Source organism: Corvus hawaiiensis, chromosome 4, assembly GCF_020740725.1.
Source record: "Corvus hawaiiensis isolate bCorHaw1 chromosome 4, bCorHaw1.pri.cur, whole genome shotgun sequence".
Classification (NCBI taxonomy): domain Eukaryota; kingdom Metazoa; phylum Chordata; class Aves; order Passeriformes; family Corvidae; genus Corvus; species Corvus hawaiiensis.
Window position 1 is genome coordinate 62,284,534 of NC_063216.1, and position 72,089 is coordinate 62,356,622.

General features: G+C 35.4%; 1 long non-coding RNA gene across 1 annotated transcript; it reads left to right on the forward strand.

Moving 5' to 3' along the window:
* The first annotated feature begins 20,499 nt into the window (after positions 1 to 20,499).
* Positions 20,500 to 32,274, forward strand: LOC125325170. Its single transcript, XR_007203221.1, has 3 exons — positions 20,500 to 20,650; positions 28,718 to 28,749; positions 31,865 to 32,274. It is a non-coding gene; the product is annotated as an uncharacterized LOC125325170 (long non-coding RNA).
* Positions 32,275 to 72,089: the final 39,815 nt, after the last annotated feature.

Below are 72,089 nucleotides of genomic sequence, written 5' to 3' on the forward strand. Positions count from 1 at the left end.
GCTCTAGTGCTGCTGAGCTGTGTCCTCCCCCAGAAACTTGGTCTGGGTCAAAGCCTCTAATGTTACAGGCACAGCTGCTGCAGTGGCTGCTCTGCAGTGCCTGATTGCCCATCCCTGAGTACACTTATGCTGTAGTGAGCATTCCTGACCCCTTTCTGCACAGAAGGCTACATCTGCTAGGTGCTTCCATGAGCCATGCTCAAGACCAGCTCTTATACAGCTCCCTCCCCTGCACCTGCGGCAAGGATGCCTGACCATTCCTCACTTTTTGTCAAGGACAGCTCACAGAGCTTGTTAGAAGCTGCCAGAGGCTGGCAGTCATAGCACCAAGGTAATAATTCTCTGTCAGCAGCAGGCACTTTGATATTTCTCAGAGACCTCCCACAAGTTTTACAGTGATCTTGGACAAAGTTTCTAGAAGATTTAGAAGAATGCAAAGCAGAGCCCAGGAACTACTCCACAAACTGCTATGTGTGTTGGCTTAAAAGCCCTAATTACCTTAAACATAGGATGAGGATAGATAATGACCGTTGAGATCAGATACGATTCCTGGAATGAACTGCAGAGAAGTGTCATTAGTTTTAGAATAGCTGATGATTTACAAGCCTTATTAGATATTTTTCATTTTTTATCTTGTGGACTGAAACATAATTAGAAAATAACAAGTATTGTTATTCACATTGTTGCTGCCAAATCTAAGAACATAACAGAAGTAAATAGCATGAAATGATGATGATTAGTTTCAGAAATTCAAATGAAATTATTATTCAAAAAAAGGTCAGATTTCTTATCCATTTCCTTCATATAGATGGGAAATGTCAGGTTAAACAATTAGCTATTTGTATAGTATACAGCTCGGATCATAATCACTGAGTGGTGTTTGGAGCCAACACTCAATACTATTACCTTCTAAAGAGATGACACTTTAAAGCTCATATCACATTGTACTGTAGTTAGGGAATAACAACCAACATGTACATACACACACACACACACTCACTCACTCATGCTAGAAAAGCAGGCAGCACTTTTCTAAAAACATAGGTACACCACTTAAAATCACTGTATATGCTCATGAAGAATCACCCTCAGTGGAGCTGAATAAAAATTATGTATTTTAAGTTATTTTGAAAATTTGGACATTATATCTGCAAAGAGTAACAGAAATTAGGCAGGATGTAATTACAGTGGAAAAATAAATATATTAACTCTAAGTCTAACATACTAAAGGTGGCCTGCAAGACTGTATAAATTAGCCAGGACAATTAACCATTCTTTGAAATATATTATGTTGGGATGGAAAAAGATGATATAGAAAATTATATATTTAAGAGAAAATGTTGCTAAGAAAACCAAACCAGGACACACAACACTATATTTAAAACAAAATATCTAATAATTGTTAAAATAATCACAAAATACACTTGGAACCACTGCCACAGTCTCTCCTGACATTATTTCAATGACTTCAAATGAAGCTAGGCCAGCAGAGAATTTGCTTCTTACAGTTCTTGTAAACAAAGCTGAGAATTAATTCCTGCAATGCTGTTACCAGACAGGTCAATTTTCAGTTTGTATATACCTTAAGAAAACACATCCCTAAAGACTAAAAGGTAACTACTAAACACAGCTACATAATATGTAAAATGTAACTTTTAATTCCTGGATCTAATTAAATTGAATGTTGAAGTACAATTAGTGTCTTTAATAATATTATATCAATGTAATTTTATCTCTGTTTAGGACATCTTTTGGAGTGTTTCTCAATAGATTGTATCTAGTAATTTGAAAATAATTTGATAAGTTTTTTGTTGGTTGGTTTTATAGATATTGCATGAACTTTCCTTTTTTCCTTTTCCAGTACCTATGCAGTTTATGGCAAGACTTCAAATAGTCCTACGACTTAGCTACAAAAATAACTAAAACCCCTATAGAGTACTTTTCTTAGCACAAGCCTACCAGCTCTGGAAAGGCAAGTTATTCCATATGGAAAGCATTGGTGTAAATATAATCTGAATAATAAATTAAAAAATAGTGGTTCTTGATGTAGATATCTAAAGTCAGTAGGCTTTCCCTGGTCAGCCCTGCTGCTACCTAGAGTAGACTTCTGATAAGTCTGTAGTTTCCCTACCTGCTTCCTGCCAAAATCTTTTCTCACTCACAGAGGCAGGGACACCCTTCTAAACCTTCAGGAGTCCTATCTGACAGCTATTGTTTAAAATCTTGAGAAGTTATCAGAATATTGATTTTGCTGAAATGGAGCTGACATGTTGGGCTTAATGCAGTTATATAAATATAGTAACTAGTGGCACTTGAGATCCCCTTGGTTCTTATCTGCCTTCTAGTTGCCCTTCTAACAAGCTACTGATCTCCTGAAGGTTGTGAAATACTACAAACAATACGAGATATCTCTGATGATCTATCTCAAATAATGTTAGATATCTATTTGTAAATAACTAAACCACACTCATTGTGACATCACAGCTCATGTACCTGCACATGCAAGTAAATCTTTGGCTCTAGGCCTGTCTGCCTTGGTTTAATAGCTCTTGCTACCTTATCCTAAAAGCATGCTAGTAGACAATTAGATCTCATAAATACGTGTGTTTTCCACGTCCTTTTGCTAAATTAAAATCAGATCAAAGAAAATCTCTGCAGCCGTAAAAATTAGCATTGGTATAAAATTATGAAAGTATTAATTTCTGATCTCTGAAAGAGTTATACACTTCATGTTAAATAACTGTTTAGTTGAAAAAATGAAATGTTCAAAATTACCCATGTGCTATGATAACTTCTTTGTTCCTTTTTGGGAACTCAACTCGCGACCCTCCAGTCATGTCACATCCTCTCATTCTCCTCTACCTTCTGTATTTGATATCTACAGAATCTATACTGCAGTGTTTGCCCCAGGATGCAGACACTTTTAATTTTCATATTTAGACTGCAGGAGAATCTCTGCTCCAGTGCCTGGAGCACGTCCTCCCCCTCCTTCTTCACTGGTGTCTGCAGCGCTGTTGAGAGAAACCTATTGTCACTCCTGTCCCCAGGTACTTTTTCACAGCAGCATTTCCCCCTTCTTAAATACATTATCCCAGAGGTGCTACCACCTTTACTCATGGGCTCAGTCCTGGTGAGCAGCATTCCCTCTTGGAGCCAGCTGGCATTGAATCTATTGGACATTGGGGAAGATTCTACTCAGCTGGCCAGCAAATGTGAAAGGATATAACAGTATAAATTCCCTTTACTCCAGGGAAATTTGTATCCTTTCTCAAAATCAATGGAGTCTTTCTTTCCTGAGACCTTACTTCTGAATGTAAGGTCTTATTATTATGTACCGAATTCACATAATAATATGTTTGCTTCCTGCAAAGAATTTTGTTCGAGAAATATCTTAATATGTGGCTACTTCCAGACTTCCTTGGGGCTCCACACAAGATAAAGTCTCTACTTTTTTTTTTTCCTTCCCTTATTTTTTTATTCCAATTTTTTTTATTGGTGAATCTAAAAATTACAGAGGGTTGGAGTAGCAGATTTGCTGTGTACAGAAAGTAGAGCCACAACACTACTGAGAAATTCTGCAAAAATTATAGGAAAATAGCTTATAAAAAGAATACATGATATTTGCACATTATTTATAGCTTTAATTAGAACATCCAATACTTTAGGATTCAGTGAAATAAATTTTCAGTCAAATTTTCTTTATTGGAGGGCAAGCGAGCAATACTAAATCTCTTAATTAAATTCATATAAAGTTTCTGTTCGTTTAGTTATGGGTGTCCCATGTTCTGCCCCCAGTTTATTTATTTTGCCACTTATGTTAAAAGAGACACTGGGACTTATAACCACTGAATATTCCCTGGCTGCAGGGAAATAGTTACACCCCTGAGGTTTGTTCATTGGTAGCAGAACAGTGCATTGAATTATTGTGTCTGACAAAGATATTTTTTTCTGTCTCATTTTCAGTTCTTTGTGTTATTACTGCTGTTTTACTGTCATCAAATAGTTTAATATTTTCATTACTTAAGGTGTTAAATGCCACTGCTTTGTATTAACAACACCAAACCCCAGATTTCAGATCCACTATTATGTTGAATTATTTTATATGAATCTCCACTTTTTGCTACCTCGCAATTTTACTTGCATATTTTTCACTTCCTCCCTCAAAACAAACAAACAAAAAACACCCCCATTTCTTTTTGCAAGTGAAAACCTAATTTATAGAAAAAACAATACTTTCTTGCCTGGAGCACGTTTATATTACAGCTGTGTAATAATGTGCAATCTGTTTCCATGACCACAATTTCACTAATTTTCATTCTGTCATGTCTTACGAAGGTATAAAGTAAGATAATTACTTTAAAATGTATGTTGACCATGCAGATAAAAAATGAACACTTTTTTTTCTTAAGAATTTTAGATTTGAGTACTTTCCTTAATAGGAAAGTTAGTGATGTGTTTTCTTCATTTCCCCGCACATTTTTCAGTATAAAGTTTTGCTACTGATTGCATAGGAAAGCGTTCCTGCTCTGGGTAAAAGAATGTCATGCAACTAAGGTAATTGGAGAGTCACTCAAACTGTTGGATTTTCATGATGACTTGTTAATATGTTTCTGTTCAGAGCATTTCATAAGCATTACTACCCTTAAGTACAGCTTCTGAAGAAAATCTGAACAATTATGTAATAAGCAGTCAAAACTAGTGCTCATGCCAGGACTGCTTGAACATCTCAGCAGAGATATGAATTGTTGCCAAGTGTGAATATATGAAAGATGTATCCCTCTCTCTCTCTGAAATTCTTTCCTGATTAACCAAGTATGTTAGGATATTCTCATTTTTAAAACAAGATCTAGCAGTAGTAAACTACGAATTACAGGAAACAGCATAATTTATTCCTTCCTATGTATTTCTGACCTAAATAAAATCACTGTAACTCTCTTCCAATTAATTATGAGTTAATGAGATGATACTGAAGGATAAGTAGATGATAGATAAATAGATTAATAAATGATAGATAAATAGAATAGAATCATAGAATATCCTGAGTTTGAAATATCACATAAGGATCACTGAGTCCAGCTCCTGAATATTTTAGATATTAGATATTTGAGATCTCTTCCTTAACCTGAGCTCCCCAAAATAAAAGAAAGTTTCTTGTTTGGAAAGTGTTTTCATAATTACATTTTTGCTTATTTGGTATTAGCTACAAGCTGAAAAATGTTTAATTAGCTATAAATAAAGAGGCAGTAGGAGCTAGATGGAAAAAAATCTTGGTATCCTTAATGCAATTTCCTGTAGAGATGTCTAAGTCCAAAAATTCTGAAAGAAAATGCCTCAGTTGTTCGGTCTCTGCTCTTCCTGAGATCAGTTATCTTGAAAACTTGATACCAGAAACACTTAAAGACCATGCAGCACACTTAAGATGGTCATACCCCCTAAATAATAAATTTGAGATCCCTGATATTAGAAAAGTCTATATAACAGTGTATCTTGTTTTAACATGCCTGGAGTGTTAGAAGAGAGAAAGTGACAGACTCTGCAACAATTTACATTCTCATAGTCACGAGGTGGCTGTTTGGAGTAAGGATCTGTATTGAAGGACTTTTTCTGGAAGCTTTGCCAGTGTTCAGAAAAGGGTGCAAGGCTCTTGGAAGCAAGAAAGATATTCCAACCTGAAGCCCTGTGACTCAGGGTCTACCTGAGTTCTAGATTCTGTTCTAGAAGTCAGCATGCCTGAAGGTTAGGCTAAGGCAACTAAAATTCTTCACTTAGTATAAAAATAATCCTGTGGTGTAATTATTTAGGTATATTTGAATAAAGATATCTTTGTTGTTGATTAAATAAGGAGAATATTTAGAAAGCCTCTTTTGTTTACATTTAGTTGACTAAATAAATTCTATTTAATTGACTGTACAGCAGAGACCTTTAAAGTAATTTTATGTGAGACAGGTGGAGAAAATTTTTATAGTAAAATACCTGTGCTATTTCTGTTTTTTCCCTCCTGAAATTATTAATGTCAAAATATTCCACAATTCTTTTAAGAAATACCATCTGATAAAGGTCTTATACTTTAATACGTATTGGCAAGTCTCGTCCCATTCAAAAGTATCATTTCTTCTTATGATCTGTAGCAAAGATTAACGCAGCTGAAAGGGGGAGTTTACAACTAATTCAGAGGATGTTGCTCTGATGTGATTTTAAGAGTGTTTATGCTACATTTAAGGTACAGAAAATCAAAGCAGTATAGCTGTCATGTTTGAGTGCACCCACAAATAGAATTCTATTCTAGTAGAACTAATTGGTGCAAATGTTGGCTTGTTACAAAAACTAGTACAACATATTCATAATCACCAAGGATTATGGAACTCAGGCATAAGAAATCATATCCCACATCCAAAAAGAAAGAAAAGAAAGAAACATAATTTGCTTCTTCCAGTTTCTTTCAAGACATGAACACTGAATAACATGCAGCCTAAAGGGTCTTAACTACTTTTTTACACTTCTTCTCATTTGTTGGTGTCTCTGCAGGTTGATTTATAGATCCTGGGCTGAATCTCCGCTTTCTGGGTGAAATTCTCAAGTCAAAGCTAGCTACATAAAATTTATATACCATAGGGGTATAGAATCATGTGTGTAAGGTCCCAACACACAGATTTTTTTCTGCTACAGATTGACCATTAAGAAATGTAAAAAAAATATTTTGTTGTCCAAAATTCTGCCTTTCTTCAGAGACCTTTGGTGTCATGCTTACCCTGTAGTAGGTTTCTACAGCCTAATAAGTAGGGAATTGTTTAAAATCATAAGGATTAGGCAGACACTGATAAATGGTTTCCAAAGTTCATGTGTTTGACAGTTAACAGTTTTCTACTAAATGGCATGTGGCAGTAATCACTCCTTTGTCTCTGTGAAAAGAAAAAATCAATGAAAACAACTTTCCATTAAAAAAAAAAAAAAAGCCAGAATAAGGTTTCAAACTGTAAATCCTAATCTTACACTCATGTCTAACATAGAAGAAATACAAATTCTGGACATAATTTGAGCAATTGTTTTTCCTAATTTTAAAAAATTATTTTGATTTAGTCTTCCTGGCTGCTAGGAGCTACATTAGTATTTACCTGCTTCTTTTTCCTCTGTGGTTCTGAACAAGTAGAGCTCTTAGTCATGATTTTTAAGTTACAAAAATAGTATAAACCCATGCTTTTCTTTCAAGTTATCTGTAACTACATGCAAGTTAATAACTAAAGGAGCAACTGGTTTCAACTTTTTTTCTGAGATATTATTTGTGTCTTTTGGAAGGTATTTTTCTTCTATAGAAATGTTGTAGATAAACATAAACACTGAATATTTAGTAAACTAAAATGAATATATTCAGCTAGGTTTTCTTTCCTTCTTTAGTAAATTCTTATAGACAATTGGCTGAAGTAGTATATGCACAACATCTAAGGAAATGCTAGCTCATTATCATCATTGATATCAGCCCATTTTATCTAAATTTATCATTTTAATGGCTTAAAAATATAATTATATGGGTACTGCTAGATAAGAAGCTCACTAATTATATTATTAGTGATAAATGAGTGAATCATACCTCTCTTCTATGTATGAATAAAAGGTCTAATTTAGGTCAGCAATAAAATAGTCATACATTTACATTATTGAGAGGTACATATCAATTTTTAACTTGCAGAACAAAACAGTTCACTTTGGTAACAAGAAAAAGGAAATGCACGCCATAGCCATAGCAAATATAGGTAAATTATAAACTTTTTTTTAATTGAACACACAGAATTTTTAAAAATTTACCTGTTCTTTTAGCATCTCACTTTCTTTGGTCTACTTGAACAATTCTTCAATGGATTCACTTGTCTTCTCTATTAGGTGGAAAGAACAGTATGGCTATAGGTTATATGCACTGTACTGTAGCAGTGTACATTGCTTTATTTACACAATGAAAAATTTTTTTAGAAAAAACATTTTGAGGGGATTTAGGATAGTTTAATTGTCTACAATTTTTCATGCATAATAGAACAGACAGAAAACAGATTTGGTCATGGAACATATATAGTATGAATTTCATGTGAATCTGTTATGATTCATTAGCTAAATTATCTTTTAGATAAGAACAAAAAAGTGAGTTTGGGACATTGTTGCCAAAAAGATTGTTATGAGAATAAATGACCACAAAAAAGATGAACATGATTTCAGAACTGATGTATAAGCCTCCTTCAGTCCATTAATTTAGGTAATTCAAATCCAAAATGTACTCACCCTTGAAATGTATCCATTTTATTCCAAGCTACAAGTCTGAGAACAATTGTGGTTCCTTTAATGCTGAATGAGAAGTAATGAACAGACATTATTCTTTGAGTATATATAGAGGCCTTTGTCAGTATAGTACAAGTTCAAAGTAATTCTTGTTGTTTCAATACATGTATTATAAAAAGGTGCTCCTCAGTGTGGCTTCCCTACTTCCCCTTATATGTACATTCAGATGTCTTGATGACATGTCAGAATAATCACATAAGCACACGTGAAGTATACATGGATATCAATGATGTTCACCCATTCTGAAAAATGTAAAAAAACCCATACCAAACTAAACCAACAAAAAAACCCAACTAAAACAACCAACCAATCAAACAAGAAAAAAAACCCCAAACCAGAAAAAGTTCCTGATATTGAGCCTCTTCATAAAACATCAATCCTCTATTAGTAAAACCTACTCTAAGGAGGAATTCCAATTTTCTCTCTCCACTCCCAAAGCTTGTACTGCTCCTGAGCTAAATATGGGCAAAGAATTCTCAGGTAAGAAACTCTCTAAAGGAATCTTTGCAGCAAATATTTACTAGATTGTATTACTTGAATTACACAAACAAGACTCTCTTACCAGGAAAGACCTCATTCTGTTTAGTACTGTGCCAAGAAACCAACAAACCAACAAACCAAGTCTGGATTCTGCAAGTTGTTGATCATAAAAGAAATTTCCTGTCCCCTCTCCAGTCTGAGTGAGCTGAAGATGTGCAATCTTTTTCCCATGTAAGTGATTAGTCATAAGGGTTTGTCTAACCTTCATGGTAACTGACGCCAGCAAACTTGCTGAGAATTCTGTTATTGAGATCACTGGAGTCACTGTGGCACTTGCATTTTGGAGGGCTTTGACAGCTTAAAATTTACCAGGAGAAAATGATCAGATCTGTGACAATCTTTTTGCACGCACCTGCTGTTCAAAGAAAATCCTTCTGTTCATCCAATTTGTGGGTAATTCAGTTAATAAGTAAATTGGTTTTAAATTAAATGTTTTTAAAATCAGCTTATCCCTGATTGTGGTAAACTTTAAAATGAAGTTAGTGCAGCTTATATGTCTATTAGAGATCATTCTGACTAATGTCCAATTCACCAGACACTTACTTACAGGTTAATGTTTATTCAGAATTAATCACTGGAGTAACACAAGGTCATGCGCTGAGTGAGGTAGTTAAAATGAACAACTAGGATGCTACTCCTAGGTACTCAGCAAGACTTTGGATGTCCCTTCAGTAGGTTAATGTTGCAATCTATTATGTGGTATATTCTACACTGGTTTCTCTTTCATGGCAAACTTCATTATGAAATTAATTTTCTGTCTATGATTTTACATTAACCTTAACTGTACCTGTGAAACTGTCAGCATTCAAAAGAATTACATTTTTTGTGCTGTACTGAAGATAAGTTAGCAATTGTAATTGGTTGGTATTTTGACCAGATTACCCCAATAAGATTTATCAAACAAAAAATATTGTTAGGCAAAATGGAATTTTATCAGTAATAGTTTAGTGACTGTTGTGATGAATTATTCGATTCTCATAATTTCAGCATTGTCTTTAATGAAGAATGTGGAAAAACCAAAGAAGAATTATATTGTCTGCTTTGTAAAATTTCTGATCAAGGAGATCCTTATCAGTAATGCTTTAAGGATAAGGAAGCCTCAGGAAGAATTATATAGAGGGATATTTAGGATTTAGGACCTAGACTAGAACCAGGCATGGTCTTTTTGTTCTGTGGTTCTGGGTTGTAACAGGATCCAGCTCCATGAAGGCAGCTTTAGGTGTCAGTTCAGTACTGATGATGAGTAACACTTATAAGAATACAACATTTTATACTTGTTCAATGAATCTCCTTTCCCCCCCTCACACTATTTTGTAAATAATTTACTATCTTTTACTAAATGTAAATCCCAAGTTTTTAAACTTTCTTTGAAAATAGACCAGAGTTTACATGACTCAGCATCATGATTTTCGGATGTCAACTGAAAATACTACCCATGCTATTTAGGTTATTAATGTACCAGAGTATGAGTGCAGAACATACTAAACCATACCATGACTATAAGGTTTGTTTGGTACTCAAAACTTATTATTTATTGGCATACTCATGGGAAATTTGCTTCAACAGCTATTTCTTTCAAAACATTTGGGATGTCCATATCTCTTATGTAAAGAAAATGGACAAAAAAATGAAATTAAAAAATTAAAGGTCCATCTTCTGAGGTCCAAAAGTGAGTTCATTAAAAAGAGATTAAAACCACAGGGATAGAAAAGACAATATAGAAAAGCAATAGTTTTAAATTTACATTCACACTGCTTACATCTTCTTTATTTTCCTATTTTTCCCAGTAGTCAGTATTCCTTTGCTTTTCAGTGGAGAAGTTCTCAGTCTTTTTTTTTTTCTGTCCTCTTTTGGTTTAGGTTTGCATCTTCTTTATTAATAGAGCCATTAACTGATTTAAAAGTGATGTATTTGATTTTTAGGTATCTTTTTATAGACAAATAAGAAAGAAAAAGAAAAACTCTTAAGTGAGAAGAAAAGATTTAACACTTCGTATATGTTTATGTATATAGCAGTTTGGAGGATTTATCTTACTTAATTTTGTGATCTGAATGAGGAAACTAGCATAAACTAGGCTCCTTCAAAAGTAATGGTGTTCTAATATTCTTTTGATTTTTACTATTTTAGAGACAGAATGAATTACTTTTGTGTTATTTAGAGTCAAATATGTTTACTTAGAAGCATAGATTTGAAGTAATGAGACAATATAAAATACCCAAATTCATTATTGTTATAATTAACTCTAAATGTAGTGGCTGGTTTTGTGCCTGACTGGGCATTTCTTTCCATTCGTCTGGCCTACAGAGAATAACTATCTTGTAGCTGAGAAAATAGTTTGTAATTCCTACTGCTATTTGTTTAATTTTGCGCTCACTTTCTTCTACAGAAAAAAAGGGAAGGAAGGATACTATGCTCTCTTTTGTATATTTCTTTCTTTCTTTTTGTTGCATCCTCTTATTTGTGAAGTTTGTGTACCAGAATCATAAAATATTCCTGACTGTTAAATGAAGATTAAAATCAATGCCAAAGAAGGTGGATTTACCAATGGGGTCAGTGCTTAAGCTGATCTATACTTTCCCTTCTGCCGCTGAGGATTTTGATAATTTCATGAGAAAAATTTTCTGTGGACTCTCTACCATCTTCTCCTGAAAGAAATGCCTTTGAATTAGCTGTTCCTCTTCATAATCACAGACAGGGATACAAAATCAGTTTAGATAAAAGGAAAGTAGTCTGTCTTTATCTAGGTTTTTTAGAAAAAGAAAATTGTGAATGTGAACCCTGATCACCCCTTCTAACGAGGATTTGAAGATTTCAATCTTAGATGGGAATTCTGAATGAGAGATCCTGAATTAGCAAAGGTTGTAACATATATCATTCCCTCAGTTATCTAAATTCAGAAATGAACATTATTTTAGTTATTTTGAAAACCAATACCAGTTTTTCTTCCCTCTTCAGAATGTAAGCTTTGTTCTTCCTAGGTACTTACACAATTCCTTGTGTCCCAGGATCCTATATCCAATTTGGGATATAAGATTTCAGAATATATCCATTAATTTGGCATGCTAAAATTTTGTCAAGAGACAAGGTATTAGTTCAGTCTTTCCCAAGGTTATATATTAGCTCTTCCTTTCCTATTTTCTGCCAGCATCATGCTTAAATATGTAAATCTAAATGAAAAAATTAAAATTATTTCTAGTGTGTTCTTTTCTGTTGCTGGATACATTATTTTTATGTGTAAGGGAGAGAGATAAACTTATAACCACACATTATCTCATATATTTTGCATTTGTGCTAGTAGCACTTCCTTGTGTCATAAAAGGGTGCCCGGATAAAAAAGATAATGCTGTACATCTCAGTGAATTTTTTTATGAATATGTTTAGACAGATAGTGTGAATATGCATGCACACTATAATTAAATCTCAATAAAATAAGGTTTTCTTTTACAATTTTCACAAAAAGAAACTCTAGGAAAAAAAATTTAATAATTGTAAACATTTTCAGACACTGTTTTAAGTTTAATTACAAGTGTAACCAGAAACAATGTTATTAACACAAACACTATCTGTGCTTTACATATCTTGACCCTAAGAAATAATGTAGAATTATCAACAGAATTAAAAAGTATTAAATAATATTGGTTTATACTGCATAGCTTAAGGAAAAACAACAAATCTCCAATGATAAAATAATCCCATGTCACAAAACTCCTCCAGGAACACACACAAATATACATATGTACATACGCTTACTGCAATACTATACCAATTTTACCAAGTCAAGCAAAAATTAAAGTAAACAATAGTCAGTTGGCCATTGATGATCACTGTTACAAGCTACAAAATTGTCCAAGCAGCACAAATCCAGAATAATCCTGGGGCCTTGGCGTCTGATATGAGCAATGCAGACATCTTATTTTCTGGGACTGCAAGGGCACAATAGCCTACCTGAAATCTCTACTCTTTTCATAAAGAATTTTTTAAAAAAGTTTCTGGGCACCTACAATTTATTATCTTGATTTAATATGGTGTCAAATAACCTGATTGGAAAATTCTCAGATTCATAGCCACAGATATTTAGGCCGTATCTCGGGTAGACTGTTGTCTCCATGACACATGATAATCACTAGGGAGAAATCTGTTTGGGTTTTTGATTCCCTTTTCTTTTAAAGGGAAAAAAGTCATCTACATTTTTCTTTTAAAAATCTGCTTTTTGCTGTCTTATTTTCCAATATAACAGACCACTCACCATAAAGGCATGAAGATATCTGATTAACCATCTGAACTTAACAGGGTAAACACTATCAGCTCTGTTGGACAGTTTATCTGCAGAGTATCCCATACTGTCTGATAAATGAAAAATGTGATATAAAGTTTTAAAATGTACAAATAGAGATGCACTTTGGCTGCAAAGCTAGAAATTTATGCCACTGAAATGTCACTTTGACCTAGCTGAACTACTAAAGCACAACAAATTTCAAGCTGTGGTAGCATGCTGCTCCTGCTACACTGTTCACTTTTACGGTTAGAGGACATCAAAGCTGCAATTGAGAAGACACCTCGTCCTAATTTTAATAAGGAAGTCAGCAGATTGGATAAACGGAGTGTGGATATCAGATGAATGCACACACAGACAGACTAGAAAATTATTGTGGTTAATATACTGTTTACATATCTTTAATTAAAATGCTATCTTTGCAAGACAAATGCTGCACATAATCCTGGGATTATGTGCTACTGATCCTTAGATTTGTTTCTTAATCCATTTCCTTTATCTATTAAAGAAAAATGTTGATCTATTACTTCGTGACCTAGTCAGACTTTTTTTCAGTCAGATTTTTTTCCTTCTCTGGAATTATAAAAAATATATTAAAAAACCCCAAAACCCTTCTTTTCTGTCTGAAAGAGGATAAGAGATGAATATAATATATTTTTCCAGATAATGAGCCTTGTGATACTTTCTTATTATACATTTTCATAAACAAAGAACTACAATAGAGTGTAGATGGTTCAATAAGAAGAGATGTGCAATTACTGGAAGCCCTCTATTCAAAGTGTAAGCAACAGTTTATATCTTTAGTGATATATCGACTATGTACTTATTCCTTTAACAGAATGATTGGCTGCATTAAAAAAAAAAAAAAAAGAAATTGTGGACCTATATTTCTATTTGTATGGGTAATAAGTGGTCTGCATTCCATAGCTTATGAAAGCAGATATAGCATATGGTTAGGAAAATTTAGCTTGTAATGGAAATGCTACATGCATCTGGGCTAGCTTAATGCAAGATTGAAATTTCAATCTGTTCAATAAAATTCAAATTCTGGGTTAAAGGTAAAAACTACTTGAATTGCAACCAACTTTTAATGTTATATCAAAGAGCTCAATAAGAATATATTTTATCATAGATAAACACTAAATAACAAGGTGCACAAACATATTCACCCTTGAGCTTTGAAATCTTCAGAGATAATACAATCTTGACTGAATTATGTTTTTATAGCAAAGAACTGAACTTTACTATAAAAATTGAAGTTAAAAAAAACATTAGGGAAAAGTAGTATCTCTCCAAGCTAGGAAGCCAGTGTTTTGATTTCAGTAAACTTATCAGTTATATAATAAATATTTCAAAGGAAAAAGTAAATGTTTGTGCTTTTAATCATTAGTATAAAATATTTTTGAATGTAATGGCATCAGGTTTTTTTGCTACTATAACTAATACATAGATAAATTATTTTACTTTCCACCTCTAATAACAAACCTTATCTCATTAAAATGTCATTTCCTACTGAATTAGCACAGTATTTTTTCTCTCTTTAGATTAAGTTCAGCAGATGTTATTGAGTTGATTCTATTTTTTATATAAGATGATGACAATACAATTAGGATTTTTTTCAAAACTGTAATTGTAAAATTGACCTTATTAAAATTCTACTTCCTCCATAATTAAAAAAAACCTAATTACTTGTAGTAATTGGACCAGAAATGACATTTTCAATTCATTAATATTCAACAAATTGTTTTTGAAGATGTTCTTGCATGATTAGTAGTCAGTCTTCAGCATTTCTGTTCATTTCTTATTTAAAAGTCATCTGGAATAATAGTTTGCATCTTAATAAGACAAGTTTCTATGAATTGATTTTATTTATAAGGTTTTTAATTGCTAATTAATATGTGAAAATATCTGTCTCCTGTAATATTTGTTACACATGAAGTGAAAGGTGAATGTAGTAGAACAACAATTCGCACATTGCTGCATCGCTCTAAATAAGCATGAAAGATACCATATTTCCCATCCACAAATTCTCGCTATTCTTTCTAGAAATGTCAAAACCAAGTTTAATATGTCATGGTACTGTGCACCTGAATAAAGAAGTCAATTTATCTAACGTCACAAAGTAGAGGCAAATCAAATAATTATGCATGAATGGTTTTCTGAAACAGCAAAATACAACTGAGATAATTTCAAGGTGTACTACTGTTTATATTATCTGATATAATGACATTTGAATTGATATCATATATGCACTCTAATTCCCTTTATATGTTTTTTAATATATGTATCTGTACCTATAACCTTGAAGTGTAATTCCTTTGATGTCCCTGAAACAGTCAGAGCTCAGACAGGGCTCAATCAAAGCTATTAAGAGATTTCCCTTCTGATAAGCATGATCCACGAGCTGGAGTGATCACTTTTAAGGGTAAGTGTCAAATTGCCAATAAAAACTGTCAGATGAAGTGAAATGTGAAGCAATTTTGAGTGACATGTTTGCATCAGAAGTTGAACTGAAATGATTGTGCACTTTCTTTTTGTCAGGCAGAGTCTTCATGTGATTTTGGGGTTATATTTCCATAAGTAGACATAAATTTTTAATAACCATCCTTCTGTTTCTAACTTCAATATTTTCAGATATTTAACCTGAATGTAAGGTAGGAAACTGCAGGTGTTTCAGGAATTTTGGGAACTTGCAAAGTTAGGTGGCATCTGAGAAAAGAGGTTGAGGATGACAATATTGCAGTGAAGGCCATTTTTAAAAATGCATCCTTCAGAATCAACTCCAAACCTCTTTTTATTTTCCCCCAGGGAGCTTTCTTTACTCTTAGAATCCTTCAGTCAGGGCTTTTCACTTCCAGATTAAAAAAAAAAATAGATTAACTTACTAGATAAAAGAAAAAGTTTTTTAATCTGTAGGAACCAATGTTGTATAGAGCCTACAACTTTAATTAAAACCTCACCAACAGCTAAATTTCTGAGTCATTTCTAGTTTAGCTTGTAGTCTCATAGAAGCTGAGGCAAAAGAAAGTTGACAGCACTCAGGACTAATCACCAGATATTCTGTTATTGAAAGGGACAGTTAGGGCTTGGCTACTCTAGGTTCTTACCTTTCAAAATAGGACATTTATCAGAACTTCAAGTGTGTTGATGTGCAGTGTACATATACACCTTGTAGCAGCATGTGAATCATTCTTCAAAACTCCTGTACTTTCCAGAAGGAATGTCATAGTTCCTGCACTCTCAAATCCAGTCACACAGAAAGACTTTGAGTTTGCAGATAATTAAGTTCTCAGTTTAGCAAGTTTATACAGCAGGTTTATTTCAACTGTCTATAAACTAACATATATCATTTAAAAAAAAAGTAGCGCCAAATCAAAATTTTTCAGGAATCTGCTGTTTCATTGCAGTTTCTGCAAAGTGGGATGCAAGAGATTCATGTCTGCTAATCAGGGGCAGTAGTTCCACCAGAATATCAGAGAATGAGATGTAAACATCACCCTTCCACCTTTGAGATGAACGTCCTTTGAAACAGGGAAGTCTCTGTTCATGCAACCAGTGTCCCCTTGTTCAGGTAGGGGCTCATATTCAACTGCTACAACTGAAGTTTTCACTACTCGGCACTCACAGTTTGAAAGAGAAAGAAACACCTAGATAGGCACTAGACATGAACATGATTTGCCTCTTTACATATAATTTCCTAACTCTACTTAACAGTCACGGTAGTTCAAAAGAACTGTTAAGTAAACAGATGTCATGACTGTAGTTCAATGGTTTCTTTTGTTGATAATAAGCTGAAAATTTACTGTTTTTCACACTTCTGGTGTATGCAGAAGTCTCGCTTCTTTAGAAGCATGTCAATATATTCAGTTCAGTCTGCATGGGACTATTTATTAGAATATTCAAATTGATTTGTAGGCAGGTAAAGAAAAACAGGAAAAGAAAACACAAAAGAAAAGGATAGCTTCCTTAGGTCCACAGCCCCATAATGGGTCTAAAATGCTAATTCTGGCATGAAACAAGAGAATTATTTCTACCACAGTTTTGAAATAATGATGATTTTTCTCACACAGTTAATTTCCACACCAATCAGTTACATTACTCATTCTGTAGGTTATTTATAAGGTGTATAGCTAAAATTTGAACTGCATGCCATTTGAATAACCTGCTGATGGAGCTGGTATATATTGCCTGCCCCACTTTTGATGCATAAAAAAAAATAAATTAATCTGCTGTGGCCTTTGTACTCAATCAGGAAAAAGTGGTTATGTGTCATAAGCTTCCTTCTCTAATATTTGTATGACATTCAGAAGAAACACATTTAAAACAGGAACATAAGATGGGAAATTTGGAAAAGAAGTCTTATGATAATAATATAAAATCATTTGGAAAAAACCCAAAGTAGACGCTATGTCCTAGAAAAACTATTTTGTGCAATGAGTATTAACATTTTGGAACTGTGGAAATTATGCTCTACCTCCCTTAATCCAAAGAGATAAACTGGAGGGCTAAATTTTTGAAGGTTTTGAAGGCATATTAAGAAGTTGTAGTTAGTAGTTTTTATGAAATAGTCTGCTATTTTTATTGATTCTATTGAAATCAGATGTTGCTCAATTTTATGTTTGTATTAAAATTTGTAAATATAATATTTACTACAAAGGGATTGCATGACTTCCAACCCCTGTGACTTTATACTGCCTGAGATGTTACCATGTTTACAAAGGCTTAAAATAAATTATTAATAATAATAAGTTAATGGTATGTCTGAAGGAGCCAGAATGGAAGTTACCCTGAGCAGACCATGTGCTAAGCAAGAATCCAATTGCCCTTCATGACTGAAGATGTGCAGCTCACTCAGCAGAGCTCAGAACCGTTGCATTGTCTTTTTGTCATTGTCCTCACCGGTGCTTCCTTTTGTGTGACTGTCACGGCCCATCACTAGGGGTGTTTGTTAAAAATTCTTGTCAAGCTAAACAAAGACACCAGACCATGTGTCAGGGAAGCTGTGAATTTATTGTACAGTTTCCATAACTCTGGCAACCAGCCCACTGTTTAGACTCAATAGGTGTTGGCTAACAAGCCCTTAAATTCTTACAGTACACTTTTACAAGTGGAAGTTAACAAGCCCTAATTTTTGTACAGTAAACTTCAATAAGCTCCCAACTCCTCACAAGAAACTTCTCAAAGGTGCTGGCTACCAAGACACAAAACACTTCCACAAGATCCCCACTCCCACAAAAAAGTTCAGCATGGAGTTCAGGGTACAATATGGTAGCTATGCTTTGCCTGGTCAAAGCAAGGAGGGAGACAAATAAAGGCAGTAAAGGGACAGAGAGAAAAAATAATATCACCAGTCCTTAGATCCCACGTTTGCCCTGCTCCGTGGATAGTCCAGAGATGGAGTAAATATTGAGAGCAAAAGAGATGAAAAAAGAGTGAGGGAGCCTGATTGGCTTCCTTTTGTAGTTAAGCTGGTGCATGGCTCCTATGTAAACTCCATTTTTTTGCACTGTTCTGTTCATGCACGCACACAGGAAGTGAGTTGGGTGGGTGCTGAGCATGAGTTTCAAGGTGGAGCAGGAAGCTGGCTCAGAACAGCACTGTTACCTTCACAGCACCTTCTCTTTTGATCATATCTTTCCCTTCATAACACTTAGAATGTTTGAGACAAAATGTGCTTACACCTGGTCCTCCACAGTGACACTACTCTTTGAATCCCTTTTAAAGGACTTAGTAAGTGGGCCTAGTCCATTAGCTCAGTTTTATTCCTGCTTGTCTTTCTTAACTCATTTTTTCATGTGTCAAATGCAGTCACAAACAGATTTTATTTTGGTCAGTAGATTTATTATACACTGCAGAGTAGTTGCAGTGCTACATTCTTATCTATTTTGTCATGCGTTATTTACTCTTTCCACACAGCGTTTTAATTGTGTACACCTGGCCCCAGCTCCACTTAGATTTTTTCAGTAATGCGAGATAATCCCTTTGCTGCTTCTTGTGGATGTTTCTATTAGCTAATATTACTGACTGTAAACTTGCACCTGGCAGCACCACACTTAGCTTGTACAGTGGTGGTCTCTCTCCACACAGCTTTGGAAACAGAGCATGCACCCCTCTGTGCCTACCTACATCTACTACTCTACCAGGATGAGAGTATCTTTTATGAACCCACTCTTTGTGTTGACAGCTGATCTTCAGAACCAGCAGGTGGTCAAGAAAGATTGTCTGAAACCAAATCTCAAATCACCATAGCAAATATTTTCCATTACTTGTAGGAAGCTGACCTGCTTCTCAAAGTCAGGGAAGTTAAGTACAGCGTACATTTGATTTAAACAATTACAGCACATATAGTGCTTCATTACAATATAAAAACAATTTATTGTATAAATTTACATTTTTCAGGTCTTTAATTATCCGAGTTATTTGCCCATTTCTGTTAAATTTTCCCCCAAACTTCACTCTAACTGCCCGTGGTACAGTCGTATGAGGTGCACAAACATACCTACTTTAATAGCTTTCTTCAATAAGGAGGTCAATAGAAATAGCACACAGTGACCCATAATTGAATGCAAGAGATTTACTGACACTGATTAAACTTTCAGAGTCACGCACAGGCAGCTACGCTCTTGCATCTCAACCAGGCTGTAAGTGCACATCTTCCTTCATACTGACTTGCAGATTTAAGAGTCATGTCCTAGGTCAAAGAATATACTCATGATAGAGGAACCTGAAAGTGCTTGGATGAATAATAATAATTACAATTAATAAAATACTTTGCACAAGGGATAGCTGATGGCATTGGCAATCTTTCAAAATATGTTGTGGTTGATAACAATTGCTTAGGTCTGCAAATCTTCTCTTCTTCATCATTTAAAATAATAGTTTAACTTAATTTAAAATGCGAAGTCAAACAAAAAGCATGAAGCCAGATCCCAGACTCTAGCAAGCCATTATACCTTGAGTGACTTTACCACTTAGTAGGGAACCCAATTACTGAACTACCCTTTCAGCTTTTATATAAATACACAAATGAACAAGAAAAGAAAATTTGAGTTTCTTTTAGGTATCTAAAATTCTGATGTCTACATATGAAGTAGGGGTTTTTTTGTAGTTCTTTTACTTGTTAGTGGAAGAAAATTAGCATTATTCATCAGTCTGATTATCTGACCAGCTTTTAATATCTGCTTCAGGGTAAAATGAGTCATTCTTGAAACTTTATTCTCTGAATCTTCTGACTGTAGTGGGACCCTAAGGCAAGAAGGTTAGATGCAGATATGCAAACTTAAATGACCATAATTCACCCACAACAATAAGTCATCTAAATACTCCTTTCTTGTCAGATATATGTAGAAGGCTGGACTCAGAAAGCAGTTGCACTTCAAGTCTCTTCCCTTCTTTTTCTGTTCTTACACTTGGACAGTTATAAACTTTTCTTTAATTCATTCTTTGCCTTTATTTTCCCTCTGCAGAATCCAACAGGGAAGCCTTGAAGATATAAACAGCTTCTCAGTTTAAAAGGTAAAAAATTATGACTTTCTTTATGCTACACTTCCATTAGACTATGTCTTAATCAATATAAGGTAAAAGGCTTATAAGCAATCTAAATCTAAATATTTTTGCATTTTTTACAATATACTATAAATGTTATGTTAATATAAATATTAAGAATAATTATTCTGTCTCTACACTTTAAGCAAACATTCTGGAAGAATAAGCTTTCTTTCTGCAACAGACCCAAATTATGTCTTATTTCAAAACAACTCATAAGAAAATAATTATGCAAAGAGGATACATAGTGTCCAGAGACATTTGTGTAATCATTTATATAAAGTTTTCTATGCTTTGCAACTTCCTATGAACTTGCAGTTTATCTTTGAACTTATGTCTAGCTAAATGGGCAGAGTAAATGAAATTCTTCTATACATACAAGAAACAGAATAATTTTCTCTGTTGACCACATGAACAAAATTGCCTTCAGGTCTGAATAATCTGAGAGATTAGTAGTTTATTAAGTAATCTTTATTTCTAATCTATAAAACTGTATTTCTGAATTGTGGTGTATCTTCTAGTTTCATGCATATTTTATCACAAAGAAAGTTCACATAGATAAGCAATAATAACAATTGAAATGAGACTACTCATCAGAAGCAATAGAAACTGATAGGTAGGTTGTTGTTAAACTGACTTTTTCTCCTGTTTAAAAAAAAAAAAAGTAAATTACACTGCATATAAAGGGTCTGCTTGAAGTCTCTTTACATGCATGTGCATACACTTAGATAGAAAATATATTTTTTTGGTATGGTAAGTGAATATCTATGCCTATATGTACCATGTTATATAGTATAGTAAAAATATATATAGAAGTGTATATATATATATAAAAATATATACACTTGTATTTTATTACATTTATTTAATCAAATGAATATTATGTTGACATTGATATTTAGCGGTCACATATGTTTGCCCTATTCATGTTAAAAAGTCATTATACTCTCACAGAACTTTATGGTTTTAGCAACGCATTGTGCATGTAATATGAGATATTCTTTTATTTATGAACTTTAAAATGTCAAGTGCTTGCTTTTTGCTTAACCTTACTGAGATAACCAGTACACACATTAGGAAAGAGAATTATGAAACTTTCCAATCCTTCTTTAAGTGTGATTTTGATGTGCCAACACACTTTACTGAGTTACCGAGTAGAATATAGAATAAATAGAACTTGTGCCCTAGCTACAGAGTGGCAAAAGAAGGTTTTGCTACCATTCTCTGCTTTACTGAAAGCATCAGAATGAGTTGTCAGTAACTGCAGATGTTCTGAGATCTTCCAGCACCTTCATGCCTTCATGGACAATCAGCGAACTGTAAGGTTAACATATAAATTGTCATTCCTGGGTTTTTTCATCTAGGTCAGAGCAATAGCTACAGATTTAGGAATATTCAAATACCAGTAGCACCACTATTACTGGCTACTTATAAGTCCAGAACTTTTTTTTCAAGCAACATTTATAAGGGGCTCCTTTTTTAAAAGATTTTGAACCTCTGATCTCAGCTTCAAAGGGGTGCAGTATGGTATCAGTTGTGTTAGAACCAGAATAAAAGGTCAATTATTATTAAACAGAATAAAATCATCCACTTTTTTTCTTTTCCTGATAAGTAGCATATAACATTTTCAATGATAGCTTATTTTTCACTCTGATCTGTACTCCTTATGCTTTTCCTCTTCCAGTTCTCTCTCCCCATGCCACTGACAGGGAGTGAGCAAGAAGCTGAGTGGTATTTAGTTGCCAGCTGATGTTAAACCATGACAGTCTGATAACCCTTTCAGTAATAGCTTATTCTTTATTCTGACCTGTACCTACAATTTCCAATTAAAGGCAGACCCAGAGGTTGAAATACGTGTAGTTAGTTTTGATTCAAATGGATATCATATAGAAATCTTTGAGTCGAGTGTACTGTGATTTTTATAAAAATTAGGAGCAGGACTTTTGAGGATCTTGTTTCATACTCTTTGGTAATTTAATCCTATTACTCATGCAACAATACAAGACAAAACAGTACTGGGAAAAAGGAATTCAAGTGTTTGAAACTTAAAACAGTGGTCTAAATCCTGGTTTATAGGGAGATTTTTATAATTTCTATCTGCCTTTAGTCTAATCTCTTGATCTCCTTGTATACAGAGTTCAAGGCTGTGTTTCAGGGCAATTTAGTTCTGAAACACTTCCTAGAGGAAGCTATCTGAGTAGAAACAGGCTGCAGAGTGATTTCATGCTACAGGGCATTGGCTTTAGAGAAATTAGAGACTCAAAGTGCTCTTGTGAATATTATTCAACTGTTCACTTCTTTCCAACATTTGAAAAGAGACAATGACTTTTAATAACTGAGTCAAAACATTTGTATAAATATTTAAAACATGGTGTGCTTTCGCACTACTGATTTTTCCAATATTAATTTTAATACTTTTATTTGTACTGAATGGATTCATACATGTTAAGTAGCCTCATTAAAATGGAGGAACAGCACTGGAGTAGCAGGATCTGTCGTTGACCAAAATTCAGTTTCTAAAACTTGAGGACCTTCATGGTTTTTCACAGAAAACTTGAGCAAGGAAACACATTAAAATTAGAATAATTTTTATTTTCGTAAGAAAATATATGAATCTTTTGCTCTTCCCCCCTGCTGCAGTCAGATCACTTACAGAAAACAAATTTTCTATTTTTCCTCAGGACTTCACGCCTTATTCGCCATCTGATGATAAGATAAAATCCTCTATTTGAAGAATCATAATAATATCCCCTATAGATAACTGTGATGTCACAAATTCAGGATTATGATTTTCAAATGGGAGACAACTAGTGGATCAGCTGCAAAGGAACAAAGATCCTGTATTCTTGTAAAAGTCCTTAGAAACAAAGTAAAATGGTAACAAATGAGAAGTTTCAAAAATACGTAGTCAAAATTTGTCAAAGCATTTCATGAAACATCTTATATATCTTATTAAAGAAGGTAACAGGCTTTTTAAGAATGGCGAATTATACCTTGGATCCTTATGTTCCTATAGAATGGATTGCAAGGAATGGTATTGTGCAAGAATTCTGAAACGCTAAAACAAATATTTTCTGAAAGATGAGAGACACTTTCTTTTGAATGCCCTTTGGAATACAGTAATCTCTTTTTACTGGACTAAATTAGTCCAGTAGGAGAGTATTATATATGCTCACTACATACTGAATAAGAGCCAAGGATAGGCCCTATTTTGTTGGGCCTTGTATAAACTTGGGTCTTCTTGGGACTTCTTCATACGTGTCATGAATAAGTGGTTTAGATGCTGTGGTCTTTTACTAGAAATGTCAAAGATTATATTTACTGAGTTATATAAACACAGAAACAATTCTCTTGTATGCATGTGGCACTATGCTCAAAGTGTTTCATTTTATATTACTTACATGTTTCAAGCCAATCTTTCCACACAGTACAGTTCTAATCCTGTAGCCATCTCTTTTTCATGATGCAGTTGTGTCCTTTTCTTGGGTAATAGGCAAATGTATTGTCCTGCTGTCTTGGACACAGGCCCAATCTTTTATTAACAAGAAACCTTTTACAGTCACAGAACATGATGTGTATATATTTCGCCTCTAAGTTTCAGGGTTAAAAAGAAATTGCTTGATATGCTACATTTTGCACACACTTCTCTTCTTTTAGTTTACTGAAGTTCAGAAATAATCCTCAACAGAGATTTACAGTATTTGCCATATAAAGGAAAGCATGGCAGAATGATAAGGAGGATGTTGGCTGTCCTTGCAACGGGCTCTTTGTTCACATGGAAGGCATGTATTAGCACTTCCACAGTCTTTCACCATCATTATGATTATATCCCACATGCTGCAATATCAGACAGTTATTACTCATTTTCTTTAAGTTTGAAGCTGTAAGGGAAAAATAATATTTAAAAAAGAAGTAATTTGCAAACACAAGAGATTCAAATTTATTACTATAATAGGTCATCTATTTCATGGGTTAGTGTTTAAACTGCTGTGCAGTCACATGACAGGTAGCTGTTTCACTGTTTGAGAGAAATTAATGCTGCTCTTTTGTTAGCAAAACAGAATGATGATCAGAACATGACAGTAGGGAACTTAGACTTCAGATCCATTTGTGTCAACCAGCAGTTTCCAGCTAATATATCTCCCTCTTTACCTGTACCCACTGCCTTATGCTACTTCTAGTCTTTATCAAGCCTTTCCCTAAGTTGTTTTAACATATAAAAGAGCCAGCAACATAGAGATAAATTTGTATACAAATATATATTTTACGAACTTTTTGTGACAAATCAGCTCATCCCAGGATCTTAGAGTTCCAGAGACAACCCAAAGCAGGTGAAGTAAAGTGTGTAAGGGGAAAAAGAAAGCAAGCTAGAGAGGAATTGTTTTTTCTTTTCCTGCTGTGGAACTGCAGACTTATGCAGCATTTTGCCTAGGTTTTGAATTTCAAGGTAGAAGAAACTGAGATGCAATTTATATTTTCTTTTTCCTCTTCTTCCTATTTTTTTCTTGACCTAAAACTTATGTGGGATTTATAAAGTCCAGTAAGCAGTAATGGTTGTTCAGATTTCTAATAGCCATTTAGTCCAGTGTTTATTTTTGACCCTTTTTATTTGATATTGACAAAAAAGAATAAGGGTGTTATTTGCCTGATCATAGATATCAGAGAGAGCAGTCCTGAAGAATGATCCGTATTGAAGTGTGAAGATCTGTTGGCAAAACAAACCAGTTGCTGTGTCTTGTTTGTTATTTGTCATTCACCACCGTCTGAAGCCTTCAGTCAATTTTTCAAAGAGCAAAATTGCCATGTCATAAAAAATGCCTTGACAAGTCTCAGTGCCTTGCAAGACTGAGTCTTTACTGAGGCACCAAAAGTTGGATTTTTTCCGGCTACACTGATTGAACAATGATGCCTGTCAAATACATTTCTACAAATCAAAGCCTATTTGTGAACAGAAATAAATAATTCAAAACTGCAATAAATGATTCAACCAATCCCAACTGGCTGAGCTACAGCCCCTCCTTTAGAAGCAGTCCCACCACACCAGTACTCAGGCACAATGATTGAATCAATTTGAGCAGCTTTCCCTGGTTTTGCTTCTGAGCTATCTGATCTGCTGCAGGAAGCAAGTTTGAAATCTTTAAGACAGTTAACAACTTTCATAAGAATTAAATACACTTTATCTAAAATGTTGCTATTATTAATATTAATTGCATGTCTATGGAGGCCAAGTTCTACTCTCTGTTTCAATGATGCAATACCATGACTTTAATAGGACTTTACAGATAGGAGTGAGAGCAGAATTTGGTCTCTTTTGACTAAAAATCTTTCCCATTCACCTAAGTGAGCTTGCCACTCCCCACTAAGAATAAAAATTATAATTAGTTAAATTTTGCTTGAGTTTCCTTTTCTTTAGGACAAACAGGAGGATTGTGACCAATGTAAATCTCTTTCAGAAAGATGCTTAATATACATATATATGTATATGTGCATTTTTCTTACTATATGTTTATATCACATAGATTGCCCTCAAAAATGACACGTAATCCATTGTTACCCCATAATGCTGTTATGAGTGAAAGGAGCATATCACACATGCAGCTATGTCTTTATTGAGAGTGCGATCAACATTATAAGAATCTAGTCAGCCAAATTATCCCATTAATACAAGAAAGCATCAATAATACACTTAAAATTGTTATAAAAGAGGAACCTTCCCAGTACCTACTGCTGTACCCTGGTAGTGTCTTCATCTATCCATATCCCTCTGAGTCTTGGTCAACAACTGGTCTCAAGAATAGAATTGAGAAGGTTTCTGACAAGTCATGTGACATTCTGAGGACTGTTCTGGGGAAGTATGTTCATGGTGGGATTTTCTTCCTCATTAGTCTAGTGGTCTACTTTGTTGTATCTTTGAATGTTTCTTCACCTCTGTCTGCTCCCAGATGAGGTGTGAGTGTGAAATACTAGATTTAGAAGGTGGTAAGATTTACTCTGTTTCTGAAGCAGTCTTTGGTGAGATAGCTTCTAAAGCTGTGTGCTTTGGTTATCCATTCCCTGCTTTACCATGAAGAATGCTTCTGAGATAAAAAATAGGAGCCAAATAGAAAAAAAAAATAAGGAAAAGAAACATTGAGAAGTACCTTGAGCTCACTACTTTCTAGAATTATCAAAATACAAACAAGCATGTGTATTTTCCACAATATGGATAAGGTTAAAAATCTGCCCAATTCTGAAAGAAAAATGTCATATATACTAAATTCTGCTTGAGCATCTGGAAGAGCAATATGGATCCAGGTCACTGCACACATTGCAAATTCCTTTTTAGCCCCTATATCCCTGGAGCTGTAGGCTTTGTGGTTCTCTGAATCCTCACCTCAACCCTAATAATGGCTTGGGGCTGGGCATGAGGTCCCCACCACAATGGGTGGTCCTGTTTAAATAAGTGTGGAAGGAGCCATAGTCCTCTTGGAATTCCTTTTGCAGCCTCAATGTGCCCGGAGCTGTAGGCTTTGTGTTTTTCTGAACCCTAACCCTAATAATGGCTTGGGGCTGAAGATCAGGTCCCCAGGACAAGGAGTGGCCTAGGTTTAAAAAGCGTGTAAGGAGCAATATTGGTGCAGTGCTGTGGTTGCCTTGGGATGCCTTATCCAGTCCCAGTGTCCCTAGAGCTTTGTGATTGTCTGAACCCTAACTCTGACGTGAAAACAAATGAATGCTCAAATCTGAGGTGAGAGTCTAACATTCCAAAGGGAGAATGGCATGACACCTGCATTGCTCCTTCCACATCTTTCTGATCTGGACCACCCATGGTGCTGGTGACCTCAGGCTCAGATTTTACTGTTCATTTGTTTTAGTGTTGTGGTAAGAGATCTCTTGGAATCCTTTTGTCTTTATAGAGGTGGAATAGTGTCAGTGGCTATGTACAGGTGTAGTAGTTGAATAGTGTATTTTGGGTTTTCTTAAATCCTTTTCTCAAAAGGTCTGTCTTGCAACTGTTAATGAGCTGCTGTGGGAGTCTAAATCAGGATAGCAAGGTACCCCAAGGGAACAGTTGTGTCAGGTGTACAGGGACCACAAAAGAATAACATGGAACAACAGTTTAGTCATTCAAAGACTCAGATTTCACCCTGTTTCTACTCATTCTACCTTCGCCAACACCACCTCCTTCCCACATGAATATTAACCCAGGGTAACAGCAAAAGTAGGGCTCATTTAGCAATTTTAGCATGGTTAAAAAAAGTACCGAATTGCTGTAAGAATTATCAATGCCTGTGTAGACAGACACAATATTCCTTGCATTTCTCTTGATATAACATCTAGGCATTTACTTCTATTTGAACTTTCTTCAAAACTGACCTTTGTTTTCAGGTTTTTAAGATGTTTGTTATCAAATGACAGTTTTAGTATTATATTTATTATTATTTTAATATTATAAAATAATCAGAACTAAGAGGTGGATAAATAAAAAAGTAAAAACCTTGCAGATATAAATATAGGGGATACATGTTTAATATGGGAGACAAATATATTTGATTTGGAAAAATAACCTGTTCTAGAAGTATCCTCTTTTAGTAGCAGTTGATTTTCATAATTTAATTTTCAGACTATTTGCTCTGCTTTTGAGCTAGTTTAAATGCTGATATAAATTCACCCAAAGAGGATATCATAATGTTGACATTAAAATAGCTGATTGATAAGGTTAATATGAACAGAATTTTTACACAAATAGTGATTACTAACTCTAGCCAACATTATAGTCACAAGGGTGAGAAGGAGAGCTAAGCAGAAACACCTTGAATGAGGCATTCAATTAAAAGAACCCAACATGAAGAAATAAAATATGTAAAATGATCTACATGACCTCAATGATATTTTTTGTCTAATTTTTGCATTTAACTGCATATGTTGGATCAGTTTCATTTCATTGCTGCATAGTCCTAAACCATGACAGGGGTGAGTAAAGTTCCTGTTTTATTGTTTGTGTTTTTGTTTCTCACCAGCCAAATCTATTTAAATTGGCTTTTTTTTTTTTTTCAGAGTCCAATGCATTTTGCCAACACTTCTAACAGGTAAGCAATAGCCCTGTCTTTATCTCAGCCTATGAGATTTCTTGTTACTGCTTTTGTCCTGTCTTCTCTCCCTTCCTGTTGAGTGGAGGGGAGTGAGTGAGTGGCTGGGTGGTGATGCCATGATGATTTTTTGCCTTTTCTTTTATACCCCTTTTATATACCTTTTTATAGCTTTTTGTATTCTTAGTGTTTTTTAGCCCACGTTCTTGGACTTATTTTGTTAAGCTAGGAGACAAAACATCTTAGAAGCCCCAGACCCCAAGGTCCTCTCCAGAGCACATTTTGTAAACTAAGATAGAACCATCCAGGGGAAGATTCCTCAGGGAGGGGGACCCACTTGAGCCTCTCATTGAGGAATCTTTGATAGATATGCTAATTAGCAAGACCTAGAACGTTATACTCTATCTATTGTGGGGGTGGGCATTGTGGTGTGCATTTCGGTTCATTCGACCTGGACACAGTGCACCTAAGGATCCTTAAAATAAATACCAAGGTAAAATCCCTTTTCCCCTTCTAATCATGTTTGATTCTTGATTTTAAGACCAGGAAAAGGCATCAGTGGGAGTTTGGCTCTTAGCCACTGCTGGCCCACCAAGACCATTTCAATTGTAAACTAAAACAGTAAAACATGATGCACATATAAAATATATTTACTGCCCCTAAAAGTTTGAAATCTGAAAGAGGAAAATCAGTTTTAAAAGACACTAGAACTTCAGGGAGTATATTCTCAATCTCCTGATCATGAGTAACAGAGTCTAATTCTGTATAAGCTTAAAATACAAGCTTAAATTATTCAGGTTTTTTAGAGCATCAGCATTAATAGTTACTGTTATAGTCAGTAAATCGTTTTGGCGCCTTTGTTCACTGCTTCTTTTTTATTCCTACGACACATGAAATATGTGTTTTATTAAACCTAATTTAATTTGTTACTATACAGATTATATACATAGGCACAACAATTAAGGAGTATGAACTTAACCCTTATTGGGTTTGATCTAAAGAGGGACGTACTTGGGTAATCAGTAAACAAAAAGACATATTTTAGAAAGTGAAGACCTGGGTGAAAGTCATATATTTAAAAAAAATAAAGTATTTTCTCTGTTTTATAAACTAATTTATTCATTCTCTGTGAGTGTGGTTTTCAAAGATACTCTGTGGGGACCTCTACTGTGTTTGTCTGGGTGAAAACTGGTATGTGTGTCAATTCCTTTTCATTTTCATTTCAGAGTTAATGAGGAAGTATTAAGTATGGAGGAGGGCAGGGGGTAAAGAATTTTATGAGAAATATGCCGAACAGTTCTACAGCAACTCTAATTAGATTTAACTTCCAAAGGCGTATAGAAAAGAGCCATCAGAGGGAAGTTATTAGAAGAACCATGCTAAACAATTTAACAGTAATTTGGAAGCTGAAGAAATAACATGCATATTCCAGTGGGATTTATTTTAAAAAAAGTAACAGGACTATGTTTTCACTCATTTTATTTCTAAAGAAAAGTTAAGAGTGCTTGTTAATGCTTGTTAAGAGTGAGTAGATATTACTTTTTTTAGCAGACAAATCTGGGAGACTGAGAAATGCTTAGTGTCTAGTAATGGGTGTATTTTCCTAGTTCCAAGCTGGCTTGGACAAAGTGTCTTGGAAATTAACACCTGGGTGGCACTGCAAAAGAGTAAGCAGAAAAGGATAACTTAACCCAAACTCTCTACAGTGTCTTCAAGAGTACAGAGACTCAGCTAGACTTGACCACTGGCAGGATTTAGTCCAATATATCTGATCTGTTGTTCAGAAGTACTGTAGGAGGCACCTGCCAATTCAGTCTTCAGTTATTGCAACATTTTGAATGGTAGGAGTTTGATGAAGATTGACAGAAGTATTAAATTTTTGCCAAATGCAACTAAGTGGATGCAATTTTATTATATGTTTATCAAAAAACAAGATAATTTTGAGAGACCACCTGTCCTGGCAGCATGGAGAGAGGGAAGGAACAGCTGCTTTGAGATATTGCCAGCTGTCTCTCCATTTAAATGATCAGATCCAGAGTCAAATGACTGTGTAGAGGCCTAATGGATTTAGCAGAGTAGCCTGCTTAGGACAGATTGCTCCCACAGTAACTCTTGACTCACCTTAAGACTTTCTCTTAGCAATCACTTCGTGGGCCATGACAGTCAAAAGAATTTAAGCCTTGCTAAATTCTGAACATCCTGTGGAACCAGTATGGCAGATAGGATTACACATGGAGCTATAACTGAGACAGTAAGACAGAAGACTCCACTCAATTTGGCAAAGCCATGACCAGAGAAAAGCAAGATAAGGCAAGGCAAGGGACGAGCACATGGATGAAAACTGTACGAAAGACGGGAGAGGGTAAGGTTGAATTATTTTAATTCCTCCAGAGGTAAATTTAGATAGCTACATCAATTCCAGCTGGTTTTTTTTAGAATATGCCTGTGTCATGCTTTCATTCTACATGCAACTTCACAGGACATGCCATTCTCTTACCTAAACCAGTCATGTCATAACTGTAACTTCTAAGACATCAAGGTCTCTAAATAATACCTAAGAAAAAATAATGAAAAAACAATGCAAAATATCCTATATTTTATCTTATTAGTCCTGATATCCCTTTTTATTGTCTAATGGGATGAGTAAGGCATAAATAACAGTAAATTAAGACTATATGAAATGGTCAAAAGCCTTCTATCTAATCTGAGACTCTGGCAGGTACTTATGAAAAACAGACAGTTAAAAGAGAGGTATAATGCCTTAGCTGTCAAAAAAGCCTTTTCTGCCATTATTTTTTTAAGATTTTTGAACCTCTTTCTGTTTTCAATTGGTCCCAAAGATTTTTATATTTTGTATGAAAATATACCAAGTAAGCTTCCTGCCTAATCCTTTACTCATCTGCTTCACTTGTCTAGCAAAACTAAGTAATAAGCCTGTGAAGTTCTTCTTTTTAATGCCATATGTGACTTTAGACACCTGTGTCTTACTGTTTCCAGCTTCCTCTTTCCCAGGAAGAAGAGTTATAGTCTTTTAATCCGTCCTCATCCAGCGACCTTTTAGTATATTTTGTCATTTTCTTTGCTCTCCTTTCTTTCTATTTGTATTCTATTCCAGAAGTTTTGAGATGGCAGGATGAGACCTGCACACAGTCCTGAAGACAGTAGAAGAATAAAGGAATAATTATGCCATAGAATAATGGCATAAGTGCATTTTCTGTTTTACCCTTTATTTCTTTCTTAATAATTTGTGATGTCCGGCTTAACCATTTGAGCAAAGATGTTCACTTACCTAATTCAATTCAATTTCAGAAATCAATCTGCTATGACTCCAGGACCTTTGGACCCATCAGTTTTTGGATAACTAGGATTTTTTTTCCTATGTGAATAACAGATACTGCATTTTATTTGGTTTTTTACTGTCCTTTCCCTTTTCTCTGGATCCTTCACTAAACTCAAAGTTCAAATAAAAATACAAATAAACAACTTCCTTCTACACAAGACCTGTGCTTTTCTATTAATCTTAAATTCTTTGTTGGTTTTCACTCTTCAGTAGGTCAGCCTAAAGGCAATCTCTTGTATCTCTCCAACAGAGCTCCTTCTCAGTTTTTTTGTAATCAATGTCCTACACCTGTAGTGGGTCTCTCGGTCTCAGCTGTACTCCATTTTCTCTTACTAATGAACACGTTGTGTGTGTGTTCAACACAGAGCAGTCTCTCAGTGCATACTCTGAGCCTTTGCCCTACCTGAGTTCAAAAAGTCAGAAGACTGGTATCAGCTGTGCTCTTGCTGATCAACAGCCATGTGGTCCATTCTAAAATGGAATTTTGTGTGGCAGGCTTACAGTGTATATTCATGCTTCCAATTCAGGTTTCCCCTGACCTGATGTATCATTTAAGCATTACGTGGTAGACCAAATAGAACTTCCTGCTTCAAGTTATCTCCTGGACTTCAGAAGAGTCTGCACAATGTAACCCGAGACAGTTCTTTCTGTAACTGTGCAAGGAAAAAAATATTAGAACCACAAACATGGAATTGTTAGTTATGACTTTCTGACTTGAGAGTTGTGAAGATCACTATGATTCTACTAAAACTGTTCTCTCTCAAGCTGCCATTCCTTAGAAGTATCTGTGTGTTGAAGTACAGGTAAAAATTTAGATTCATAGCAGAGTTTGGAAAGTTTATTCTTTGTGCACAAATCAGCTTCTCATTTGTCTAAGAGAACCAGGAAAACACTGCTGTACTCACCTGTACTAGGTATAACATTGCATGGCAATAAAGAACAGTTTCACTTATGTTTGTCTTAGGATTGACCATTTCTAAACCTAAATGTCAAGGAGTGAAACATGGTTTTCTGTCAGCAGCATCTGTCTCCCTGGCACATTCCTCAGACAATTACATTGGCAGCTTTGGAGTAGCCTCTAGGTCTGGTATATACCTACCTTTGTCCTTGCAACACTATTTTATAGTGATTCAATTTGTTTCTGAATAATGTCTGCAATTTTTATGCAATTAAACTGCAACACAAATCACTTATGGGATCTCTAAACCAATCTTTTTATGGAAATATGCAATACTTATTAACTATTGACATTCTCCCTACCGTTATTTGTTATAATAAATAAGAATTACAACACAAATTATTACTTTGCCAGCCTGGAAATATTCCAGCCTTTACACTGATTTAGTCCTTTGTCAATACTCCTGGTTTCTACTTAGAGTTATACAGACATTTTCAGACTGTTATACTCAAGTTTAAGCCAGGACAGTTTTATCTATTACCACTTAATGTATGCAATTAAAACCCCGTGTAACTTGCTTAATCTTACGTCTTACCACGTGAGTCTGTGTAACTGGTTACATAATTATTTGTTTTATATCCAGCATCAACTTATTCTTGGAGATAAACCATTGAAAATAAACTGGTAAAAGCTTTGCAGCCCAGATTAAAAACAGAATCCTCTCTGTTGATAAATATATAGGACCTAATTTAGCATTCATTAAGCCCAATTATAAGTTACTTCCTTGAGGTAGACCAATATATTTATTAAGCAAAATATAGATTTGTGAATTAATATAGGCTTACACAAAGATTTCCTGACAAATAAAGAGATCTAGAAAGCCACAGGCCTAAAATAACTTTAAAATCCTACCTTCTACTGCTCCCAACAGGTTGATTTGAAACTTTTTGTTCTTTTAGCAAATAAATTTGGAAATAATAAGAATATTTTTTGAGAAATACTGAGATATGTTTTTTAATAAGTATTTCTCTATGAAAATAGAACGAACCCTTAGTCAGCTTTAAAGAATTCAACATCTCATCAAAATTCTTACTGATGTTATAGAGAATTAGGTACTTTATTTTTTTAGAAATCATATCAAACCAATCTTGCTAGTTATATACCTAAAAACTTGTGAAGTAGATCTTCAGATTCTAAAGGGGTTTGAATCCAAATATTTTAAGTATTAAGAAAAAATTTCTTTATTCAAAATTTTTGACTTATTAATAAATTAATTTATTTTTAACATCAAAAGTGCTGATGAAGTTACGTCTTATTGAAACACAGGCTATTTATTTCCATACATTAAAATATTTTTTTATATTAAAGAATGTTTCTTTTTCTAGCATTATTGTCTTTTTTATTAAGGCTCTTTGAAGTACTAGTCATGCATCATGTATAAAAAGATATCAAGCAATGTAAAAAAAATATTTTTTATTAAAGCAATGAGGATAACAACCTTGTAAGACCTCAAGTGTAATGCTTAGGTTGTAATGTTAAGAAATATATATTTATGTTATTTGACTGATTAGTTTGAATGATTTGTAGGAGCTAAAATTAAGGATGTCATAGCATAAAAATGTGTAAAATGCTTACAATATTTTTGACAGGTTATTGAAATAGTAATGTAAAACCAAAACAAGATTATCAAGTAATAGATAAAGCATAAAACCCATAGCAGAAAAGAAGGGATTCTTAAGATCATCTAGTTCCAACCCCACTGCCAGGGACACCTTCCACTAGACCAGGTTGCTCAGAGCCTATCCCACCTGGCCTTGAACACATGAATACATCCTAAATAATGCTTACAAACATTTAACTGAGGTATTCTCTGGGGATATGCACATGTAAAATGCCACAATTTCCACAAGATGTACGATATGAGATATTTGCTTCCTGCTAAGAGGCTAAGCTTATGATGATAAATGCCAATATCTTTAAGGTCTTTAAGTTGTCGTGATATACAATTGATTTTCACAATAAAACATGTTTATTTTTATTATTTTTACTTTTAGAGCAATCGATCACTTTTTAATATGTGATCAAAAGAATTGGAGAAAAAAAAAAGAGTCTTAATTGTCATAGTCAATTGGTCACCAGTGGCCAACAGACCATATTAGGCGTCCCAAACTCAGCTCCTCAGAACAAAATTTAAAAGTTGTCTTTTGCAATGGATCAGTGGTTGTTGATCAATATATTCTTCAGTAAATCCATTGCTGCATTGATTTTTGCTAGCAAAGCTTAACCCTAAAGTATTTAAAAATCAACCACTTAATGTCAGGATCCAATGTCAATGCATTATTAAGGGTCAAATGCTGACTTTGATCTCACTTGAATTATCGTTATCTATTTATCTTGCTGCAGCTTCTTTCTTTCACCAGTCCCACTCCATTCTAGAAGAGGGATCTGCATGACTGTATTGCTATGGCATCAGAGTCCCTAAGATTGGGCACTCCAGAGCTGTGTGCCAGACCCTTTCCTCACCCACATGCTTGTTATCTTCTCCCACAGTGAAGCCTAGACTGAGCAAGACAGCACTTCTCCCCTCATGGACCTTAGGTGTTAAAGCACTAAAATAAAACATTTTAGATAATAGCATTTGCCTACCTGTCATATCTCCTGAACTATTCAGATATTACAACAAAATCCAGGATGACTCAGCTGGAGCGTTAAACTGGTATATAAGAATTTCACACATGCTTGCTGTTTGTTATTTGCTTAGGTTGCCTTTCAGATAGTTCAGATTACTCTGTAAACATTGCAAAACCAAATGTCTAATTTTCAAAACATGCAGCAGCAAGAAATTAGTATCTGCTTTGTTGGTTAGAAAAAAATGATAAATTTTTTATTCTTCCCCCCCAAAAGTCATATCTGCAAGATAACCATGTGCTTGACCCATTTTATCAAATTCTTCCTAGATACAGAATTTCTCTGTCACAAATGAGAACAGTTTTCAGTAGTGAGAGACCAGGGAATTACTATTTTTGAGGTTATGCTTAGGTTGTGAAGACCAAAAGGCTAACAGCTTGTACCACTGAAAACATTGCTTGCAGATGGCAAGTCTTGCAAATTGCCATTTTATCAGTATGTAATACTTTAAAAGCTCTCAACATTTAATTTTTTTACAAAAATTTTGCTGTGATTAATCAAACTGATCAAATAAAAGTGCACTTAAAAAAAAGATTTGGACTACCTATCAAAAAGAGAAAACGGAACAAAATTAATTCATAGAAATGTGTCTGTGCAAGTACAGCAAAACAATCTTTATATAGTATGAGGGAGGGAAGAAGGCAGGGGAAGAGAAAGAAAAAAATTGAGAAATCCTCTTTCAAACATTCCATAGTTTCACGAAGATATATGGATACCAGAAAAGAACTAATAGCCAACCAATTTTTCTTTCAAGTGACAAGGAACACATCCTTTCGAATTTCTCTTTGCTTGTTAATGTGGAGAAAAAAGGTTCTGCTACATGCTTTAACTGTCAAAAAAGTCTTTTTTGTTGTTGTTGGTAGAGTACTTTTTATTTGAGACAAAAACATAATATGTTTTTCTGTTTCCAGGTTATCATTTATATTTCTGACTTCAGATTTGATTTGCCCAGGAAGATTTGTGTATGTTGGATATGATTTTGCTATAGTTTGCACATACATTTGATAAAAAGAAGTGAAGAATTACATAGATACTTACCAGCATATGAATGAAGCAGAAGAAAGAGTATATAGAATTTAAATGTGGGGATAAGAAACCAGCTTTTGTGTGCTCATACTCCCAGTAATCACATTAGCACAGCTTGAATTTAGAAAGTGCTTTATGTAAAAATGTATAAAGGAGCACCTTTGTAATGCACTCACTAAGAACAAACCAAAAGAAGGACTGTAGAGAATTGTCATGGCATGCATTAGGTCAGGCTCTCCTCCCAAACAGGGATTTAGTATCTCTTTTCCACCCAGAAACAACAAATACAATTCAGTATTCAATCAGACATCCTTCCGCTTACGTAAGTGTTTTTCTTTGATTTTGTAAACTGTCACAGTTAGTACTTCTGGACTGGGAAACGGATATTTGGTAGCCAGTCCTTGCTTTTTTTGTCATTTATATTATCTATGTACTTCCCCAAAGTAAATGTCCAAAGCATTTAAACACAAAGTTTTTGAAATTGAAAGTCTAAAGAAAAAAACTCAATCCCAAACCCAAAGACAAAACCAAAAAACCAAAACAACAAAACTGAAAACTAACCAACTGCAATAATTCTTAAGTTTTATCATTCTCATTTCTATTCCCACAGCTGAGGCACTAAGGTCACAGGCCATAAAAGTATTTGAATACCTTTGACAATACTTCCTACTAAAAAAAACAGAACCAGAAATGAAAGCATGTATTACTGGTCTGAAACAGTCACTCAAATATTGTTTCACAGGATCCAAAATCGAAAAATAAGTTTTTTATTTTTTAGTCCAGCAGGTAAACCTTGTTGATGATGACTGCTTCTCCTTAAAGTGTAATCTTTACAGTGGACATAGGTCAGTCTGCCTCTTCTGCAACTCATTTTCTTCTGACTTCCCTGCAGTTCCCACCCCTGTAACACATGGCCTGGGACAGGCCTACAGGTCACCTGTACCACAGGGATATGAGCTCCCTGTGCCTGGTAATTCTTCATCGGTACAGAGTGTACTGTAGTCTAGGCTTCCCAGTTTACTTTCTGTGACCTTATAGCTACTTTTAACTGTAGATATATGTTTAAATCCTTGTTTGTGCCCTAATTTACTCCTCAGAATCACAGAAGAATGTAGGCTGAAGGAATCTCTGAAGATAAACTACTTTCTTCAGACTAGGAACTACTCTATATTTGAGCAGACACTCATCACAGCTTATCAAATCTTTGGTTTAGGGCAGGAACAACTTGGAAAAGGGCAGTGGAAATTAAGATATTATATGGCATAAGCAGATAAGAGGCACTTCTGCCATACACTACCTGGTACCAGCTATGGACCTCAGCGTATGTCTTAGCTGGCAATTTTGGCAGTGTCCATTCCTGTCTTAGAGAAAATTGCTCTTCTGATCCACTGCTCCAGGTCCACTTCAGGTATCACAAAAGGAGTGGGGTAGAGTATAAAGGACAGGAGGTAACAACCATCAGAACAACGTCAATTGCCCATCTCAGGTGTGAGAGTGTGTTGCAGGTTCTCACCCAGAGTAAAACACATACCATCTGTGATGTAAACTGATCTACTTCCCTTTGCATTGGAGAATTTGCTGGAGATTTGTTGGAGAAATCTGATACACTTTATTGAATTCATATGGGAAGAAATTAAAAGTCAAACCCAGTGGCTGTGCTTTGTTATTTAGGTACAACAGTGCCAAACTAAAGCCCAGAGCTCAAGTGGTCTCATATAATCAAATATAAGTAAGAGGGAATATCTGATTCTTTGCTCTTCTGAAATGGTTGTTCCAAATTTAATTAGAATCTGAGACACTGGGCTGCATGAGGATGAATGTTGCCAGAGGTCAAGGAGGTGATCCTTCCGCTCTACTCAGTTCTAGTAAGGCCAAATGTGGGGAACACTGTGTCCAGTTCTGGGCTTCACACTATAAAAGAGATGGAAATACTGGAGAAAACCCAAAGAAGGGCCACTAAGATGATGAAAGGGCTAGAACATCTATCATGTGAAAAAAGGCTGAGAAAGCTGGGAGTATTTAATCTGGAGAGGAGAAGGCTCAGGGTGTATTACATCAATGTATATAAATACCTCAATGGAGAATGCAAAGAAGATGGAGACATGCTCTTTTCAGTGGTGCCTAGTGACAGCACCAGGGGCAATGGTCACAAACTGAAACACAGAGGGAACAGTCTGAGCATATGAAAACACTTCTTTTGTTGTGATAGCAGCTGAGAACTGGCACAAGTTGCCCAGGAAGGTTGTGGAATCTCCCTCCTCAGAGATATTCAGAAGTCATCTGGCTGTCAGGGGGAAAACTGGCCCTGCTTGAGAAGTGGGGCTGGACCAGATGACCTCCAGAGGTCCTTGCCAACCTCAATCATTCTGTGATTCTGTGACAAAAGAATAAAATCTGTGTCTTTGCTGTATCTGAGAAAATCCAGATATTCTTCAAAACTCAGTGTTAGCTTACCAAATTGACTGCAGGCTCTTTCATTCTCTGTGCTTCTTCCCATCAAACCCCTCATATCTGCATGAAAGATGCATATTAATAGTTTAGGCTTAAATGTTAGATCACTGAAATTTTGTCAGCTCAAAGTTTTGCTTCAGGACTCTTCATCTTTTACATCACAAAAGGTGAAAAACCCTTTTCTGATTTTGACAAACTAGTCTCACCATATACAGGAGAACCTCTCCTATAAAGAGGCTCAGAGAGGTGAGCATGTTTAGTGTAGAGAAGAGAAGGGAGACCTTATAGCAGCCTTCCAGTACCTAAAGGAGGCTACAAGAAAGGGAAAGAGGGACTTTTCATTAGGGCATATGGTGGTAGGAAGAGAGGTAATGGTTTCAAACAGGACAAAGTGAGATTGATTACGTTAGAATAATACGTTAGATTGTATGTTCAGAATAAATGGAACAGGTTGCCCAGATAAGCTGTGGATGCTCTATCTCTGGCTAGGAAGGATGGGGCTTTGAGTAACCTGATCTAGTGGGATAATGCAGACAGGTTGGAACTAGAGGATCTTTAAGGTCCCTTCCAACCCAAATCATTCTGTGATTCCATACGACATTGAATAGAAAAGAATTCTACAAATAAGGAAATATTTATAATGAACGTGATGAGATTGAGTTTTGTAAGATTAAAACAGTACTTGTAGGAACGTGAGGTTCATTGTAATAATCCTCTTCCCAACTAAATCAAATGATGAAACAGTGAAATCTCAAAAACAGTACTGACTTCAGTTTGGATTTATAGGCATGACTGAAAACAGTTTAACTTAACTGATAACTCAAGAAAATCAGAAGAAATTATATGAGATAAGTGAGAGGCATCTAGCACCAAAATATATCAAAATCAGCTGTTGTCACCAGTACCTCATTGGTACACACTGTGTTGTTAATGTCACATCACTGTGCACAAAGTATGACCTACCCAAGAAAAAAAACGTATTTTGGAGACGTCCAAATAAATATGTGATCTGCCCCTTGGATATTAGCAATTTATTTTTAAAAGTATTTTTGACAAAAATATTTTCAAGGTTTTTGAAATGTAAAGAACAGAAGGTAATGATCGTCTTCATATTATATCAGATTACTATTACCCTTTTTTCGAGCAACTGGCACAATTATTCCAAATTCCCTGAAGACAACCACACAAAGACCTCCTTTGCAAGTTGTTTAATAGTTCCAGCTGTGAACCACTGTTCCAATGCTTCTCAAAAAATGTCTAAAGCCAGTCACTGAGCTGTTTTATCATTCAAAGTTTTGCACATGCTTGTTGGTTAGTTTGCTCATTTTGTCCCTTAATATATTTTGCCTTCTACATTTTCACCTTTACAATAAAACTGATTTAGTCAACCAACTGTTGTCAGGCTTTTTGACACCTTTTTAAATAATTTTAAATAAAAATGTATTTAACACCTAATTTTTGTCGTTAGCCTTCACTTTTTTGGTATGGATAAAGAAAATAAGCAATTCCTCTCTAATTTTTATACCTAAGTTAAGACAGGGTTTTGGAGCTTCATTTTGCTCTCCCTCAAACAATTCCAACACTGGATTAAGATTCTAAACTATTTTGCATGATGTAAATCATCCTAACCCTTTTTTTGTTTTATTGGAAGAATGAGATACACCATTTCTTTACAAATGAAGTTGTTAGCTTTTTAATGCTTTCTGTGAAATAGAATATTCTTTTGGCTGAAGTGTAGAGAAAATTCAACATCTATTTCTTTGTGTTTCAAACACAATGGAATCATTATGTCCTCAGCATAAAAATATGGATTGTGGTGCAAAAAGTGTGGTAAATGGGAAACTGGTACAAAACAGTTATGAGCAAAGTGTTCCAAATTTCCTACCCCTCTCTTCTTACTGGAAGAACTGATACTTATAAAAAGAACGGTTGTGGTGAAAAAGACCTCTAATTTTACATACCAGTTTGAACAACAGTTGTTTCAACCAGCCTCATTAAAAAAAATTCTCTGAAAATAGGGAAAAAAAACACTAATGGAAAGATATAAATTAACTGCTTTTAAGTTGCTAATGTGTAAGTTTATATTGTCAGTAGTACCAAAATAGCCCAGGTGAAATTAGAGATGCCCTGTGTTGAAAAAATAATAACAAGAAAATAAAAATATTTTTTAAAATGCCTACTAAAAATATTAATATACTCAGTCCTGTTAATGCAAAACTAATGCTAATTTCAAAACACAAGCAATGATTATGCTGATTTCTTTTACTGAGCTGAAACAAAATATTAATGCACACAGTGCATCATCAAAATGTTAACAAATGTTAAGTCAGAGAAAAGTAATTCCCTACAGTACCTTAGAGAGGCTTGATTTTTTTTTTAACTGCATCTTTAGTGGTGACATTATTTTCTATATGACTTTTTAGAACAATTAAAACATAATTATCAGGTGTGACATGCATATTACATGTGACTCAAAGTAAATCGAAGAATGATATATTTATCATTTTCATTTTGTATTAACCATATATATTGAACCTGTGATTATTGCAGGGAAATGTGATGGGATTTTTTTTCCCAATGATGTTTTGTGAACTGTAGAAGCAAGACATTTTATTGGTTATATGTAATCTCTTTGGAATGTCTTTGTTTTCAAGCTATTTCAGTTTGATTTAGTTTTTAAATCCAGGATGAAAGCCTAGTTTCTTGAGGTAGCTATATCTGTTCATTGAATTGATGCCAGAAATGTTAGCTCCAGATGCATTTCTGAGTTTGACTAGTTTTATTATGCCATGATGCTTTGCCCAAGAGATACGGTAAAAAAGCTGACGGTATACAACAGTGTCTGGGTCAAAATAGAGCAAAAGCGCACAAAATATTTTGCAATTTCTTTGAACACTCAGTCCTAGAAATACACATAAAAACTACATGAGCATCAGACCAAATATTATATACAGACAAAAAAAAAAATCTTTCTGCTCTTATTGCTTTCCTAATTAGTTTCAGTCCCAAGGCAACCAATTAATTATATCCTTTGAAAATGAACTTTTCTCCTCCTAAATTCATTCAAGACCTTCCTTTCCTCAGTCTTCAGGCTCTGAATTTTCCATTTCAAGTTTTAAACCACTTGTAAATACTAAAGATAAAAGATTTCCTTATATTTTTAATGCTCTGCTGTTAATTTCAAAAGTTTTAAAACAAATGAAAATAGTCTTTTGAGTTTTTCTTCAAAGTGATCATTCTATCTAGTGAAATAAGTGTCGATATCCTGAGTAACCAGGATACCTTAAAATTGCACAATGAAAGAATGCTATGCAAAGACTCTTACTGGAAGGAAGGACAGCAAGGGGTGAGGAGCAAAAAGAGTGAATGAAGCAGATCATATTGTTGTAAGCAGCATTTGTGAAATCAAGGTTGTTGGGTTTTTTGTCTCTTCACCTGCCTTATAATCACACATACATGAAAATTGATGCAGAAGCTTTCAGATCCAGGATTTAAATAACTTGCTTGAGATCAGAAACTGCTGCCTCTCAGTATTTACACACAGCTCTTTAACCTGTTCTGTTAATAAGAGCAAGCATTATTGTTCCAAAAAGACAGTACGTGCTTGAAATATCTTCCAGATTGCCAACAGGATCTAACTGTCAGTTTGCAGATGCACTGATTGCATACATAGAGGAGTGTTATATTCTGCCAAATAATCCCAAATTTATACGGCTGATATTTCAATATAAAAAAATAATATTTTTCCCCTTGAGATAGTGTCATCAAATACCATCTGTGCTGGCTGCAAGTTTAGTCATAAATCCTTGTTGTATTTATCAGAGATTCATTTTTCAAAATAGCTAATTTTCATCTCAGATTCAGACACACACTAATTTCTTTGCTTCTTTCTTGCTGAGAAGTCTGATATAACAGTCTATCACTGAAAGGGCTTGGCATTTGCCCAAAACAAAATAGGCTCATCTCCTTGCATGGGATTAGTTTCCTTAATAGGTCTAGAACTTGGAATCATTAAATACCATAAAAAATATTCTCTTCATGTAACAGAAACTATTAAAAGGCCTGTGGGAGGTAACATGACAATGTTCACAATGAAATTAATATTAAAACTAATAAAACTCTGAGGGAAAAATCATCAGGCAGGTAGAAAAAAAATCAAGACAGATATATGAGAATGGAAGGAACATGGCAACAATATTAAGTTTGAGCATAATTTGGGGGTTTTTTTTTGGATTTCTGTTGAAAGTGCTACATCAGATTAGTAAAGTCTGGATGACAGAAAATATGTATGGGTTGACTGTCATTTAGAGTATTTGTCATACGTGACAAATTTCATACATAATTTTGCTGTAACTGAGGTACTTAAGAGACCCCTCAGGAGAAACTAGTACATCATGAAGATAAACAGTAAAAAGTATTTTTTCCCCAAACATTTTTCCCCAAACATTTTACAACATAACAAAGGAAGTGTACATTCAAAACAATCACTTATTTAACCCATATTTCATCTATTAATCTATGAGAATGATATGAGAGACACTGTGGAAAGCCTTGCTGAACTCAGGATCAACAACACTGAACCCTCCCCTTCTGATGAGCTAGCTACTTCATAGAATCAGTATTGGGTCTACACGGCCTGGTTTTTGGTATCAGTGGGGTGGCTTCTGTGAGAAGCTGCTGGAAGCTTCCTCCATGTCTGCCAGAGACAATCCCTGGTGGGTCCAAAGATGGACATGCTGCTGGTCAAGGCTGGGCCAATTAGTGATGGCGCCAACGTATTTAAGAAGAAAGAAAAGTTATTTCACAGTGGTAATTGTGGCCAAAGAAGAGCAGAGTGAGAACCTGTGAGAGGAACACCTATGCACACACCAAGGTCAGTGGAGAAGGAGGAGGAGGGGCTCCAGGCACTGGAGATGGGATTCCTCTGCAGCCCGTGGTACCGACCATGGTGGAGCAGCTGTGCCCCTGCAGCCCATGGAGATCAATGGGGATGCAGAGATCCACCTGCAGCCCGTGGAGGAGCCCCATGCCAGAGCAGATGGATGTCTGAGAGAAGGATCTGACCCCACAGGAGGCCCATGGAGATAGGACCCCCCTCAGGAGCAGCCTGTCCTTGGAGGACTGCACGCCATGGAAGAGTGACTCACACTGTAGCAGTTTGAGGGGTGCTGTTGCCCATGGGATGAACTCACATTTCAGCAGTTTGCAGGGCACTGTTGTTCTCATGTTGGGGAAGTTCACAGAGAACTGTCTCTGTGGGAGGGACCCCACAGTGCAGCAGGGGAACGACTCCTCTCTCTGAGGACTGGAGAAGCCATGGATGATGCACTGACAATAACCCCCATTCCTTGTCTCCTTGTGATGCTGGGTAGGAGGTAGAGCTGGGATGTAAAGGTATCTTTTCAGCTTTATACCGGCTAGCGCTTGTATTTCAATGCCTTAGAAAACCTCGAGCAGCCTTGAGAGGTAGCACGGGCGATCTAGCACTTTAGTAGCTCTAAAATCGGTACCTGAATCAGCTGCAAAGCAAATACCATCAGCAGAAGCAAAGAGGGAGAAATATAGCTCCCTGCTCGCTCAATTCCCTGCAGTTAGAAGCCTTCAAATGAGACAGACGACCAGAGATGTTTACAGGAAGGTAGCTGAGCTGAGAGAGTGCCTTTGCCTCCCCTCGACCATCTTTTTATTCGGAGAAGGGGCAAGGGGATGACTGGGGGCGGACCCGGGGTGAGCGGCCAATCAGACACTGCTGAAGAGTCTGAGTTACATTTGGCTTTGCCCGCGCTTGGAACAAAGGAACTCGGAGCACATGTCTTTGGGAGGGGGGATGGGAAGCTCAAAACAGGCAGCAACACTGGGATGCTATAGTTTGGAGTAGGTGATCCTTGAAAATCAGACAGCTTTCCAGGATAATCTCCCATGGGATTATTGTAAGTAGAGTCCTGAATGGGGCAAATTAGGCTCCCCTTAAATCCAAGGCTGTGATCCTTCAATTTGCTCTTTTTACCCCAGAAATCCACTATCTCACAGTCACTGCAGTCAAGACTGCTCCCAGATTTCATATCTAAGGCCAGTTCTTCCTCGTTTGTAAGTATCAGGTCCAGCAGAGCATTTTGTATTTTTTGATCCTTGGTCACCCATGTCAGGAAGTTATCAGCAGCACTCCTGGAGCATAAAATTAATTCAATCTTCTTTCTGAATGGATTTTGTCTTGTAGTCGATTTTGAGCAGCAATGAAATTTCATTTGGCTTCAACATTTATGACTGTGGATTCTCAGAGACAGGATTCAATTCAAGATAAGGATAGAAAGTGAGGTTGTTGCCTGTACTTTAGGTATCTAACTTGGGAATAAGTGTATTGTTTTTTATGCATAATTTAATGTATGGATTATGTTTCCTTGGGCTATGACAATCCATTTAGAATATATGAAGATTTCCATACGTAAGCATCTACATCTAGACATCCTAATTTCAAATTCATGCCAGACAAAATATGAACTCCCACTATATCTGTTTCCTCAATTGACGTAACATAGGATCCTAGTTTATATTTTATATCTTCTGTTGAATACAGCTGGGAAAAAACACAAAAATTTAAAACAAACCCACAACAAAACAAAAAAAAATCAAGTTAAAATGTAATGGAAGAAACAGATACATTTAAACATATCAGAGGACAGAATGATCTAAAAACCTTTACATAAGAAAACCAGCTTAATGATTTTATGAAATAAGTTTATTCCTTAAGTAAATTATATATAAAATCAGATAGGAAAGAATGAAGATAATTCTGATTAAGCCATAAAACAAAATAAGAATGTGACAAAAGAAAAAATACAGAAAACCTAAATAATTTTTTGGTGTGCAAATCATGCACAGAAAACCATGACAGTACTTTCCTAGATATAGCAGAAAAACCGAACAAAGTAATGATCATAAGAGTAATGAAAAATTATGTACAAGAAGTCTTTGAGGTAACCTAATTGCAGACTTCCAGTACCTAAAGGGAGCCTGCAAGAAAACGGAAGAGGGACTTTTTGCAAGTGTAAATAAGGAGCCTGGATCCATGTGAAAATACTGTAAGATTGGAATACAGCACAAGTTTGGCAAAGTGCAGAACAAGCAGTGAACAATGGTACACTGAAAATCAAGAACTGTGGGGAAAAAAAAAAAAATTCATTACCAACATCACACAGCATAGCAAAAGTTACTAGGTTTTTTTCCTCATTACTACACATTATTTGAACTTTTTGAAAGCCAGACTCCAAATTAGACAGCTGCTCATAACATGTGGAGAGGGAACAAGTGGTTCCAATAGGGATCTCATGAAAGCTCTTGATGCTCCTTTCTGAAGTAATGAACACTTCATTGCAGAGGGAAAAGCATTGCCTCATTGCATGAGCAGCAAATAGACAGGTACACATTATCAATTTCACTGTCCTGGTAAATAGAAAAGTCTTGAAGAGACATGAAGGAAAGTCCTTATTACATTTAAGGGTATGCGTTGATGGGTGAGTTTATGCAGATTTGTTGCCTGTATGCAGACTGTGCTTCAGAATCTTAAACAACAAACAAAAATGTTGTAAGTTGGAAGGTTTACAGCGTAAGTTCCGTTTTCCTTGCATCAGAGCCTGAGGAGAACAGACAAATTGAGACTAAATATACGGTCTATTATTTCCTTCCCCATCATAATCCTTTTTTCTCTATCTCATTATACTGCATTATCTTTACTTTGGATCTTTTATGTGCATTTATTATGATAAATCCTCTGTCATTTTGTTCAACCATTAGTCAATTTAACCACCAATCTGTGCAGTCATTTTTCAGATTAAAGCTGTATTTTAACCTACATTTCAGATTTATTGGAACTGAAGCATTTTAGTATGAATTATGTCTAAATAATATATATATAGATATTGTATGCACATAAACTCTGCTGTCATTTTCAGAATCAAGGTGGAAGATAGTTATCGAGAGATAATTGTTGCTATTTATGGGAAATGGGTTCTCATTAAAAATAAAGGTTAAATGAAGAAGTTAGTTCTTTCCCAGGAATGAAATTTACATTTCTTTGTAAAGTGACAGCTTTCAATAGCAATAAAATCTAAATTCAAATTTGCTATATAATTTGCTCCTTCCTTATTAAACTTTTTTTGGACTTAATAAAACAAACTTCTTCAAGTTTATTTCTGTTCATGCTTGGCTTCCTTCCTAAACCAAATGTTTCTGGAACCTTAGAAGAAAATCCCTTTGAAGAAAATCCCTTCAGCCATTTCATAATTATAAGATTATGAAATATATATTCCCATATAAATGCTAAATTCTGAACACCAATTTCTTGGTGGAGTAGACCATTGAAAACCAAACTTTTTCACTTCCAGTAAGGATATACAAATACTCCAAGGTGAAAATAAAATAACCTGAAGGCCCCACAAATATGTGAAAAAGGTAAAGAAGGGATCTTTCCCCAGTAAATATGTCCTAAATTATTTTTTTCTTCAGCTCAGATGTTGAGGTAAAAATTATGATGGTCAGATACTTTAATAAGGAAAAGGATTAAAATAGAAGTTGCAATGAGTCCAGATGATTTTGTGACAATACCACCGCTGAAAAAATTTTCTGTTCCTCAGTGGCAGAGCAAATTCACATCTACTTGCAAGAGAATGGCAGCTATGCAGAATGACAGGCTAGACATCAAACAAAACAAAACCAAACCAAAACCAAAAAAATTTCTAGGTAAAATTTAGTATCACTAAAGTTTCTAACTTTAAATTGGAGTATTCTTGAAAGAAATAACACATGAAGTTCTTGGTTAGAGATATGCAAAAGGAAGGACTTTTATGTCTATCATCTTGGCAAATGCTAAAAAGAGGTTTCAGGTCTAACGGATTTTCTGGTTTAAATATAATTGTCAGCTGATGTTATACTTGAGACACATTTTTTGGATGATAATTTCAAATTGTGTGTTCTGAATCAAACTGAGGTCAAATTTGCAGAGACAGTAGCTGAGGAGATAATCTTCATGCAGTTCCAAATATCAACTTCTATATTGAAAATTCTTGATACATGGAATATAGAAGCTCTTTCAAGAACTGCAATGTGGTAAGAAATAACCATTGATGAAAAGTAATGATGTGGTAAAACACATTCTTTTGCTGAAGCTCTTGCTTTAAAAGTGTGAGGAGAACTACAAATATAAGTACTGCATTAAAAGTCTTGAAGAAAGTTCATGATTTAACTTTTTAGTTTTCCATTCTTTATGTATTTAAGGAGTACCTGTTTTTCATTATGTGGCACTGATATATTTTACTTTTCTGTATCTAACTCTTGGTCAAATATTCTGTTTGGATGTTTCTAGACTGTTTTATTTACATTTTTAAAACATAGAAAAAATAAAATGGATAAAAAAAAAATCCATTAATAATGGCTTACAAATTGGTGGCAGCAGGTTGTTTAACATAATTGTGCAAAAGTAACCGAGTCAAGAAAGAATAAAACTCTCCAAACTACAGCAAAGCCAGTGTGAGGTCTACCTAGAGAGCAAATCTTCTAAACCCAGCAATTCATTTCTGCTATCTTTCTCACTGCAAGTGTTGCCTTCAAAACAATGCTACTCAAGAGAGATACAATTGCTGTTTTAATTACAACTCACAAAAGAGAAAGCAACAGATGTATAAACATATTTTAAGTATTTATTAAATATCTGCTGAATTGTTATAGTCCTGTTGGCTCATTAGTAAAATCTCCATGGATTAACTACTGATTCCGAACACCTTAATCCACAAAGACGTAAGGAAGATTTGCATTCTCACCTTATGTACACTCATTATAATTTCTTTTATACATTGCTAATTATAAAACCTTATATTTCTTTGGTCTTTTCTTCTTGGTGAGGTCTCATAGAATTGCTGACTATAAATGATCTATAAAAGAGTCCCCTGAATAAATATACCAAACTATTAAGTACTTTTTCAAACTGATCAAGGTTAAGAAGCATCAACTAACAAATAAAGCAAAAACACAGAAAAAAGGGGGTGAGGGAGCAGGGGAAAAAGCCTCAGTTCTTGGAAAATTAAGACTGTGAGGATTTTTCTTATAATGCCAAGGATAATTTTGATCCCACACCACAGAGGTTTAGAATTTCCTGGAAGAATTTTCTTCTTTTATATTATATCTCTGAATATAATTCAAGACTGACAAACACTTAGACATGATCATTTCTTAATATGCATAATCAGGAATAACTGCTGTACATTTTGCATAATAGTATGCGAACTTTTCAGAGGGCACATTGCAAATTTCACTTTCTGGACCCATGAGAGTTTGTATTAAAAGTGTATGGCCCTCAGAAGTGGAAGAGAGAGCTTTTTCCCATTTATTTTCCCCACCATTCCACAGGATGACCTAAGGTATAAAAAGATATTAATCCATATTATAATAATCTCTCACTGTGCTTGATACCAAATTAGTAGCTTCATCCCTTAGCTTTCACCCGAATGTCACTACTATCCAATATTCCTTCTGTTTTCCTCTGCTGTTCAAGGATTCCATTCCATAGGTTAGTAGTACTTGAACTATAATGCACGGACAAGTCTATCCTGAAGAATATCCTAAGCAGGAATGACTGAGATAAATTGAACAAAGGATATTCATTGTATTAAGCAGCAACTACACCAGGATTCTTTTGCATTTGAGTTTTTCATTTATGAGATAAAATAAAAGTTTCATGTTAAGTAAACATACTGGGCATGAGTCATTTTCCTAAATATAAGAATTCAGTTTAATTTAAGTGCTCTGGTCTTCACGTGCTGCTGAAGACTGAAAATATCTCTTGGTCATCTGAGTTCAATGCAGATGCCTATGATATGCAAGGACATTTCAAATAGTACCTGTTGGCTTTATCCGAGTAAAAGAAATAAGTATCAAGGGTGGGATCACTTTTGAGATTAGCATTGCTACACTTAAGGTTTTATATGTAGATATTTACATGTGTTTGGGAGTCTAAACTTCACTGGAGAGCTAATCTGTACAGATGATGTAAAGAGAAATGCAGATGCCCAGCCTCCAGTTTTCTACTTAAGAGTGAGTGGAAACATCCTTTACTGTTGGAACCCTGGGTTTAGAGAATTTTGGTTTCTGGGATATGACAATATATATGTGTAAATATGGAGGTGTGGATTTGTTCTTCACCTTTTCTCCTTCTTCTTCACAAATGTGGCTGTTCTGGTATTGGGTCAAAAACTGTGGATCATGAATAGATAGTTACTGGATTACAAATAAAAACATATTACTTACCATTTTATAATTGGGTGATTTGGACTTTAAAAGGCCTTGGAAGTTAGAACTCTTGGCCATTTTCCACCTTGTTAACTTGGAGGCACACTCTGTGCAGCTGTATTACAGATAAGATATAATAAACAACTAAGTCCGAAGAACAACCTAGCGTCTGCCTTTTAACCCAAACTCTGAGTAAAAGAACTCGAGACTCAGAGGCAAAATGAAACGAAAACAGAGGAAATTACCACTTTATGTTACAAAGACTCTGCCAACCAATTTTCAATTTTTTCTATTTTTACTGAAGGCTTAGGCACTTTTCTTATAAGCAGATGCACAAGTATTTTTATTTTTAAAGAGAATTAATGTAGCAGAAATGACTTAAAGCCTATGGGAAAAATATCAAGGTTGTTACATTTTTGGAATATGAAGGAATTGTCAGAAGACAACATGCAGAGGAACTTGTGATGGGTCATAAAAACAGTGTTTTATTGAAACCATGATTTTCAGAACAAAGTGGAGCTATGAATTACAATTCCCAGGCTCATCAACTAAGCTATTTTGCTGATCTCATTCAAGGATGGAGAGATATAGGATGCAGTATGTTTTTATGAAAAATACTCTTTTCATGGTAACTGGATATTTCTGTTCTTCATTGCTTGCCTGAGTTCCTTCTTGAGGACTTTCCTGAGGGCTTCATGAAACTTCCAGCAGTGGATTAAAAGTGAATGACTGAGGCTGTTATACCCTCCAACTTTCAGTATGCTTACACTCAGCATACAATGGGCTGAAAACTGCTGCAGGTTTTGAACTGATTCAGGAGTGATCACATTACTTTTATCTTAGATGTAATAACAGTGTCTAGTAAAAGATAGTGTAGGTGTTTAAGCCCAGCCAGCAACCCAGCACCACACAGCCACTTGCTCTATCTCTCACCAGTAGGATCAGGGAGAGAACTGGAATGATAAAAGCTGGGAAGACATGTGGGTTGAGATAAAGACACTTAAATAGGGAAGGCAAGAGCCACAAACAAAAGGTGAGAAAACCAAGGAATTAATGAATTGCTTCCCACGGGCAGGCAGGTGTTCAGTCATCCCCAGGAACGCAGGGCCCCATCACATGTAACAGGGACTTGGAAGACAAACACCATCACTCCAAATTGTCTCCCCTCCCTCCTTCTTCCCCCAGGTTTACATACTGAGCATGATGTCATATGGTCTGAAATATCTCTTCGGTCAGTTTGGGTCACCTGTCCCAGCTGTGTCTGCTCCCGGCCTCCCATGTAACCCCAACTTCCTCACCAGCGTGGCCACATGAAAGGCAAAAAAAGCCTTGGCTCTGTGTAAGCCCTGCTCAGCAATAACAAAAACATCTCCATGTTAACAACCCTGTTTTCAGCACAATTCCAAAACTCAGCCCCATACAGGCTACTGTGAAGAAAGTTGACTCCATCCCAGACAAAACCATCACAGTAGGACAAGTAAAAGTCTCAGAGTATCAGACTTTATTCAATATCATGTCTGCCACATCTTTTTTTCCCTTTGTCTTTCTTCCAAAATGCATGAATTACACTGGGTCTATTTCCAACAGATTTTACTATCTTATGAAGTACTTTTGGTCAGAGCTCTAATGAATATATTTTCACTTCTTCTCAAAAGAAGTACTTTCTTTCTTTCAATCAAAGAAGCTTTGGAGACATAACACCAAGTAAATAAAAAAACATATTTAAATATTTTTTTTTCTGTATATTCCTGGCCAAATATAATTGTAAAAAATCACATCTCACCCAAATTTTCTTCGTGACTGTAAGCTACTTTAATACCATGATTGATTTTATTTGCCTAAAGGGCAATGTCAGAATTGGTAGACAATCCTGGTATTAAAATCCAGGATTAGTCTCCCAGGACTTAAAAAAAAAAAGGGAGGGGAAAGCATTTATTTATGGAAAATAAAAACAGTAAACTATAATGTGACGCAACATTACTGAATTTGATCAAAGGATTACTTTCAAAGATCCACTGTTTCTTTTCAAAAGATGTGCTTCATAAGAAAGCATCTCTGTCAAAGTTTGAGGAATAACTACATGTACTTTTCTTATGATAGGTTAAAAATCTATTTGCTAGTCACAGTTGCTGATTTTGCCTTACTTTTGCTTGCAACACAGAATGATGAAATAGGAAAGCAACTTAAATGTGGACTTTTGAAGTGGAGAAATATGGGAGATTGTAAAAAAGAAATTTGCAATCAACATATTAAATGAAAATATAGCATAAGTATTACAGATAAGAACCTGAGTCAGTCTCCATTGAATTCTAAGTCAAGCCTCCACTGACCAGAACCACTCCAAAGAGAAACAGCAAGTGGATTCTGACTCATAAAGAAATAAAATGTGTGTTGAATGAAAAAATTATTAATCGCACAGAAAAGGTAATAAAGAACTACAGAAACAGGCATAAATCTACGTGGGTAGCTGAATGAAAGCTACAGGGAAGGACTTCAGAATGCCTACACTTGTATTAAATTCTGTTTTGTCTCTGTATGAGACATTTAACTACAGATATCACAAGACCATAGGGCTCATTAAATAACCAATTACCATCTCCTCCTTACTTTTCCTTTTCTCTCCTCAAGATATATGGAAAAAGAATCCAAAAATATTTGATGCAGTAAAAAGGTTCAAGCTTTCCTTTTTCTTCAGCGAGAAAAGCTCTGACAGTGTGTATCTCATTCTCTTAGATGGGAACAGGTCAGCACTAGAACAATGCAACATCCAGCATACCTGACTGCTGTGCCTATGAAAGGTTCTGCCTGATGAGACTGGCCACTTCAGTTAATTTTGGCACTGATATTAACAAGAATTAGACCAGACTTTGGATTATTTCACCCTAAAGAAAATTGGGTAATACAATAAATCTGTGACTCTTCTACTGAAATCTCCTTTAGCTCTGAAGTAGCCGTCTTATACTGATATTTGATAACTAGCTCCATTGTGATTTGACATTAATATGCTTACTTCACTTTATAACTCAATGCCATCTCCTATGTGCAATTAAAAAAAAAAAAAGAAAAAGATCTCCAGACACTGACAAATTTGTTCCAATTGGTCTTTCCCCTGCATATAAGGTAGTCTGAAATGCCATGAACTCCTCTGTGGGTGAAATATCCCTGTGTGACAACACAGAACTGTAGAACCATGGGAAAATGGTTTCCAAATGCCTAAACTTTCAGTTGAGATGGATTCATGGAAGCTTGGATGAGATATGACAAGTTTGTGGTATGAGAAGTAGAGATGAGTGATTCCTTGCTGATGAGGGGAACAGCCTTTACATAAGGCTTCATAAAGCATGAAGCCTTTTTCATAAAGGCTTCAGAGGCATGCAGAAGATTAAGCATCCAATGAAATTTTCTTCTTCCTTACTCAATGTTTGTTGTTTCCCACTGGTTTTGGTTGGAATCCCATTCACAACTCATCTGAAAAACACCTGTTTCTCCTTTTTTTATTATTTTTCATACAAGCATACTTGTGCTGCTTCCCACCAAAGCTGGTGATGGCAACAAGATAAAATTAAAAGAATAGAGAGAATTTTATATAAAAAAACCAAACTGAATTTGTGAATAGTTTGTGAGGCAATCAAGTCTGGTAATTTTTGATAAGTTAAGGATCATGGTCATTCACTTGCCATTCACGTCTGTTTTCTGGACAGAAATCTGGCACTGTCCACACAGCCAGTGGTCAGGTTTTAGTCAATTGTCACCTCTTCTGTAAATCAATACCACGTCTGATGGTGACACACTGCTAATTTATTTTGTTTGTAGAATTTTAGATAGGAATTACTTGTTCCATTCCTTACACAAGTAATAGAGTTTCACTGCTAATCCTTCATTCTACAGCTTGTCTAGGTTTGATAGTTTTGGTATATGGAAACTGAAAATTATGCATCCAATGCAGGAAGAACAAGAGGGGAAGAAAAAGACAAAAAAGAAAAGAAAGGAGGCAGCCTTGTTATTTCTGTTACATTTCATTTTGGTTTAGGGTGTGTAAGATGCAACACTGGAAATGTTGAAAGGAGACAAAAGAAGTACAATCATTTAGATATATGTCATATTTTATTAGAAAGTAGTACTTTAGATGACTTGAGCTCTGACAGGTAAATAGAGGAGTAACGATATTTTTCATGTGTCCAGTGATGTTTCATGTTTTAAATATCTGCAAGAATGGAGATTCCGCAATATCTCAGGGCATCCTATTCCAGTGATTTATCAGAATTACAGTGTTGGAGGTTTTTTTGCCCTTCTGTTTAAGCAGAATTCCCTGTATTTTGGATTGTGCCCTTTTCTTCCTCCATTTTCCTAGATCACCATTGACATGAGTCTGCCATGAGTTCCTCTGTGTTCTTTATTTCTCCCATCAATTATTTATTTATCCACACTCTGAATAGGACCCTGTGTCTCTTCTTCAGGCTGAACACACACAGCACTCTGAGCTTTGTCATGTGCTCCAGTCCTTTAATCATCTTTCTGGTTGTTGGTTGACTAGCTGCAGTGAATATATATATATATATATATATATATATATATTTTGCTCTGGAGAGCCGAAAAATGGACACAGCATCCAGATGTGTCACACCAGTGGTAAGCAGAGGGGAAAGGTCACCTTTCTTTTGGTCTGCCATCAGCACTCTGCCTAATGCAGCTCGGGAGGCAGCTTTCCAGCTGATCAGTCCCCAGCCAGTACTGCAGCATCTTGCATTTTGTTTTGCAGATCTTTGTTCCTGTGTTCCTGCTTATCTGTTTCCTCAGCTTGTAGAAGTCTGTCTGAATGGGTCCTGAGCAGGCTTCTAGGGTACGAACCACTCCTCACATTGTCCTTGGTGTTCTTGATTTCTGTGAAGTATATAATGTGACTGCAATACAGTATTTTTAAAAGAGTCAAAAAATAAATTGAAATTGTGGGGAGTTTACATAATTTCATAATTATTTGAAGTATATTATTAAGTACTTTCTTTCTACAAATAACAAATAGATAACCATTAAATTATTTAATCAAATCATTGACAAATGACTGAATTTAGAAAGACCGCTGGTTTATTTCTATACTTGTTTAAACATCAAGTACCATTATTTCACCTTAGCAATCAAATCATCTTATGTTATTTAAAGAGAATAATAGTATTCAGGAGACATTCTCCTCTGTAGAGAATGATATAATAGTTATAAGTATTGAAATGTAAGTCTTCTTGTCTAGATGTACACAGATTTTATTATTTTCATGCATTTCCAAAGAAAAGTATATTAGCACTCTTCTCTTGGAAATCAGTAAAAAACATTAATGGAAAAAAAAGTTTTTAAATTTTATGAACTTGCTACTTTTTCTACATATTCTTTTGAGATTTTCTGATAGTATGCATATCAGAAATCACACTGTATATTAGTCAATGCAAATAAGAGAGGTCCATGAACATTAATACCACTGTGTTGCAGATGGGTGATTTAGGATCATTCAAAGAATCACCATCAAAGGAATTTGCAGAATGGTTTTCATATGAATTTAGAAAAGAATAAGTTAATAAAGTTCGATGGCAAGGTTCATGCTATTAATTACTACATGGAAGAAACATACATGGAAAAACAGTGTCTTTGTCCACAATTTGTGATTTGAAACCTCTTTAACCTTGCTTATTTTGCAGTCATTTATGTTTGCAATAAATGAACATAAAATTAATTTTTCATTTCGTAATATTTCACGCACACTGCAGAAGTACCTAACAAGTAGTACAGTAGTGTATAAAACTGAGTTTATGGTGGAGTTGTAATCATTCTAAATACCTTCTAAGGGAAATGTCTTAAATAGGCACAGAAAAGTAGGACTAACACATTTAATCCAGATTTTAAAGTCTTCATATTGATCTTTTCCCTCCAGTGAAATTCTGTAATTGTCTCTAGTACTGGGATAGAAAGAAGTCTGAAGACAATTTTAATCAGAAAAATTATTTTACTGACAGAAACAATTTCCTTCTGGCTTCTGGCTACAAGACTTATAATTTTAAACAAGATTTTAGTCATCAGTTTCTACAAACAAGCATAGTATACACCAGTTTATCTGGATTAGGTTAAAGGGTTTAATTTTCATGCTACACAGTTCTGTTAAGTGGAAAACTGTTACGGACAATAAATGTAATAATAGAAACTATGGTTGTTTGGGTGGGTCTTCTGGTATATCAACTGCTTTTGAACTTCACACATATTTTTATACAAAATGTATATTTTTAAAAAGCAAAAAAAAAGGAACATTAACTTAAATAGCTATAGGTGTTTAACACTGGTTGTCAGCTAAGACACAGAGTCGCTTCTCACTCCCCCACAGTGGGATGGTGGAGAGGATCGGAAGTGTAAAAGCCAGAAAATTCATGCGTTGAGATAAAAGCAGTTTAATGGGGAAAGCAAAAGCCATGCAGAGAAGCAAAGCAAAACAAAGAATTCATTCACTACTTCCCAGGGGCATGCAGGTATTCAGTCACCCAAGAAAAGCAGGGCTCCATCACATGTAATGGTTACTTGGGAAGAAAAATGCCATCATTCATCCTGGCCTTCCTCCTTCTTACCCCAGCTTTATATGCTGAACATGATGCCATATGGAGTGGAATATCCTTTTGGTCAGTTGGGCTCAGTTGTCCCTGCTGTGTCCCCTCCCAAATCGTTGTGCTTTCCCAGCCTCCTCACTGATGAGGTGGGGTGAGGAGCAGAGACGGCCTTGACTCTCTGTAAGCACTGCTCAGCAGTTACAAAAGCATCTATGTGCTATCAACACTATTTCAAGCAGAAATCCAAGACACAGACCTGTACTTCTTACTGCGGAGACAACTAACTCTATCCCAGCCAAACCAGTACCAATGTAAAAACAGACATGTATCTATAGGAAAATAAAAGAAGCCTAAGGCCTACTCCTGAAGTCAGGCTGTGGTAGGTTGACCCTGGCTGGATGCCTGGTGTCCACCAAAAGCCACTCTGTCGCTCCCCTCAACAGCTGGAAAGCAGAGAGAAAACATGATGAAAGGCTTGAGGTAAGGACAGGAAGAAATCCCTCACCAATTACCACTGTGGCCAAAGCAGACTTGTATTGGGGAAATTAATTTAATTTGATACCAATCAAATCAGAGTAGAATAAGAAGAAATAAAAACAAATTTTAAAATACCTTCCTCCCACCCTCTCTTCTTCCTGGATTCCACTCATGATTTCTCAGTGGCACAGGGGGAAGGGAATGGGGACTGTGGTCAGTTCATCTTATGTTTTGTCTGCCTCTCCTTCGTCCTCATAGTCTTCCTCTGCTCCATTGTGTGGTGACTCACACAGGTTGCAGATCTTCATGAACTGCTCCAGTGTGAATCCCTTACATGGAGCACAGTCTTTCAGAAACAAATTGCTTCACCATGGGTCCTGTGGGGTCAAAAGTCCTGCCACTAAAACTGCTCCAGCCTGGGCTCCTCTTCTCCACAGGGTCACAAGTCCGGCCAGGAGCCTGCTTGAGCATGGGCTTCCCACAGGGTCATGGTCTCTTTCAGGCATCTACCTGCTCCAGCATGGAATTGTCTGAAGGCTGGAGAGGAATCTCTCTGCTTGGAGTGCCCCCTCCCCCTTCTTCACTGACATTGGTGTCTGCAAGGCTGTTCCTTTCACATATTCTCATTCCTCTCTCTGGCTCCTGCTTTGCAGAAATTTGTTTTCCCCTTCTGTTTAGGCCATCCCAGAGGCACTACCACTGATGGCCTTAGCTTTGGCCAGGGGTGGGTCTGTCTTGGCTCTATCTGTCAGGCTTGGATGGTATTGGCTGTACTGAACACAAGGAAAACTTCTGGTCTCTTTCCATGGAAGTCACCCCTGTAGCTGAACTGCTGCCAAAATCTTGGATTGCAAACACTATATACAGGCTTGTATTGGATCACACTTCTTTAGTGTCAGCATAAACTCTACTGGAATGAAATTTCATGATTGTACCTAAAGATCACATTTGTACCTTGACGTCTGTAGTACTCCTACATATTGATCAGTTTGTGTGTCAAAATCAGAATTTTAGGGTATTTCTATAGAGCTGTAAAGGTAAATGATCAGTAAGACAATATACCTTCTGAGGCAGTAGCTTTTCCAACTACTGAAAAATCACCAAGCCATCACTGTTTTTTTCTAAAACAAGGGCTCTCAGTATACCAAGAGTAAAAGTTTCATAGAACTCAGAATCTTTCCCATTGAGGGGAACATACTCCCAAAGCACTACTTCATTCCAGTCATCTCTGTCTGGTAAAACATTTCATTGTGCTCCATTACTGAACAGCAGAACTCATAGCAGCCATGTGAGTGCTCTGATAATGGAGGACACACTGGCCCCCAGCTGCAATGACTAGTGAAATGCTCAGCTAGACAAGGTATGAGGGGCTAAGTAATTAAAAATGGCCAACTTTCTTTGGCTCGGCAAATTAAATTAATCTGGGAAGATGGGAAGAAGTTCAGGGTTGCAAATACATTTTTATAACAGCACTCATTTTTGCTGTCCACCACAAGGGATCATACATCATTCGTTCATCAATATTCAGTAAAATTGGCAGAAAACTCACAGCCATTTTATCGCCAGATTTACTGATTCATTTTCTGCAAAGTGAGAATCCCAGATGTTTTGTTTACTACAGGAATTGCTTTGGGGAATAATCTTAATAATAGCATGACTTGTGGTTGGGGGACTAATATAATTATATAGGCAGGAAAAAATTGTACTCAAAAGTCCAAAACAATTGTGACTAATGAATGGTAAATGGAAGCAAAAATGGGCCTGATCCTCTGCTGCTTGGTATCTGGCAATGAAAGCACAAAAGTTCTTCCCAGACTGGCATGTTTTAGATTTCCAGAGGTTAGAAACTGCACAAAACAAGAAAGGGCTATGAATATTGCCCTGTAACATGAAGAACTGGAGAATGCATACTAATCTGAATGAACGGCTATTGCATTTTGATAAAAGAATGTTTGAGAATGAAAAATCTGCTGATTTTGCACACAACTTCAAAGATATCCCAAAAAACAGTTTGGGCAAAAAAAATTTTAAAAGCTTCAAAATAAATACTATATCAATTTTTTCCAACAGATCTTGTATAAGAAGTTTGCAATAAAATCTTAAAAACAAATCAGATGACAATTTGGATATAAAAATATCTTTCAAATAAGTCAAAGCCATCACAGAGAAGCCAAATGCCCTTTTTCCATCAGCATTCTCTGTGGAAAAATCAGGGAGGTTTTTTCACTGGAACTCTTTTGTTGGAGACTCAGCAGTTGTGCCTGAAATTGGCTGTAAAAGGGGTTATGAAGCAGACTGACAAAATAAGCAGTAACAAATTGGTAGGACTACACGGCATTCACTCAAGTGTTCTAAGATAACTCAAGGATGAAATAGCTGAATTACTAATGGTAGCGTGTAACTTCTCTCTTCAAAACTGCTGTTGTATCTTAGGACTCGGAAATGATAAATGTGATGCCAGAGGAGATCCACAAAATTTCTCCCTGTGGCTGGTTGTGGCATAGCTGACAGCTAGGTGACCAACAAGCCTCTCAATCACTCCTCCTTCTCAAGAGAACAGAGGGATAAAATACAACTAAATACTTGTTCGTTGAGATAAGGGTAGGGAGATCACTCAGCAACTACCTCCATAAGCAAAACAGACTTGGTGAAATTAATTTAATTTATTGCCAATTAAACAGGCTGGGATAAAGAGAAATATATTTCCACTCATTTCACTTCCAGTTGCTGCACAACATTTTTACCCTTTCTTCAACAGGTTATCACAGAGGCACTGGCAACATCACTGCTGAGCTCAGCTTTGGCCAAAGGTGTGACCGTCTCAGAGCTGGCTGGAACTGACTCTGCCCAACATGGGAGTAGCTTCTGGTATCTTCTCACAGTAGCCAGCACCTGGGCACACACACTAATTCCACCTGAATACACAAACAAACAAATAATTAGAAAGAGGAGGTAAAAATAAGCAGTCTTCTCTTGCAGAGCATTGAGATTTCCATAGATTTGTGTTGGCAGAGTATTTTTTTACACTCATTTGCAAATAACCTGAGAAAAGAGATCAACAATCAAGTGACAAAGTCTTTCCGAGTATAAAGTCCTTCAGTGCTGGGTGGACAAAGTTCAGCTTTGAAAACTTTGATGAAGTCAGTAGAAATGTGAATGACAATGTTAAGATATGGCAGATGAAATATAATGTTGATAAATGTAAAGTAATCCACATAGAGAAACCAATAAAGGGCACTGAGCTGACCATATTACTCAAAGGAACATTTTGGTTTTGTGACAGTTCTAAGCGAATGTGAAAAGAAATCAGTTGTCAGAAAATAATAAAAAAATAGAGAATTAAACAGAAAATGTCATTATTCCATTGTGTAATTTCATGTTTCTCATATGTTTTAAATGGTATACAACCCTAGTCCCTCCTCCTCAAAAAGATAAAGTAGAATTGGAAAATGTTCAGGAAGGAGTAAAACCTCTCATTAAAAATGTGTAAACATTTCCATGAAAGTAATCATTTAACAAGGCAGAACTGAACAGGAGCCTGTATGCAAGAAATGGGGTGGTGGATTTAATAAACATCCACAAAATCACGAGTACCGCAGACAGTTTAACAGAGATCAATAATTACTGTTTTCTTCCTATCTACTATCAAATAAAGCTAATGGGAGGTAGGGTCAGGATAAAAGGTGAGCTTTTAGGTTTTTTTAAGGTTTTTTGCCCTCCATGTAAAATATAGTAGAATAATGAAACTCTGATAAAGAATGTCGTAGACTGTAAAAATTTGAACAAGTCCAAGGTCTTATTAGATTGTTCTGTGAAAGTTTATTAAGCATTACTAAACAGGCAGAGCACATCTGATTCAAGATATTTCCTGAAATGAAGAAAAAAAATAAACAATAAAAGGCAGTGAAGTAATTCAGGAAATTTCATACATGTTTGTGCCATCCTTCCTTCTGCAGTGTCTACTTATTCCTGCTGCTAGGAAAAAGATATTTTGATCTGACTTAATGCAATCAGTCTCATAATCTGTTCTTTAATTTTTTGACCAGGGTTAGACTTACCTGGATTTGGCCAGTATACTGTTCTTTCAATAAGATCAGTGTAGAGTATAAATTCTGCACAATGCTCCCTGAGTAGGGTAGGTGGAGAGGGAGGTGCTGATCTCCCTGGTATCTGGTGACAGGATGTGTGGCAATGGTTTAAAACTGCATAAGGGGACATTCAAATGTCACAATAAGAAACATTTCATTATTGAGAGGGTGGTCAAAAACTGTAACAGGCTTGCTAGGGAAGTGATTGATGCCCTAAGCCTCTCAGTGTTTTAGAGGCATTTGGGCAATGCCCTTAAAACATGCTGTATTGGTCAGCCCTGGTCAGAGAGTTGATGATCATTGTAGAACCCTTCCATTCTTGATGAACTATTCTTATCTGTTTGATTGTAAACCTAACTAAGTGTTCTCATTTAGAAAAACTGTAAAATACTTACCATCTATTTAATTGTCACTTTTGTACAAAAAACCCCTATGGCTAATGTGGGAAACATTTCAGTGCCACTTTAAAAAGCGACAACACTAATTAATTTCACACCCATCAAACCCTCACATGACTTTGAGGTCTTACAGAAGAAAATGAAGCACAAAGCAATGACAGTTGAATAGTGAGTGCACTCCCACTCACTTCTCTTTTGAGGAAAATGTAAAGCTTTCAGACTGTAGAGGCAACATCTCAATTTAACTGAAGTGCTCCTAATAGCTAAGAATATTAAAACAATTAATGAAATTCACCAAAGAAACCATACTTTTCTTCAGCTTCTGGGGCCGAAGTAACACACAAACAGGTTTTCCTAGATTTTTTAATATGTGTTTTAGAGCTTCTTTTATAGCTTGGAAGAATAGCTGAAGAATTATCTTAGCTTCTGACAGCAGTCAAAGCCTAGTAGGTAAAGCTAAGCATGATGAGACAGTTTCTAATAGTAGGTATATTGGGATAAATCTAGACTAGTCACCTTGATGTTTTTCGTTATTGTACCTCTAAATCTGTCTCAGTATGTTAATTTTCTTTAGAAAAAGATAAAAAAAAAGAAGTGGTAAAATCATCTTGCTCTTTCAGCTCTTTTCTCATTAAAGCTATAGTATCTTATGTCTCTTCCATTAGAGTCAGATATAATCATACCCAGAAGACCAACATATCCATCGCTGTTCAGCTGCTGTAGTGTTCTTCACTCTCCGGGAAGTAAGATTACTTTATCAGCAGGATGTTTTCTGCTAAATCCATTGAAAAGTTGATATTCTTGAGGAATCTTTTATATAATTATACAGAAGAATCAACAGAGGCGAGTGTCAGCAGAGCCAGCAGCATTATACAGGGTTACAAATAGAAGAACATGGGTCATACTGTGGAGGGGTTTTCAGCCACTGGGAGCTGGCAGAAGGGGGTTTTACCCCTTGTGTGCCGACACAAAGAAGCCTGGAGGTCAACGCTGAAACCCCTCTGGAAGGCGGCACTCAGTGCCCAACACACAATGAAAACGGGGCAGAGCTCCTCACCCAAAGGGGCTGCATCCTTCTGTCGCTGTTCTGCAGGCACGCAGGCGAAGGCAAAGAAGAAAAGAGAGAGGACTCTCCGTATGCGTTCCACACCAGAGCACTGCCGTGAAAATACAGGGACGAAGAGGCCAATTGGTGGGAGGGTCCAGGGATCTTATACTGGGCACAGAATAGGTGGGGAAAGGGATCTCAGCCAATGGGATAGAGACAAGTGGGTGGGATTGACAGGAAGGGAACCAATGGGAACAACACATAGGAGGGACTCAGGGGAGGATCCAATGGGGTGTCAAGGAACAAAGAACTTTCTAGAACTAATACATATTAAAGAAGAGAAATGAATATACATAACTTTATACATAAAACTAGGAGACAAAATATTAACCAATCAGGGGAAACATGCAAAAGACAGAACAAGGGAATCATGGGTTCTCACCATGACTGAAGTTACATGCTAAACTTGGGTTGCTGACCACCACAGCTGGTTGTCTGAGTTCTCCCCAGGACAAAAAATAGCTGCAACCACCTGCACTGCTACAATACTGGAAGGGTTTTCAGTCTCAAGGAGTGCTGAAAAAGTTGAATGTTTTAGTTAAATAATTGTTACTTATGTTTCACAGATCCTCTTGATTTACTTTTAAAATTGTTTTCTTCTTAATTTGTTTAGAGATAAATTATATGCAACTTTTACACACCTAGGTGACCTACTTGGGCATCTTTTGATTTGCATTCTATAAATAAAGGATATAAACTTCAATATAAAGAATTTTTTTTTATTCTATTTTTCAGTCCAATACCTTTTCCCCCAGTGATTCCTATGATGAAAACAAGTCCCACCACGTCTTAGGAGCCTCACAACTATTCCTTGACTTAGTCTAGTCATTCTTTTCAGAAAGTTGTTCCTTGATTCTCTGTTAAAAGCAGATCCAACCTCGACAAAGTTTCCTAAATAAGCAGAATAGTTTAGATTTTAGCAGATATATCTTGCTTTGGTAGGTGAAGATTATTATCAGTGTTAGAGAGATTAAGGCAAATCCATCACTGTATGTCTGTGACCAATGCTCAGGATTGCTCAGTTTAGGGTTTCATACAGATGAATGTTTAAAAATACTGAAAGTATTGGGTAGAATACTGTAGTTTTGGGACAGTTTTGGTTTTTTAAGTAGCAGACACAGTGCCAATTTTAAACTATGTTCATTCTTATTAATGTAAAGAAAACAATCTAATTACAGTTTTTAATAGAAACCATATTGTAAGTAAATAAATTCTAAATATTCTCTAGAAAAAAAAGTATGTCTCTTTACTGAATCTATATTTTTGCTAGGTTTCAGATAGTTTTATTTTTTCAGCAAAAAAAACTTTGTCTAAGGCACACATCTTTGAAGAAAACAGTCTTAATGAGAAAAGAATGTGTTCAACCAGGTTTTTGTCAGTCATTATTAGACAAAAGTGTTTTCTTATGGAGTGAAGATACAAACATAACAATGTGAAAAGTGTTTTGAGGAGAATAAACATATTGGGCAACCCCCGAATTTTATTTGAGGCTTAAGTTATACTTTGACCCAAATTCTAAAGAAGCATCCCTACAGATTTAGAAAAAAAAAAAAAAAAAAAAAAATCAAATGGTACTAATAATCCACTCTTTTTATATCCTTTTGAATGCTAGCTTTTTTAAACTGACTTAAATTTTTTGCCATCTTTAAGTAGTTTCATTTAAAGTCTTGGATTCCTACCAAGTTAGAATATCTCTCATATTTTCAAAGTGCGTTACAGGACCATGAAATGTCTTGTTTCTGTTAAGGATTAACCATAGATATTCAGGTAGGTAGAAAGTAGAGTAAAAAAAGTAATAAATTTTAAAAGAATCTTACATGTAGATTATAGATTATAGATTATAGATTATAGATTATAGATTATGTGTTGATTTGAACCAGTTTTGTTCCGTAATATTGTGTGACTGACTGAAAGTCTCCATGAAGATTTTAGAGTGAAGTAGGATGAGTTCATTAACTGGTACTATCAAAAGGAACTTCTCAAAATCACTGTCTCTGGAGCCTCTCTGAACCTCCATCTGAATCAATCAGGCCAGGGACCTGGTAAAAAATTTGTAGACTTCTGACCAGGAAGGCTTTTACTCAGGTGAGTGAGCTGACCTGTGCCAGTAAGTGCCATAGCCACTGCAAAGAAAGGGAAAACAACACAAGATCTTGAAGTAAGATTGCCATTCTTGGGAGCAGTGAACTTTCAGATCTCAACTCCATCATGGAACATCATCTTTAGGATTTTTATTTAAAAAAATTTTTTTTTTCATCAGTTTAAATAATCTTTTAAGACAACAGAAATAATATTTATCCTAAGATTTCAACAGTCATGTTCTCACTAAATAAGCACTGAAAATTTTTACAAGTATATTTTATGTCTGACTCTCCTTTTAACTATATTATTGCCCAAATATGCACCAAATGAACTAGCTCTAATAAAGAGTTAAAATAATTTATCAGAAATTTGATTAATATTTATGTTAAATTGTTTTATTTGATCACCAATGAGGTAAAAACCCCAAAATTTATTTTCATCAGACTTCTATAATATGAGATATTTTTATCTTATTTCACTTTGTTATTGATGGTCAGATTTTATTTAATTTCACTTTCAACTGACTGTGGCAATTGTTTTAATCTGATTAAATTGATTTAATCTGACAGGCTTTGGTGGATTGCATTGTGATGATTTGATAGAGTTACATACACAGTGTTAGTAGCCCATGAGCAAAGTTTATGGATGTCAGTGAGAGAAATAACAGATTCCAAGACCTCCATACAAAACACATAAGATGTAGCTTCTTTTTAGTTTCATTTTATTTTTCTCTTCTGATAGTTTATTGTTTTGTTTGGTGGATTTTTTTTTCCTCATTTTTCTGTTCATCAGCTTCTAAATTAAATATAGTCATAATTTTATAAATATGGGCCATAAGGAGAAACAAAACTTATGGACAAAACCAAACAAATTGACAAAGCTCAAGCTCTGGTAACACTGCAGAAAGGTAATAACTGTGGCTATAAATTTAGAACTTATCCTGGAACCACTCAATATACAAAGCTCAAGTAATCTTCATCATTTAATTGAACAAAAAGATAGTTGGACTTTGTTATTTGAAATATAACTGAAAACAGAAAAATGATTAAATTAATTGTCAATATGAAAGTATGGATGTGGAAGACTAGACTTTAACATCTGATTTCTAATTATGTGGGTTTTTTGCTTTTTGTTTTTCATCCTCCTTATCAAAATTTCTCATTTTACTATGTGATATAATTGCCTATAGAATGGGTAGTCCACAGAGAAACACACTAAGTTTAAATAACAAAGTCAAGAGGAAAACATCTTCTATTTCATTCTAGGTGTGGCCATTTGGTAGCATTAATTTAATATTCTTCAGTACACCTTCTAAAAATCTATACTGTGGGGGTTTCAATTGTTTGTTTTGTAGACTCACAGAATTTTAAAAAGTTTTGAGGTACAAAAGATTTTTTTTAACATGGGTGTATTAGGTTGGATATTCACTTTTCACTTTACTTATACAAGCATGAAGTTATTGAATGCTGGAGTTACTGCTTTTGGTGATGAGCAATCTCTGTCAGCAATAACATCCTCTGAACATGGGCAGGTGTGAGGGCTGCAAGGCAGAAAATATACTCAAGCTGTTTGGCTCCTGAGTAATTCCTCTTTAAAATAAGATGATTTAAAGGAGACATAGGATCATACAGTACTTCTTGAATTTTAACAATCAAATCCCAGTGTAGGGCAAGTTCATATAAATAGCAGATTATACTGTATAGTAATGTATGGGAATTGCCACCTCAGAGGAGATGGACGCTAAAAATAGACTTTTTGTATAATTGTTTTTTCAAAAGAATTTTTGTTGAACTTTCTTTAATCTTAAAGTGCCACATGAGCTTTTATTCAGATAAGTTAATTATTACCTGCTACACTGCATGGCTTATAATTATGTTATTTAAAGCTCAGTACATGTAAAAAGAAACAGCTCTTCCCTCCTGCATATTTGAAAGAGACTACTAGTTTGTATCTCTTTGATTACAAACTCATCTATACTTTATAAAACCTGCTTCTTCTGACAATTTAGCCAAACTTTTACACTGTAATCTAATTACAGAGGAACCTAGATCCAAATATAAAATGTAATTGAGCATTATATGTGTATTCTTGATTATTTGTTGCCAGAAATTCTTTGTGAAGTTCCAGAGGTATGTGATGAGAGCAATTTCCTCTTTCAAGGTGACTCACAAGGGACTGCTGGGACACAATATTTTGCAGCTTATTGTGACACTAATGTAAATCTGAAGCCAGAAGATGGTGGCCACTCACTACTCTTGTGAATCTAAGCTGTTTTACCTAGGTGAGAGGCCTAGGTGGGTGATATTAGGTATCCTAAACAGCTATTGTCACCATGTAAGTTTGTTTTTAATAATATATATGCCAAATTCAACCAAATAGGTAAGTCAGATAGGTTTTGAATCATGTAATTTAAAAAATTAAGAGTTCTCAAACAAACAGTATATAACTTACTGAAAATTTAAATTTTCCTGTGTTATTCTTGAAAGATTTCCTAGTAATATTGTCAGAAGTAAAACAACACCATACTATTTGCAGTTTTGGATTATTCAACTGTTTTTCCAGGCATTCATGGTATCCACAGCTTGATTCATTTCTGCAGTTTGTTAAGGACCTTGAAGTTTGATCACTCTCTTCCTCCCTTCTTTTAAAAGTAAATTTGCTCTCAAAATGCAGCTGGTGAATTATCAATAATTTTCATGTGCTTGAAAGTGATTGAATCAACATAATCACATACTACAAATGAACAGATGCTGGAAACATGGCTTCAGACACTTCATAAAAGGATCAAACCAGGCTGAATAAGCTCACTTACAAAAGGTAACCTTTTCAGCACTCCATCAGTTTTAAAATACTAGGACATTCTGAAAATTATTTTATTCAAAACATGAAGCATTGGTTACGATAAATCAAGTTCTTTGTAAATCTCCCTTCATAATACAGTATTTAGAGAATACTGGTGGTTTTATCCTATCTTTTCACAGTCCTGAGAAACACTGATGAGAGAAAATTCAGGGGGGTGGTTTATGAAGGCATTTTTAAAAATATTTGCTGTACCTCTATGCCTCTGTTTTAGAAACTAGCAGTATTGTGAGTTTTAAAATAATTTAACAAAGGCGTGCACAGCTGTCACTGGAGCTTCTTATTTCCTCTAATATTTAACACTGAGGTTACAAGATAGCAAATCTTGGTTTCTCCTCTTCCTTAAGAGCAACTTTCAGTGTTCCTCTGCAAATAAGAATTCACTGATCGGAGCAGCAGCTGTCAGACAGCATGAGACTGGTAGAAGGTGTTATCATTCCAATACAGACAAGGTCTGTTAAACTGACCTTTTGTCAACAATGTTAAGATTTTTACATAGTCCATTTACAAAGCAGCTAAGAGAAAACAGTGAAGGAAAAATGTATTTATCTACGTCTATGAACAAAGCTGTATCTCTGTAAACTTTCTCACTTGAGGCAATGTGACTAATAAGATAAATAAACAGATGCTCCACACAGGCTGTCTGAGATATACTTTAAACCATTACTGTGTTTATGGTGATTGTTATCCCTAATGCACCAGTAAAAGGACTTTTTCAGCTATCCTGATCAGTTCTCATTTCCTAGGCAGGTCAGTTCAAAACTACAATTTTTTTTATTCTGACCTCATAAAAGGGCAATTATCTATGCTTTCATTCTAGTATGTGAAGTCAACTGATGTGTAACAGATATTATCATATACTATTTTGGATTGAACACAGTGGAGATACATATATATAAATGATAAATATATTTAATTCTATTCCTTCCGTTACATCTAACATAAATTCTTACAGAGTAAGCTCTGACTCGTGCTGTAATTTCTTTCACCCAAAAATCAAGATCTTGATTTATTTTATTTCTTCCTCTATGCACATTTCCATTTAAATTCCATAGCTGTCCTAAATCCGGGTTCAAGTGGAGATAGGTCATATATATTCACCACAAAACTATTCTCACTTCCCATAAAGTGCATCTATGTAAAAACCTGGTCCTTCTCTGGAACCTGAAATTAACAGTGCAGAAATAACATGACCTGACTTAAGTCACACTAACAGTTAAGAAACTCGTGTTTCTATGTGACCAGGACACTGTTAAGATCCTGTGTCATACACAAAGCAGCACAATGCCATTGACCTGATGAAGGAACTTGACAAATCAGGTTAGGACATGTACATGACAGGCTGTTTAGCTCTTGAATATTTCTTTGGACCTCTACCCTGTCTCTCCAACAAATTTTGCTATTGTTTGTGTGTTCAAGATTAAAGTACAAAGTGTCAGACACTAAACTTCTTCATCTCAAGAAAGTTTTTCTATCTGCATAATTACTTTCTCAGTCTAGGCCTGAGTAACCCGGAGCAGTATGAGCGACAGTACAGCTGAATTACAGATATTGTCTCAATACTCGGTGTGATGAGATATAGACTCCAAGAAAGTTGTGGGGGTTGTAATAGAAGCTTATTTTATTTTTGAGAGTCTGTTATGTTCTGGGTTTAGTGAAAAAGCAGTTTGGTTCAAAAGTATTCTAGACAGGGCTTTGTTTCATGTTTAAGCATAATTGCTTTTAATTTTGAGGCTATTCTGTAAACAGAAAAATATGAGATATCCTAAGAACGTTGGAAATGTAAGCCTATCTCTCTTCTTCAAGGAAAACCATAATAATGGTATTTATTAAAATAAAAAAAAATTGAATAAGAAAAAAAACTTTGAATAAGAAAAAAAAAATGTTTTTTAAAAATGTATCCCTCATCACGACATCTGTAAATCTCATGCTACCAGCAGGATGCTCCAGTCCTTCCAGAAACATGTTTTCCTGCCTGTAAATTCACCTCTGTGTAGTGTATGAGGTCCTAGAACAGAAGGGACAGCGATCAAACCTGTTTCCTGTGTAATTCCATGCTCTTTCATTATGAGCACTCTCCAGCAGAACTTCTTCTTCTTTACGTTGTCCGAAGCACACACATAAGTTTATCATAAAAAAGCTTACATCAACATAGAAGAATATATAAAAATTTGCATGAAAAAAAGAGCATGTGTTGTTCAGAAAGAGCTCTTCAGTGCAGCTTTTACTGAATAGAGAATTATGAATATGAGTAAAGCATAAAGTGATACTTTCCCAGAATACTTTTCAAAGCTCCATGAGTTTATGATGCAGTGTACATACCTCAGCTAGAGTTGATGACTTTTGCTTTCTAGAAATCTTTGATGAATTTTTCTCTCTCAGTATGTCCAGATATTTCTGGACTCATAAAAACTTTAAGCATTTGTCTTTGGACAAATAATTACTATTTTCTCATAAGCTGTGTGAAGAAGGAATATTTCCTTTATCTTTCCTCTGCCCTCAAGGTTTTTTTCTGTCTTGAGACCTAATACAAAATTGTCCCACTGTGTGGTAAAAATGCACTTATTCAAAGTTGTTCAGAAGAGCAGAGATTACATTAAAGAAACCAGTTCAAGACAAACAAAATAAAATAAATTAAAAAAAAATATAAATTATGTCTGTATCCTGCATGCTTTATCTCTTAATAACTCCTTATAATTCAAGGATAGATAAATGTTCAACAAGAGACTCATATAATAAGAGTCTAGATTAATTTAAATTTCTCAACTTTACCTAACAGATATAATTCAGTATCATATCAATATACCCCAAATTATTAAAAAAAAATACTCTGAATCTGAATCAATTCCTTTACAGAAGGATGAAGCCAGGAAAAACATCAATGTTGTTAAATGGATGGAATCATTGCAGTTGTAGTAACCCACTTTTTTTTTACTTAAAAACCCCACCCACATAAACACTTCCTGCCTTCCCCCTCCCACAAAAGGCTGAGCACAGAAACAAAACCTCAAACAACCAAACAAAACAAAACAAAACAAAAAACCCAAAACCAACCAAACAAAAGAAATCAAAGCAGGAAGGAGAAACTCCAGTAACAAGTGAATGAATGAGAGAAGCTCAGATTTTGCCAACTTTTAGCAGAATGGAAAAGGGCAACAGTGTATCTATCTCCATTTTTGTCTCCTTTCACAGCTCCCAGCTCATTCCATCCTGTATCACCTACCCTCCACTGTTTTTTATATCTGTGTCTATATTTTTCTCATGAAGAGAAATCTGATTTTTTTTTTTTCAAAAGTTTTGTTTTTAATGTCTGGAAACACATAATTTCCAAGAACAGCTTATCAATGACAAAAATTAAATGTTTGGCTGTATAATAGCATCTCCAAAATCCCATTTTGTGGAAAATTGACTTGTAAGATTGATCTCAGTGATTTGGTAGAATTGTCAGTACGGAGGAATTCTGAAGATATGAAAAATCATCAGGAACTGGAAAGAATTTCAGTCACCTTTATTACTTCCTTTCCTGTTCATTCATTATTGATACATGAAGAATAACAGTCCCAAGTAAAAAGGGACATGAGCTATTGCCTCCAAAAGAAGCCGTTCTTAAATTCATCCAGTACTGAATATACTGTTTGTGGCAGTTTTTATAACAGCCTAAGGGAAGTCTTTGGTATGTGCTTCAGCCAGCTGAGCCATATTTTACTTTAATATTTATATAATTTATTTTTCTACAGCAGTACACAGTGTGTCATACTTCAAAGATAGCCAGCATACAGATACTGTCTCCTGAAGATGAGAGCTAGGATGAAAGTTATCCAACACCTCCTCTTTCCATAAATATCTATAGTATATTATTTCCAATATAATATACATTTTTGATCTTAATTCTTTTCTTATTATTCTCTCAGCTCACCCTTGATTCCTTCCTTAATATTCAATGTCCCTGTTTTCTTAATGGTGGGGGTGTTGCAAGCAGTTATAAAGAAAGTGGCTCCCCTAGAAACAGAAACTGTGATGTACTATGTGAAAGTTTTTAGAATATTTCCACTTACTTCCAGCGAGCAGTT